This window comes from Neofelis nebulosa, chromosome 17 (genome assembly GCF_028018385.1).
Source record: "Neofelis nebulosa isolate mNeoNeb1 chromosome 17, mNeoNeb1.pri, whole genome shotgun sequence".
NCBI classification, from domain to species: domain Eukaryota; kingdom Metazoa; phylum Chordata; class Mammalia; order Carnivora; family Felidae; genus Neofelis; species Neofelis nebulosa.
Genome location: NC_080798.1, coordinates 5,058,868 through 5,130,956, shown reverse-complemented (window position 1 = coordinate 5,130,956; position 72,089 = coordinate 5,058,868). Strand labels below are relative to the sequence as shown.

The 72,089-nt window shown below is 40.6% G+C and overlaps 2 protein-coding genes, 1 long non-coding RNA gene and 1 pseudogene across 3 annotated transcripts; 1 reads left to right on the top strand and 3 right to left on the bottom strand.

Annotated features, from left to right (window-relative positions):
* Nucleotides 1–3,752: 3,752 nt before the first annotated feature.
* On the bottom strand, nt 3,753–4,665 carry LOC131500120 (KRAB domain-containing protein 5-like; the record flags this gene model as incomplete). The annotated part of the gene is made up of 2 exons (XM_058708871.1): nt 3,753–4,039; nt 4,533–4,665. Coding segments are annotated over 2 exons (243 nt in total), but the record flags the coding sequence as incomplete, so codon positions are not given.
* A 12,249-nt stretch (nt 4,666–16,914) lies between these two features.
* Nucleotides 16,915–23,608, bottom strand: LOC131499310 (uncharacterized). The gene is made up of 3 exons (XR_009255798.1): nt 23,526–23,608; nt 17,710–17,839; nt 16,915–17,285 (listed from the first exon to the last, which is right to left on the bottom strand). It is a non-coding gene; the product is annotated as an uncharacterized LOC131499310 (long non-coding RNA).
* Nucleotides 23,609–31,968: 8,360 nt separating this feature from the next.
* LOC131498845 (zinc finger protein 260-like) lies at nt 31,969–56,087 on the top strand. The gene is made up of 5 exons (XM_058706259.1): nt 31,969–32,263; nt 38,771–38,909; nt 42,066–42,192; nt 42,688–42,780; nt 52,510–56,087. The coding sequence occupies exons 2-5, from the start codon at nt 38,895–38,897 to the stop codon at nt 54,234–54,236; spliced, it is 1,962 nt and encodes a 653-aa protein (XP_058562242.1). The 5' UTR covers nt 31,969–32,263; nt 38,771–38,894; the 3' UTR covers nt 54,237–56,087.
* On the bottom strand, nt 33,171–34,596 carry LOC131500119 (large ribosomal subunit protein eL42-like; annotated as a pseudogene).
* Nucleotides 56,088–72,089: the final 16,002 nt, after the last annotated feature.

Below are 72,089 nucleotides of genomic sequence, written 5' to 3'. Positions count from 1 at the left end.
TGACAAGGAATTCAAAATAACCATCATAAAGATGCTCATGGAGGAAGAAGAAAAATAGGTAGGTATCTAAATGATAGCAGGAAAACTATTCATGACCAAAATGTAAAGCCAAGGAAACAGAACATATCACCAACAATGAACAAGAAATTGGGAGATGAAGAGTACAATTGCTGTATTTAAAAATACACAAGGGGCCAACAACAGACTTGATCAAGTAGAAGAAAGAATCAGACAACCTAAAGTACTCTTGTGTTCAATTACCTGCTAAGAATCAAAGGACAGGGTCTAGGGACTTATGGGACACCAACAAGCGATCCAATATGTATATTAAAGGAACCCCTGGTGAGAGGGGAGGGAAAGGGGGAAGAGCATTGATATGAAGAGCTCAAATCTTGTATGTGGAAAGAAGAGACAAATGTAAGAAGCACAGTAAATTCATAGCAGGATAAATGTCAAGACGTGAACAGGGTGATACCTTATAATTAACCTATCAAAACTCACAGGCTAGAAGAGAAATTTGAACCAGCATGACAAAAGCCACTCACCTCGTCCAAGAGAGCTCTGTAAGCTTAGTGTGATGATTAGCAGATCTTATAGGAAGAAGCACACAGGCCCATGTATTCAGGTATTGAAAGTTCAAAACATATCCACTAAGAATACCCTACCTTGCCAAACTGTTTTTCATGAATGTAGAAATGGAGACTTTCCCAAGTAAGAACCCCTCTAAGTTTCCAAGTAGACCTCTCCTATAAGAAACATTAAAGGAGGTCATTCTGGTTGAAATGATAGAATTCTAAACAATAACTAAAACCACATGAGAACAAAAAGCCCTCTGCTAAATGTAAAAATTTATACAATTGGGGAGCCTGGGCGACTCAGTTGGTTAAGTGACTGACTTTGGCTCAGCTCAGGATCTCAAGGTCCATGAGTTTTACCCCCACTTTGGGTTCCGTGCTGACAGAGCGTGGAGTCTGCTTCGGATTCTGTGTCTCTGTGCCTCTCCCCCATTTGCAATCTCTTTGTCTCAAAAATAAAAAAATCATTAAAAATTTATAAAAAATACACAAATCTGTCATGTTGTAATGAGGTAGCACAAGTCACTTTAGTTTCTGCTACAGTATCTTTTTCAATGAGAGTATAAAAAAATCAGCCGTGCCTGGGTGGTTCAGTATGGTAAGCAACAGACTTCAGCTCAGGTCATGATCTCACGGGTTATGAGTTTGAGCCCCACATCAGGTTCTGTTTTGTCAGCACAGAGCCTACTTGTGATCCTCTATCCCCACCTATCTCTGCCCCTTCCCTGCCGATTGTCTCTAAATAAACAAATTAAAAAAAAAGAGTACAAACATCATCAATCTAGGTAAGTACATATTAAAAGACAGAAATTGTATTATCAGTAATTTAAGGTGGGTGCAGGGGTGGAGGTGATATGTAGAATAATTTTGTATGCAATTGAGAATATCAGTTTAAAATGTGTCTGTATACCTTTAAGATGTTTTATGTAATCTCTATGTAACCACAGAGAAAATACTACAGAAGATGGAAAAGTTGAAGAGAACGGTACCAAAGCATGTCATGAGTATAAGACCACAAATAAGGATAAAAAATCTAAATTTGATACAGAGGTACAGAATATGTGTGTGTGTAATATACACACATACATACATGAGAGAGAGAGAGAGCAGGGGAAGGGCAGAAGGAGAGAGGGAGGGAGGAAGCGAGAGAGAGAGAGAGAGAGAGAGAGAGAGAATCCAAAGCACGTTCCATTCTCAGCTTATAGCCTAACAAGTGGCTCAATCTCATGACCCTGAGTTCATGACCTGAGCCAAAATCAAGACTCAGATCCTTAACAGATTGAGTCACCCAGGCACCCTGCAGGTATAGAATTTTGAAAAATGACTTTCAATGCACAAAAGTAATTCTCTCACGCAAGAAGAATATAAGGTCACCAATAAATACATGATGAAATTACTTATCTGTTATGATGACTCACCAAGACATTAGTTGTCTATTATTATGACAATTCACCTAGACATGATAAAACATTTACTGACCACTAACCAAGGAAAGAAAGAAGATAAGTCCCAAAGTATGTGTGGGTCATATTTATACCAAGAAATACATACATAAATTTATTGGTAAAGGGCCTGGTTGATTCATAATTGACTTAAACTCACATTGTCTTAAAATGCACTAGATGAACATTGTCATCTTGTAACAAGATACACAGTTAAATGAAACTACAACCACCTCGTGGGGAAAGTCCCATACAAAAGAAAGTACATTATTATAGAATGCAAAACCAGAATAAGACAAAATTTAACCGCAGTCTACATATAAAAAAAAATAGATTAATCCTTTCAAAGGAAACCTACTGTATAACTATAATTTAAACTGCGACTATGTACCCATGAAAAAGGAGCATTTGGATTGTTGGCATGTCTTCATTGACAGTAAAACAGGAAAGGTATTTTTTTTATATCAAGCATAAAATGCTCTAATGAAAAATTTTACAAATAAGCACTTAAAACCCATTAAAAATGTATTATTTTCTTAATATATGTCTCCTCTTACACAGAGTGTAAGGGTATAATCCATTGTTTAGAACCAAGCTGACTAGCACAAAACTTTCCTTTCTAAATCAACAAACACTGCCAAAGTTGGGACATATCCTGACAATCACTTTATAAACAAATCAATATTTGGGATGAAATTCAGATACATTCTGAGAAAGTAGAAGAATAATCTTGTGATTAATTTTTTTCTGAAGTAAAATTACATTTATGAACAATCCTTTTTTATATGGAATTTCTTCTTTAAATGTTTATTTATTATTGAGAGAGAGAGAGAGAGCACACGGGCAAAGGAGGGGCAAAGGGAGAAGGGACAGGTGATCTAGAGCATCCTCACACGGACAGCAAACAGCCCCATGCTAGGCTCTAATTCCCCAACTGTGAGATCATGAACTGAGCCAAAGTCCAATGCCCAATTGACTGAGCCATTCAGGCACCCACTAACTCATGTCTTATATGGCACATACCCATATCATATAGAACTTTTGATTCAAAAAATCTCGAGATGTGTCTCATATACAAATTATTTGAAAGTACAAACACCTATGAAAAAGTCACAGGAACTTCCTACTAAAAGTATAAAGTATTTAGTATACCTACTAAAAGTATAAAATGATGCAATTACTAGGAAATAAGGTAACCATTGAGACTTTATTATAGGCTGTGAGATCTAACTTCTAAATGTTATAGCTGCTTTATGGCATTAACATGCAAACATGCTAGGAGACACAGAGATGTGTTAAATTATTTCATCATTGAGCAATAGAACACACAGAGTGGAAATTTCAAATGTTGGTTAATACAAAGACAAGTGAAATTTTGGTGTGAAATAAAGGATTAGATTTTCTCATTTGAGGGAGGTGTTCTGTGATCTCATGAAATTACTGAGCCTCAGTTGTGTACAATTAAGATAAAATCCTCTGGAACTTTGGAAAGCATAAACCAGAAAACATGTGATCTCTGTCTCCAATGTTCCCCACATTTCTGCATCAAAACCCAATATGCCCACTACTACCTTGACACACTTGTCACAAGAAGCAAAACAGAATTCAGAAATGGCTTAGCATAGAGTTCCTCAGAAATACAGAGAGATCCTGTAGGGCTCTCACAGCAATGGAGAAGCTCTCAGATTATGGAGGTCCTCACCGGGGATGTGGTGGGCCTTCACTGGAGCTGAAGGAGAATCCTTGGAGAATCAAGGAGCATGATGTGTTAGAGAGCAGATGTCCCTCTGTGAGAGGGAAAGACATCAAACTAGGCTTCACAAATGAAATTCCATTCAAGGAGAGCTACCTAAACAACATTTTAAGGTCTATCTTTCTCCTTCACATTTGGACCTCACCTGTGTCATGTGCTTCACTCCCACCTACCTGAGTGTGAGGCTACTGTCTCCTTTCTCTTCACACCCCACAGCTCCTCCTCTTGCTCCAAAACGATGACCAGGTCTGGCTTTGACACAATGAGACCTGTTTATCAGAAGAAAGGAATAGAAATACTGCTGGAGATTCTACCTTTCAACTCAGTATTGTACTCAGCAGACAAGAGAGGACATTGAAGAATTCTAAAAAATGATTTCTCAAACACTCTTGTGCAAGAAAGAGCCCCTTTAGAACATGCAGGAGGAGTTTCAAATATTCATATCATGACCAGCCTTCCAAATACTACCAATACAATAAGCAGTAAAAGTTGAAGATGTGGGCCATACCGTCTTTTGCCACTCAATGTTTAGAATTGCCATCAGTCTACAGAAATGGTGATGGCATCTTAAAAAAGGGAGGCTGAAGCTGAAAAGGAAACATCATGAAGATATTTCTCTACATCTACAAATCCCCATTTCCTTCCCTTGCTGCAGGGATCTGACTCCCAGTCATACAAAGAGGAAGCTTCCAAGAGACAGTCTTCAAAGGAACGAACAAAACCCGAGCTGGGTTTGGGAAGTCTAGAAGGAGATATCTTCACCCAAGAAGAGGAGGTGTCCATAGGTCTCTAACATCACATCCCTGTGCAGCTCCCGCTGACTGTGGTTCAAGCATCCCCATTCCTCCTGAGAGAATTCTATGGCCACATCCCTGAAGGTCAGGAGTGCCTGAAATAAATACAACAGTCATCCAGTGGCCATTGGCAGTGTTCACAATGGTACCTAAGATGAAAGGGAAATGAATGTCATCAGCTAGACTATAAGAACTGACGTTCACCGCTTACCTGCTTGTACCCAATGACCGTACTCCCTCATTTTACTTAACCTCTTTCTTCTACTTCTGGCAAAACACCCTGTGGACACAGTCTCCAGTCATGGAAACAGAAAACATTCAACAAAATGGAATGACCGCCCCAAGGAAGAGCTTGGGCAGGCCACGTTGACCTTAACCCCTATGCAGATGGATGATGGAGTGAACTCAGGGAGGACAGTTACCTTGACCTCCTTGTAATAGCAAAATCTCCACCCAAGGGGGAAAACAAACCTTGAGTAACACACACGTATGTATGGAAGTGTCCTCTTAAGGTACGTGGCCACCTTATGCCCAGTTCAGGTAAAATGACAAGGCTCTACTTCCTAATTGTCCACCCGAATCTTAAATAAAAGGAAATCAGAGGCGCCTGAGTGGCTCAGTCGGTTGAGCGTCCGACTTCGGCTCAGGTCATGATCTCTTGGGCCGTGGGTTCGAGCCCCGTGTCGGGCTCTGTGCTGACAGCTCAGAGCCTGGAGCCCGCTTCGGATTCTGTGTGTCCCTCTCTCCCTGCCCCTCCCCTGCTCATGCTCTATCCCTCTCTGTCTCAAAAAAAAAATAAAAATAAATAAAAATAAATAAATAAATAAATAAATAAATAAATAAAAGGAAATCATCTCCCCACCCCCCTTACTCTGTGAGTCTCTCCTTTGGAGGTTATTCCCTCTGATCTCCTTATTGGCTGAAATCAAGCTTCCTGTGTGTGACAACCCCAGCTGCTGCACTATGACTCTATTATATTTGAGGATCAAGACACACAAATATGTCAATTTTTTTATTCTTGTTTTCATTTTCTGAAAATATAAGGCAGTAAATAAAAGGGTATTTCTGTGACAAGACTGTGGAGGAAAATAAAAATTTACTTTGGCTTTTTTTTTCTTTTTGTACTTTATCATATTTTGCTGTTTTCTTTTTCTCTCCACCTGGTGATGAGACTCTTTCAGTGACACAACTTCAAGGGGACAGATGATTCATTCTCCTCAAGGAAACTCCCACATTTTTTCAACTCTAAAGACAGCTGCCTTAACCTTCCTAACTCCTACTAAATTCCCAACTGACTAATCTTCACTCATAGGTAGGAACCGATTCATCAGGAATAAGTTACTGAAGCAGAGACCTTCCACTTTAACAACCTTAAAGATGTAAGGGTCTACGTTGTTCAAGGGGGGCAATGATGAGGGACACAAAGTCAAGAGTTGTGTAGCTTCAATTAAATTTCCTTACAATTTGCAACACAATGACAGGATATGCCCTTCCTCACATAAATCATAGCTGCTTTCATACCTTAATGTTTAATTTTTATTAAATACTTGAGACAGGCAGTGTATGACATTCCTTTATCAATGGGCTCCAAAGTGTAAGGAAATTTAATTGAAGCTACACTTCTTTTGCCTTAGTTCTCCCCACCAGAAACTACAAGCAAAGAGAAACTCAGAAGAAAGAAGTTTCCAGCTGAAATGTGATGGCTTCTGCACATCGCTCAGTAAATCTAAGATACTTAGCAAAGATCGGTGGGTGGAGGGGGAAGGATGAACGTTATAAGGGAGAGATCTGGCAGAGAGAACCAGGCCAGTTAAAGAAGTGAACACGAAGTGTAAGGAAACAAATTGCTATCAGTGCCTAAGACACACCAAAGGACACATGATCCCTGGTGTGTTCTGTTGGCCCCCAAACAGTAAATCTGATAGTCAGTCTAATTATGAGAGAATACAGTGGATTTATACAAACTTCAATCACATACACTTTCAGTAGAGGCTGCTTTGAGACAAACAGCCTTGAGCACTAGGTATTAGAGGAGTCCACATGGCCCACCTGGCTGAAGAGAGGCAGGCCCAGCAGGTGACCTGCCTCAAAATATGTAGAGGCCCTAACTAACTAACAAGTGGGTACTTACAACCAGGCAGAATTACCACAGGAGGGAAAATTCCATTAAGTTACCATACAGACTCATCTTCCCCCTTCAAAATCAGCCCCTAGTCACTGCTCACAGCAGGAGCCTCTCATCTGCTGTCCTGGCCACCACTCCTTTGGGGTGTTTTCATCAATCTAACGTCTTATTCTGCCACAGATGAATTCTTTTCACCACTCATGCCGTTGGCTTCCACAGGATCATCGGCCCATATTTGGGAGCCCCATCTGAATGGGAGAAACCCCACTTTTAGATGGCTGTTTCCATGTCCTGTCATGTCTAGTATATTTTAAAGAGTATCTTTTTCACATTTTACAAAGCAAGACTGCTCTCCCCCTGCTTTTTTACCTTTCCAAGTCATTCAGGCCTCATATCCATTCTCTGTTTTTTTGCATTTATTATTTGGTCCAAAAAGTTTCTTTTATTATAACACAAAGAGAGGACCTGTGGGCACCAAGATCCACAGTGGGGTTGTGAAGAGTGACTATGTAGCCAGGGGAGGGAAAGGCAAAAAGGAGGTCTCCAGAAGGATTCCCATATGCTTAAGAGGCCTCCTAAGATACTGGGGGCCTTGTATTTTTCATTTTCTTCATCCTGCTCTACTAAATGGGGGACTAAAGGGGAACTAAATGGGGAACTAAAGGGGAACGGTTCTCCTCGACTGAAATCCCACCACCAGAACCCATCAGCAACAGGAATCTTGGACTCAACACCTTCCCCTTTGGATAGGTCCTAACGGGAATATTTGGAATACTCGCAGGACTTTAATTAGAAGTAACAAGTGTTGATGTCCTAATGAAAGCCTGGTTGGATAATGTAGAGAAGACTCCTGCTTACAGGGGAGTGAGTTCTAAAGACCCAACCTTGAGTATCATTCCTGAGAATGTTTTAAAGCTTTGTTGAAAACATAAGGCAGAAACACCAAACACAGAGAAATCAACATTTGCAATTTCTAAATGCATGGAATTTTAGGGGGAAAAGATGACACAGCCTTCGACCTGGAACACCAAGTTTACCTGAGAGCTGGCTATTTCTTCTTCTTTCCCCTTGTCCTCTAGATTTCTTTCTCAGAAGGTATTTGTGGACAAATCACATCTGCATCAGGAGAAAATGCCCTTAAAGGCACCAACAGAACGTCTTCACCAGAAAAGTGCTCACTGGCAGGCGGGGCTTTGGAATGCAGAAGGACAAAACTTCCTAGTTTTTTGTGTCAGGAGCTTTTCAGAAATGGAGACTACGTACTTGGAGCCCAATCTCTGAGTTTTCCTTCTATAGTTCCAGTGGCTTCCACTCCCACAGACACCCACAAATTCTGCTACAGCATAGGAACAGTGTGCTGGGTGGACATAATCCTCCCACACTCATGTAGAGGAGACCCTGTTACCTCTCCTTGAGCAAAAGCCTGCACTGAAATCCCATAAATTAATGGGAAGCCTTGCCAACTGACTCTGGCCTCAGGGAGAATCACCTGGAGCACCTAATTAAGTCAACACTGTTGTTTCCAACCACAACAATTGACAGAATCTGAGGAGGGGGGCAACAGCAAGGGTCAGTTTTGAAACCGCACACAGGATCCCATTGGGAACCATTTGGGGAAGAAATGAAGGCTATGGTTATCATTCAGATTCAAACCCATATCTTCTTCTCTGATCAGAGTTTCTGGACATTGGAAAGAAGAGTTACAAATTTAAGAGCCAAACACACTTTTAGCTCTTTAGCTAAACTTTTCCATGTCTTCCTAATTCCCAATGACAGGGCTCCAAGGAACCACAGGCGTCTTTCTAGTCCTCCCTTTCAATTGGCTTGGAGAAACTACTCTGTGCCCTGGGAATAAACCTCTCTTTGTCCTTATTGACACCTGAGCTACACTCTTAGTGCTCACACCCTGTGGTACCAGCAGCCCTTGCCTCAGAGAACTAAATCAGTTAAAAAAAACCAGGGTCTCCATAAATAGCAATGGTCCCCAGTCTATGAACTTATTCCTTTGTATCTAGGCCTTTTGAGCATTACACACCCATTTCTCCTTAGTTCACTTGCCCCAATTCATTTACTGGACTGAGATTTCTTTGGAAAATGTCATGCCAGAATTTCTTTTTCCCAAAAAGGGGGGAAATCTAGAATTTGACAGTAGTAACCATATTTGGAAACAAAGGGAGATAAATGACGTTTCAACGTGTTTTCTATGCTCTGTCTCTGATGGCACTTGAGGTGAGGTTAGTGGAACTGATCATTTAGTCCTACTGGATGAGCTACCAACCTTCTTGTGAGGAAAATGTTCAATGGGTATTGGCACAGTCCACAGGGCATCACTCATTGAGTTTCAAATACATCCCTCAAAATCTATGCCTGGAATTATTACCCTATAAATAAAGAAACAGAACAGGGCATCAAGCATATTATAGTGGATTACAAGGCTCAGGTCCTAGATCAATGGTCATGTTGAAGCCATCTTGAGCCTCAGTTGCTGCAAAGGCCAGGACTTCGGACCATGGCAGCCTGGCAGAGGGGTATGGGGATCAGAGAGCAGGGGTGGATGATGAGGTCCTGGAGGCAAGAGGTTCCTGGGAAGGAGAGTCCTGGCAAGGGAAGTTTATATCAGGAAGGGAGTTGTTCCGGTCCCTGTAACACCCCTATTGTACCTGTGAGAAAACCCAAAGGCTGAGGATGGAATTTTGATTAGGACCTCTGAGCAAAAAATAACATTGTTATCTGTCTGTATCCTGTTGTTCTCAACATTCATGCACTAGTGACATCCATTCCCACTGAAAACCAATTTTTCCCTGGAACTGACCCATGCAATCCTTTTTAAAATAGTCCAGTTGATAAGGATAGCTTGTATCCTTTCACCTTCACTTGGGAGGAAAGGGAATACACCTGGTCAGTAATCCTCAGGGTTCCACAGAGGAACCCTGTATGTGACAACCTTAAAGGCTATATTGCATGATAATAAGTTTTCTGCAGTCTCTCCTTTGTTGTAGTATGTACATAATTTTGTTCTCTGCTCCCCTTCTCAAGGTTCTTTGCATGACACTAGCATACACCTGTGAAAACTTGTGGCTTTAAAGAGACATAAATTGCCTGAAGAAAAATTGCAGCTTGTTCTAAGCCAGCTTAGATATTTAAGGCACCTGCTGTCTGAACAATTTTAGAATTCAAGACATCCTGAAAATCAAAAACCTATGTACCAATTCTGAGGCTTTCTTGGACTGTTTGGATCTTACCAAATTTGGAGTCCAAACTTCTCTTTTATAGCTCAAAGTGTATAAGCTTCACTAAAAAAGGACAAACTTCACCCTATTATTTAAAAAGAGTGGGATGGCATAGTGTTTGAGACTTTAATGAAGACTCTAAATCCATAAAGAACTTATCAAACTCAACACCCAAAAAACCAAACAACCCAGTTAAGAAATGGGCAGAAGACATGAATAGACAGTTTTTGAAAGAAGACAGCCAGATGGCTAACAGACACCTGAAAAATATGCTCAACATCACTCATCTTCAGGTAAATACAAATCAAAGCAATAATGACATACCACCTCACACCTGTCAGAATGGGTAAAACAGAAGAATCAACAGGCGTTGGTGAGGATGAAGAGAAGGGGAACCCTCTTCCACTGCTGCTGGGAATGCAAAGTGGTGCAGCCACTCTGGAAAGTAATATGAGGTCCTCAAAAAACTAAAAATACAATTATGGGCAACTGGGTGCCTTAGTTGGTTAAATCTGACTCTTGATTTTGGCTCAGGTTGTGATCTCATGATTGTGGAATTGAGCCCCACATGGGGCTCCACACCAAGCATGAGGCCTGCTTGAGATTCTCTGTCTCCCTTGCTTGCTGCCTGCCCCCCCCAATAAATAAACATTTAAAAACAAGAACAACTGGGTCACCTGGGTGGCTCAGTTGGTTAAGCGTCCGACTTCAGCTCAGGTCATGATCTCGCAGTCTGTGAGTTTGAGTCCCACATCAGGCTCTGTGCTGACCGCTCAGAGCCTGGAATCTGCTTCAGATTCTGTGTCTCCCTCTCTCTGACCCTCCGCCGTTCATGTTCTGTCTCTCTCTGTCTCAGAAATAAATAAATGTTTAAAAAATTTTTAAAACAAGAACAACTTAGTTTCAATCCATCATGGCCAATAAAGATACTTGTATTATTTTAATCTTCCTAAATTTCTTAAGACTTGTTTTGTAGACTGGCATGTCATCTATCTTGATGTATCTCAGAAATTTTGTTTTTAGGACTCGTTGTGGTTCTCATTCTGTGCACACACAAGCCAAGGGATCAACACATTAATAGGAAAACTATCTCAAGTAGATTGTCTCTTGAGATAACAGCTACCCCATGCATCCTTTCCTAGGGAGCATCTTAGTAACTTTTTATGCCCCCTCTTCCATCATTGCAATTTTTCTCTTTTTCGCCAGACCACCTGGCAGCAAGTGAACACCTGGGCTTAATGAATGCACTTTTCCCAACTGCCAGCCCATATTGTCTTGAGTGACTATCACTGTGTATACAGGTTCTTCTCTGTATCCTGGAAGAATTACAAAACTTCCTCATCTCATGAGAAAAATGTAGTCTGTTGTTTTTCATGTCAGTCATTTATATATTCATGCCTTATAGAGTATTATGTAGAATTACAAGCCAGTGACATTGTAGGTAAGATTATCAATAAGGTAATCTATTCTAGTAACAAACAATAAATTATACCTATAGAATGAAACCTCTTATATTTATTATATAAATGGCTATACAGTTATATTGTTAATGGTCCCAGCAATGAAGCCAGAGTCTTATCAGTAATACAACCAGGTGTCCTGTAATAATGCAGAAATACTTGAAATTCTCTTTGATTGTGATTATAATCTATTTCAATATGAGAGATTATATTTGCCCAACACTTATCTGAGTATGGGGTGTGAAGACAGTTGCACAAAGATAGTTAACAAGCTAGAGGGTCCCTCAAGAAATGGGGGTGAGGGAAATTGTCTCTGAATTGTAATGCAACTGAGCAGAGATGAAAGTTAGGTTTTAGGGAATGCAGGCATTAGAGACCAAGTGGTGAACATTGTGTCTTGTATCCTAGAAGAAATGTTGAAGTCTTGATAGATGACAATACTCAAGGAAATCCATTAGCATGTTTAAGTGCTTTCAGTTATAATTGTAATATTGAACTGCTGGTACAGAAGAAAATGCAGGCAGATGTGTCAGCTGATATATAAAGAGAATGCTGGTAGGTAGCAAATAATGAATAGACTTTTCCTGTCTGAGATCAATTTAATGTATTAGGTGATGTGCTGTAATTCACTTGGTCTGTGTTAAGCTTTGATGCCAATTCACTCTTTTGAAAAGAAATAGGTTACAAAAATATCTTCCGCAGTCTCAATTTTTTGAAAAAAATGTTGCTTTATTTAGAGACAGAGAGTATGAGCAGGAGAGAGAGGCAGAGAGTGAGAGATAATCTGAAACACTGTTAGCACAGAGACTAAAACGGGTCTCAATTCCAAAACCATCCCTGGGATTATGACCTGAGCCAAAATCAAGAGTCAGAGGCTCAACTGATTGAGCAACCCAGGTGCCCCAAGAACGAATTTTATTATTGGTAGTAGTACTGTTTTTGTTTACCTTGTTAAGAATACGAGATAGTTGACCTCTAAACAACGTGAGACTTAGGGCCATGGATCCCATGATGAAGTTGATAATTCATGTATCACTTCTGACACCCCCAAATTTAACTGTTAATAGACAACCGTTAACTGGAAACCTTACCAATAACATAATCAATTACACATTGTGTATCATATATATATCATGGTCATCATATATAGATATGATGGTCTCACAATATAAGCTAGAGAAGTATTAAAAAAACATAAGGAAATTATATTTACAGTACTCTAATGTATTTATCAAAAAAAATGTGTGTGCAGATAGACCCATGCATTCAAACCCATGTCTTTCAAGGGTCAACTTTAGTTACTAGTAATATTGTCCCAGAAATCTGAGTGTTTATGTTAAATTGCTTTTTATTCTCTTACAAAATAGACACAGAATTGGCTTAAGTAGAATTGTACAAAGTTTTTGCTACATAAATTTGGAAAGACAAAACTGGGAATATTCCATAGGCAGGGAGATAAAGAAACATCTCTTTGCCTCCCCAGCTTCATCCAGAACCCTCGCTTGTAAAGCTCTTCTAGGTCTGGCCCCCTCCTGGACTCTCCCTTCACTGAAGAGCGAACCAAACCTGATCTCTGAGGTTTGGTTTGCTACTCCTCCCACTTCTCAATGATAGGTGCTAACATTTTGCTGAAAATCCAATATGGAAGCAAAGTCTGTAGGTTTTGGTGCCTTAATTTCTTTCTCATTAAATTCTGTGCCTTGAAAGGGGTTGGGACAGGCCCTGCCAGAAAGTACCACTTTGGCATGTGGATTACTTGGAGCTGAAGGCAATGAAGACGCTATGGGCTCAAGAGAAACTTTGGTTCCTTCTTTAACTAGACAGAAGAATCTAAATTGGGGGCCCTTTCCATAATAAGAGTTATTACAGACATAAATTTTATCTGATTAATCCATGTGTATGGCAGAGCAAACATCTAATTACCAATGTCAGGGAGCAAGAATTCGTGTTCCTTCAAGGGTCTTTCTAGCTGGAATAAGAATCAAATTGACAAAAGACAGATTAATAGGAGAAAATCAAGTGTAATAGCATATGTACAAGGAATCCAGAGAGATATGGAAATTTTAAAGAAAGGCAAAATGAGGCATATATGTGATTGTGAACTGAGGCAAAGAGGGTAGAGGTCCCGGATTTCAGAGGGAAGGGTAATAATTCACAGGGTCATAGGAAGAGCAGAAGTCAGGTAATTAGACATTTTCCATACCACAGAGATGAGTCACTCAGAGAAAATTTGTTAATAACCTTTATTCTAGAAAAGACCTTCAATTTAGATTCTTTTGTGTGATGAAGGGAGGAACAAACCTTTCCCCTGAGACCATAGTGACTTTCAAGTGTTTTCAGCTTAGAATAATCCACATGCCAAAGTGGCACATTCTGGATAGGGGGTGGCTGTCCTGAACCTCTTCATCAAACACCTGCTCCTTCCTATTCACTCTGTCAATAGCATTCCTTTATTTTGAAATCCCAGACTCCTACTCCTTTCTCCTTGGTTCAGGATGAAATATATACCTCATTTTGCCTGCCTGACTTTGGAATGGCCATGTGTACATGGATTCCCCATAGGTATGTAGCAGGATTCTTGCACAGAGAGTCATGACATGACATGAGGCTTTTCTTTCTAGGAAGCAACTTTATTTGTGCCAACATGGGTTCAGTTGGGTTCATACCTGACAAACTGAGCACTGAACGCCATGTGGTGTAGCCTTTCATGCATTTTCTACTTCTTTGTATCCCACATATGGGCAACATAAAGACATACAGTCTGGTTGGGTGGTCTCATGTTACAGGGTCTTGAGGGATGTCACCTACGCACATAGCCAGGTTGCTTTCCCTTATGTTGAGGTCTTTTCTCACCACATTCTTTAGGGAGGGGACTCTACCACACTGCCCCCTTTGATTCTTGGACCCCCCCATCTTGGACCAAAGAGCATCATCTTGGATTAGAGGTTTATATTTCCATAACATCATCACATGCATGGCCGTTTTTCTTTCAACCATTGCCTCAATGAGGCTGGAGACAGACCATATAAGCAGAGGAGCTAGGTAAGGTAGGATTAAGCAAGGTCCCAAAAATCAAGAGGATAATTCACATGAGGGTTTTGAATCTCCTGAGACTTGAAAAACATCCTCCAAATAACTTCCTGGGGTTCCAACATTTCCAGCTCTGGACTGGGACATGAACAACCTTTCTCATTCGATCTATGATCTCTTCTATGACTTTTTTTTTCCTTTTTCTCTTTTTACTTCTTTAACTAACTTTTTATTTTAGAATGATTTTAATTTTATAAAAAAAGTTAGAGACAGCACAGAGAGTTCCCATATACACCATAAGCAGTCTCCCCTATTGTTGACATCTTGTGTTAGTATGGTACATTTGTCACAACTAAGAAACCCAATATGATGGATTACTTATTCACTAGTATTACATTATTTAGATTTTTAACATTTTTTACTTAATGTCCCTTTTCTATTCAGGATTCTATACAGGACACCATGTTAATATAGTCATCTTGTCTCTTAGCTTTCTTTTGGCTGTGAAAGTTTCTTAGGCTTTTCTTGCTTTTAATGACCTTGACAGTTTTGAAGAGCACTTTTTTAGTCATGTATTTTTCGGTCATGTACTTTGTGGAATGTGTCTCACTTTGGATTGGCTGATATTTTTCTCATGATTAAACTGGAGTTGTGGGCTTGAGGTTTAGGAAAAACCACAGAGTTAAAGTGTCATTTTCATCACATCATATGAGAGGTATATGCTATGAACATGACTTCTCACTGTTGGTTTTAACCTTGATCATCTGGCTGTAGGTGTTTTTCAGCTTTCTCTACTGCACAGTTAATCTTTTCCCCATTTCCATACTGTACTCTTTTTAAGGAAGTCAGTATATTTAGTCCATAGTTACAAACTGAAGAGTTATTCTCCACCTTCCTGAGAGGGGGGTGTCTATGTAAATTATTTGGAATTCTGCACAAGAGATTTTTCTATGCTCTCCCATTTTAAAATTTATTCAGTTATTTATATCAGTATCAGTTCATGGTATATATTTTATACTTTCAGTTATAATACAATATACTATATTATTTAATATTTTATTCAAATTGTTCTAGTTTGGGCCATTGGGGGGCTCTTTCACTTGGCTCTTGTGCCTCTTCCAAGTACACTTATCATTGTGCTTTTGTTACTTTTTTCTTGTTTTTCTCTTTTTTTAAATACAATTTATTGACAAATTGGTTTCTATACAATACCCGGTGCTCATCCCAACAAGTGCCCTCTTTAATGCCCATCACCCACTTTCCCCTCTCCCCCACCGTCCATCAACCCTCAGTTTGTTCTCAGTATCCAAGAGTCTTTTATGGTTTGCCTCCCTCCCTCTCTGTAACTTTTTTTCCCTCTTCTCCTCCCCAATGGTCTTCTGCTAAGTTTCTCAAGATTCACCTATGAGTGAAAACATAGGATATCTGTCTTTCTCTGACTGACTGATTTCACTTAGTATAATACCTTCCAGTTCCATCCATGTTGCTGCAAATGGCCAGATTTTATTCTTTCTCATTGTCAAGTAGTATTCCATTGCATATATAAACCACATCTTCTTTATCCATTCGTCAGTTGATGGACATTTAGGCTCTTTCCATAATTTGGCTGTTGTTGAAAGTGCTGCCATAAACATTGGGGAACATGTGCCTCTATGCATCAGCACTCTTGTATCCCTTGGGTAAATTCCTAGCACTGCTATAGGGCCTGTCATTTCCTTTGAGTCTCCCTGTCCCCATACACTTAGACTCCCAAATGTTCCCCTCTGGCAAGTGAGAGCAGGAAGAAAGATGGATGAATAGTTCCCAGCACACATGACCCTGATCAGCCTGAAGGAAGTACTGGACAGGCTGTCTTTCCACATATATAGTCCACCTGTGGCCTGCCATTTGATAGCTGTGTGGACATTGTCCCAGGCCTCTCGGAGATAAGAGAAGATAGGCAGGGGGTGGGGATCTGGCTCAAGATGCTCTGGGGACCCCCACCATTGGGTTTCCCAGGTGGTTGAATTATAAAATCTTTGCTCTAGGCACGTTAAGTTTCTAACAGAGATGGTAGACTTTCTCCCCCACTGGGCAAGACAGTTTTTCCCAATAATTGAGCTTTTGTGGAGCCAAACCCCAGTAATAGGACTGGGGTATTCTGCTCCACTGTAAGGTTTGCAGGGAACTAATTCTCTAGCCTCCCAGGGCCATTGATTCTTCATGTTGGTACCAATGAACCATCCTATCCTATCCACAAAGGGAAGGTGAGTGCTATTAGAAACCTCTCGGGGCGCCTGGGTGGCGCAGTCGGTTAAGCGTCCGACTTCAGCCAGGTCACGATCTCGCGGTCCGTGAGTTCGAGCCCCGCGTCAGGCTCTGGGCTGATGGCTCGGAGCCTGGAGCCTGTTTCTGATTCTGTGTCTCCCTCTCTCTCTGCCCCTCCCCCGTTCATGCTCTGTCTCTCTCTGTCCCAAAAATAAATAAAAAACGTTGAAAAAAAAATTAAAAAAAAAAAAAGAAACCTCTCATCACACTCCCAGCTGGCCAGGGTGGCCTCTGCCAATCCTATGGTGAAAAGTAGAGCAAGGATCACAATAACAGCGAGAGACACAGGGTGACAGCGCATCACAATAAGGAAACAGATACAGAAAATACGGACAGTCTATTTGTTCCACCGGACCATCGACTCCTCAGGCTTTTGCCATGCGTGGATTCGTCAGCTTCCAGAGTAACTAAAGCAGGGCTGCAGTCTCCCAGAGCCTCTGGAGTTGCAGATTGCTTCTTCTGTATAGTCAGCTTGCACAGCCTTAATAGACCAGGAATGAACTCCCAGTTTTGAGATGCTGGCTTCACTCTGCTGTGGTGAATCTAGGGACCCACCTCGGCCACCTTTACTGCAGGAGGTGTGGACAATATGACAGTGAACAGGCCCCTCCAGAGGGGTTTTAGGGTTTGGACATTCCAATCCTTCACCCAGAAAGCATCTCCTGGTTTAAAGGGGTGAGCATCTGTGGCCAGAATTCACAAGTAATTGCTCCCTAACCCAGTGGTGTAAGGTGGTTAGGGTAAAGCCAAAGACGTGCATCTGTTGCTTTAAGGTTATATTTCCTACCTCATTTAGATCCCCACTTATGCCCTTGATAATGGGGAGCAGGGAGGGCGAAGGAGCCCATAACGATTTCATAAGGGGAGAAATCTGTCTGCTTCTTCAGCTTCCCATTTGCATCTGCAGTCTGCCTTCCTGAAGGTCCCTTATCTCTCCCTACCTAACACTAACCTTTTCCCTATTTATTCTTCCCCCTGGAATAGGGCCCGTACCTGCCATTAGGGAACAGGGATGATGACCTTACTGGCTTCTTCAAGCTGATAAGGGACGATGTGGTGGTACAGCAGTTAGAGTTTACCCAAGGGTCGGTTGAGTGGCCCACGGTATGGTTCTACAGGAAGGCTGGCAGGCATGAGGTGGCATAAACATTAGCAGACACAAAGAGAAAAACACAAAGATTATACTGACCAACAAGATGGCATCTTAAGATAATGTCCCCAGTTCCCAAACCAATCAAACAATCCAGGAGAGACCCTGACTTTGTTCAATTATGCCTGAATGCCATCTATCAGTTCTAAGACTCTGTGAGAATCACCGGTCATATTAAAACAGCATGTCAGCGAATCTCTCATAACCCAGATGATGGAGGAGCAGTAAGTAATCATGACCTGAGTCGAAGTCGGACACTTAAGTGACTGAGCCACCCGGGCGCCCCCAAGAGAGCAGCTCTTAAAATTTCTTGTCACACATGAAACCTTGGTAACTGTGAGGTGGTGGGTGTAACTAAACTTACTGTGGTAAATGTTTTGCAATGTATACATTTATCAAATCATTAAGATGTACACCTTCAACTACTATAATGTCATATGCCAGTATCTCCGTAAAACTGGAAACAAGTTAAATAAGCAGATTAGTAGAATCTTAGGCATGAGGGTAGGGATAGATAAAGAGTATAGAGGTTTCTTTATGAGGTGATGAAATATTCTATGATGGATAATGGTTTGCTTCTACCTACATATGAATTGGTTAAAAACCTATCAATTTTATGCATTAAATGGGTGAAATAAATATGCAGCATGTATATTATATCCAAAAAAGTTGTTTAAAAAGAACCCAAGGGGCACCTGGGTGGCTCAGTTGGTTAAGTGTCTGACTTCAGCTCAGGTCATGATCCCACAGTCCATGAGTTTGAGCCCCACATTGGGCTCTGTGCTGACAGCTCAGAGTCTGAAGCCTGCTTCAGATTCTGTGTCTCCCTTTCTCTCTGCCCCTCCCCTGCTCATGCTCTGTCTCTCTCTGTCTCAAAAATAAATAAAAACATTTAAAAAATAAAAAAAAAACAAAATAAGAAATTCCTACATAAGAAGGCCTAGTATTAATAACAAGTATCAAAGACTGCATAAATTCAAGTTTTAATTAAATTCACACATACACACAGGTAAGCTTCCAATGGAAGTTAGGATTTAACTTTCTCCTCCATTTTATTTTGTGTGATAATACAAAAAACAATCTTGAAAAGAAGCACATAAGTTTTGTCAAATAAGACATAATTATCAGTGTGAAATAAGTTCAACAGTTTGATGATGAATGAAGAAAATGTACAGATAGTAAAATCTGTATGAGGTGTCTCCAAAGAGAATCAATGGAATGGATATCTATACATCTATTTTTGTGTTTTTTTTATATCTAAAGATCTAGAAATAGATAAAGGTTTATTATATATAGAAATAGATCTCTCTCTCTCTCTCCCTCCCTCTCTTTCCCTCTCTTTCCATAGATAGACAGGAATATTTCTTTAATGAATTGGCTAACACTATTGTGAGTCCTGGCAAGTGTTAAGTCTATAAAGAAGGCGAGCAGGCTGGAGACCCAGGGAAGAGCTCATATTGAAGCTTGAGAATCAGAAGGCAGTGTGGAGACACACATAGGTGAGTGGGAAGAAGAACCTCTGGAAAATACAGGCAATTACTATATTCTCTAGAATGGAGTGTCTAATGAGTCATATGGGTTTATTTGGGTAAAACTTTTATTTAAACGGATTTAAGTTGGAATAATGCAAATGACTTTTTAAAAACAGTTAAACATAATCTTATAAATATTGTGACTAACTGTATGAGAATATATACCATCTCTTCCACAAAAGATACAAAGTCAGAATTATGGTAGGATGGACACATTTAATAGTATAATCAAGAATGATACAATGTGTGCAACTCAAGGGTAAGGGGCATTGCCACTTTAGGGCAAGATGTGTGGCATGAAGACGTGGAGTGATATAGTTGAGTAAGAAAGAGGGCACAGGGACAAATGGAGCTGCACAGAGCCTGGATGCTTGAGGTCACAGAGCCACAGGGGAAGACAGGACGGGATCTGTGTTAGTTTCCTAGGGCTGCTGTCACACATTCCACACCTGAGTGTCTAAACACACTGAGAAATTACTGTCTCAAAGTTCCGGAGGTTCTTAGAAGTCTGAAGTTGAGCTGTTGGCAGAGCCACACTTTACTTCAAGAATTGAGTCTTTCCTCTTTCTAACTTCTGAGGACTGTCAGCTATCCTTAGCCTGGCCTGGCTTGTGGATGCATCACTGAGTCTCTGCCTTCATCATCACACACCGTTCTGTGTGTGTCTAAATTTTCCTCTTATAAGGATATCAGTCAATGAGTTAGAATTGACCCAAATCCAGGATGACCTTATTTTAACTTGATTACATCTGCAAAGATCTTACTGCCCAGTAAGGTTACAATTACAGGGTTAGGACTTGAGCATATTTATTTGAGGCACACTATGTAAGCCACAATAGGCACTAGGTAATTAAGTGTCACTGAGAGGTTAAAGTACACTACAGGTTTTGAGGTTGGGGGTGGAGTGTATGCAAGGACATTAAAGAGATGAGGGATATGTGTATTGAGGAAGTAAGAGGGTAAAGGAAATCATGGGAAGGAAGGGGATAATGGATGAGGAAATGATTGGCAAAAGGGAGTTAGGAGGCAAGGATGAGTAAAAGGCATACAAACCTTACTGCTTATGAAGGGTTATAGAACATAGGGATGGAAGGGAGATAGTTACTGGTGAATGGAGTCCTTAGAGAGTATTCAGTGCTCTAACCAGAAATAAAGGGTAGGAAGAAAAGACGATGCCTGAGGAACATAATGGGTACAGTGAGTTAATGTGGGTGGAGGCAGATCATCAGAGCTGGGAGAAAAGTGGGTACCAGAAGTCTAAAGGCCCATGAGAAAAAATCAGGGAGTGTAGGGTTAGGAGTCATGGGTGCAAGATCACGAGGAAACTAAGGACTCATGATAAGTGAGAGCTGGGACATTGAGGGTGGTAGACATAAAAGACAGCATAGATGGGCTGAAGTCATTGAAATGGGGGCCGGAGAGGCAATATAAATGGCAATGGAGGAGGAAAAAATGGAGGATGGAGGAGTTGAGGGCCATGGCAGAGAAAGAAGATTGGGCTGAGGGTTCTGGGATCAGATAAAACAGAGTTTATTGGTATGGTGGTCTAAAATGCACCTGATGAACTTAGGTGAGCAATGAAGAGAACTAGGAGGGTCATTTGTGGGGAAAGAGTTAGGTTTCATGGAAATCTAAAGGCCCTAGGGGTGCAGAGATTGAGGTAACAATGGTGATAGCGAGGGGTGAGGAGGAAAATGAAGGTTGGGGTAATGAAAATGTCATGTGTACATTTGGAGGTCCTTAATTCATTCTCCTACTCATTAATATTTTCATTTGGACTTTATTCACAATTGTCAACAGTTTCGAATTTCAGTCCATGAGGTAATAACCTGACTTCTATAAAATACCCAGTAATCCTTTCAATTATATAGACGGTAAAGGAAAACGGGTGGAATTTTGAGTGAACAGTGAGACTCATTATTTTCTCTCTACTGTGGGGATACCATGCACAAAGTGTGACCATGGAGGAGACCACGTGGAAACCACAAGAAGAAAATGGGTTATGCCCACAATTTGTATGGTCGTGAAAGTGACCTGATCTAGAGGTTCCCGAGAAAATTCATTGCCTCATGAAACTTGATTTTACCAACTAAATGTAGGCATATCATTAATTGTAAAATGAAAATTATATAGTGTAAACTTATAAAATAAAGCAAATTATACTTTAAGTAAAATACTTAAATAAAGTAAAAAGAGAAAAAAAAAACGTTACCACCATTCGAGAAAAGTTTGATCTTCAGACATAACAGTTTGTCAAGTTGAGGTGGATCCTCCCTCTTGTGCAAACTCAGAGTGTATGTGCAATCGCATTTGAAATTGTATAACATACACCAGCAGTAAAATATTTTCTCCTGGGTTCAATGTTTACATAAATATTGTCATATCAAACTTACTGCCAATCAAATTACTTTCCTTAACCAATAATATACGAAGGTGATATTTTCACACCAGTAGAAATGGATCTGCTTCATATCCCAAGATAACTGTTAATTAAACCTCCTCATTGGAACACTCTTATTTATACATTTATATAATTGAATGTATCTGTCTCCTGCTATCACACACATCATGAAATGTGCATCTTTGATTTGTACACATATGACTTAACTGGGTGGTTCTGAGATAAGAGATTGTTGCACCACCCTGACTGTGCGTTCTTACCATGAGTGGACAATTTCTAAATTACCATGTTAGTGGATTAAAAAACAAACAAACAAACCTGTAATATATTACCAACTATGGTTTCACTGTTAAAGAACTCAGATGTTAAATAACTTCTCTATGGAAGCTATAGCCTGAGGTGGCTCTAATACCTTGATAGTCTCTGTAAAGAAACCACAACGTAATTCACGGTCACTGTACTGGACGGAAGAAAATGAACTGAAAAAAATTAGTCAACTAGGTCTTCAAAAATAAGGCAACTGTTTAAGGTATATCCAATCAAACAATTTCCTTGCTTTGCTTCCACATCCTCTTTAAAAACCTTACCCCTACCTTCTACAGGTGGAGAATGCCCAACCGTCTGAATAGACAACTGGTCCAGTGAACTCTTGAAAATCTGAACATACATCAGATCGTCATTGAACACCACACAGCATCACCTTCCATTTTGACCACTTTTTTTACATGCCCTGAATACCTTGCTCATGTTGTGGGCTTAAGAGTCACTGTGACATCTTTTCCTGCCCGTCTTGGCCCACTTTTGCACATGCGTGCTTAAGACACCAATGAAACACCTTCACTTGCCCAGACTTCACTCTTGGTAATAGCTCCGCATAGTGCCTGTGCAGATTCAGTTTCCAGAGAAGTGCTGCACATGCGCACAGAGGACTTCCGGCACACACGCCGCTTCTTGGGGCCAAAACCTGCAGTAGTGTGCTCCTCCCTTCATCAGCCCAGGTCTCCAGAGCGTCAGCATTAAATTCCAGCTCAACCAAGCCCACACACCTGAGTTCATAGTTCAGGCAACCTGGGGGCACAGTCCATGGAGAGATCAATCCTCCCTCTGACCCATGTTGTTATTGCACCCAGAGGTTTTGATGCCCTCTCATGTTTCTCCTTTTCTTTCTGCCAAAACATCACACATGCGCACAAACAGAACACAGGTGACCCATCCCTCCATCGCCACCGCCACCCAAGGAACTGAATCCGGCACTTCCCACAACGCAGGGGACCCTGAGCAGACCGCGAGCAGGGACTGGCCATCCAGGATCACCCTGTGTAATATGAACACATAAGGCGCCCATCAATCCCACCTCCAGCAGACCTTCTGATGCTCCTGCCCCCAGCCCCAGTTCCTGTTTCATACTTCGGGGCTAACATTCTGGGCACAGAGCTCAGCTATCCCAGAATTTGCATCAGGAATAGTCCCTTTGCCTAAATGGGGCCTGCAGAGCCTAACAGAGAATTATCCCTTCAGATTTTGTCAAAAATGACCCCTTAGACCACGAAATTGCCCTCCACGGCTCCACTGCCAGTCCCTGATCCTCCCTTCTCAGACAGCTCAGAGAAGTGAGTTCCTAGCAGCTTCACCTCCTGGGTGACCCAAGTTGGCATTCATACTTCGCTGACACTCAGACTCAGATAAAGGAGAGCAAAGGATTTACAATTTGGGAAGTCACTTTCACCTTTCTGGTTCAAACAGTACCTCCAAGGTAACACGTCTGCAAACCATCTTCCATTCCTGGGGTGTCCATTGATTTTTCACACATTAAAATAAACCAAATACATAAATGCAAATACATAAATACATCAGGTTTCCCTCAGAGCCCCTAATCTACTTTTCCATTCTGTCCCCCAGTCTGCTTTCTATATTTGTGCCCTCACATCCAACATTATTTTTAAAATTACTGATAATGAGAAAGAAGAGAAGGACTCTCTACTCCCAGGAAGGCATACACAGAAACCAATCCTCCTGGAAAAATGAACACATACCACCTGATTCCCCCGACTTTAGAAAGATTAACTCACATCTTGTATGTAAGATTCCCAGCACAGTGTTCTGGACACAGTGTGTCCTCATACACCTGGGGCATGTAGTAGATACTCAATAAACATCCCTTTGATGAATGAGTACATCTTATTTACGCCAAACAGCCTCACTCAGACACCACTGCCTTATTTAGTCCCTTTCCAATTTGCAGGGGATTTGCAGAGAATGACATCTTCCCAGAAGCTGTTAGTAGTTTTCACACTGGGAATAGCAGTGTTTGTGTTGAGATAGGACAGTTGGGTGTAAGGGACTCAGGTGTGGTCTTCTGCTTTCTCTAGCTTAGTGCTACTGGAGATGAAGCTTGGGGACGGTAACCTCAATGCTTGTTAAAAACACAAATTAATCGGCTTCATCCAGATCTAAAGAGTAATGATGTCTGAGTATGGGAACCCAGAATCTGTTTTTAAAGGGAACCTCAAGGGGCGCCTGGGTGGCTCAGTCGGTTAAGCGTCCGACTTCAACTCAGGTCACGATCTCGCGGTCTGTGAGTGTGAGCCCCACGTCGGGCTCTGGGCTGATGGCTCAGAGCCTGGAGCCTGCTTCCGATTCTGTGTCTCCCTCTCTCTCTGCCCCTCCCCCGTTCATGCTCTGTCTCTTTCTGTCTCAAAAATAAATAAACGTTAAAAAAAAAAAATAAATAAATAAAATAAAATAAAATAAAATAAAATAAAATAAAATAAAATAAAATAAAGGGAACCTCAAGTGATTCGTATATACATGAAAGTTTGACAACGCATGTTTAGAAAAGTCGTTCTCAGCATTGGTTTCACACTGGGATCCACTGTGTAGTTCTAAAACTACAATCTCCTGTGTCTCAACCCTATAGTCCTTAGTCCCTGATGAGGCCTAGCATCAATTAGGTCTTAATGAAGTGGCCCAATTATTCCACTGTGAGTCCAATGTAAGCAGTGAGGCTCCCAGTACATTTCTGAGGAAAGAGTACCAGGTTTTGTTAATGGGGAGGGCTGTTCTGTATAAGATTTGATAGGGGAGCATCAGCCTGCCCCACATTTCTGATGTTGTACCAGAGTCTGTGTGTGTCTCCAGGAGACAAGTGTACCCCAAAATTGGAGAGGATTGAATCACATTGGGGCCTCCAGTTAAAAGTTCTCTGTGTGTACAAAATTTCACATCCCCCCGAAAGCAATGGAATAGTACTCAGGTCACATACACCCTCACTGTACATGGGGAGGCTTTTGGAATTCACTGTGAATATCATGGAAAACACTGGCAAAATCGTACTGAGTACAAAAAACTACCCAAGGCCATGTAACATCTGGCGGCTGTGAGAGAGGGTGGTGCCCTCTAAGTCTCTCTCGAAAGCTGTCCTGATATCAAAGAAGGCAAAGAAGTGTGTGTCTGTGTCTACTGTATGTACGTCTGTGTGTGTCTGTGTGCGTCTACTATGTCTGTGTACGTGTATAAGTGTATGCGTATCTGTGTGTGTGTGTGTGTGCGCCTATATCTGTGTCTGTATGTATGTCTGTGCATGTGTCTAAGAGTATATGTCTGTGTGTCTGTGTCTTTGTGTCTATGTGTGTGCTGTGTATATGTGTCTCCCTGTGTATGTATCTGTGTGTATGTCTGAGTGTATGTGTCTATGAGTATGCGTGTGTCTGTATGTATGTCTGTGAGCTGGCGTGTATGCGTATCTGTGTGTCTGTGTGTCTATGAATGTGTGCATTGGTGTGTGTGTGTATAAAATCCATTCAGTGGCTCACCTTTCGATGGGAAATACACTCCAGAATTCTGGCAGCTTCCAGGATAGCGGTAGGAGCTAAGATGGGAAGCCATGCTCATTCTTTCCCAAGGCCCATCCGTAATTTCCACCCTGGGAGAAATGGAAATAAAAGTCTCCACTATTCAGTTCTGCATTGTGGACAAGCCAGTATCCCTTTCAGGAAAGAAAAAGATACAGACAGCAGAATACAGAGCAGAATCAGAAGGCAGCAGCTCACATTCAAGTAACATTCAAATGACCAAAAGCAGAGTAAGTAGACACCAAAAAAAGAAAGAGAGAAAAAAAAAAAAGGAAAAAAATCTAAAAACAACAAATTCAGGCATCTGAGCCCATGTAACGTGGTACAAAGAGGTCTGAAATAACTGGGTACTGGTTCTCAGTGCCACCAATCGGATCAGTAAGCGTGGGCAACTCTGGTACCCAGAGTCCCAATTTCCTTACCTGCAACATGGGCATGTCCTTCTCCGCCTCTGCCTGCAGAGTGTACTGGAAGGAGGAACGATCTGAGAGCCAAAAGATCTGGGTTCTAATCCCACCCAATCAGCCCGGTACCCGATGGCAGGGTGAGTTAGCTGGGCTCCCCAGGCTTCCACCGCCTACCATCCTGTGGCAAAATGAGGTGGACCAAACGAATAATCTCTAAGACTCCTTCCAATGCTGATAGTCCATCAACCACATGCCATCCTGCAATGCTGGGTATTGATCCCAGACTATGGATGCCATGCAAATGCTGCATATATGGCAACATTTTATCTGCTTAAAGCCAACCATAATTTTGTTTTTTAGCTAAAACTATTCTTACTCAAGCGTGTAGAAAAGTCCCTGTGGCTCATTGCTCTAACCCTAGCAATCAGACAACACTCCTCAATTGCCTTTCTACCCAATTCTGGCTATGCCTCAAGTGGGAGGAAATCTCTCTCTCTCTCTCTCTCTCTCTCTCTCTCTCTCTCTCTCTCTCTCTGTTTTTATATAAAAATAGAATTTTCCGGGGCGCCTGGGTGGTGCAGTCGGTTAAGCGTCCGACTTCAGCCAGGTCACGATCTCGCGGTCCGTGAGTTCGAGCCCCGCGTCAGGCTCTGGGCTGATGGCTCAGAGCCTGGAGCCTGTTTCCGATTCTGTGTCTCCCTCTCTCTCTGCCCCTCCCCCGTTCATGCTATGTCTCTCTCTGTCCCAAAAATAAATAAAAAACGTTGAAAAAAAAAATTAAAAAAAAAAAAATAGAATTTTCCTGGGGGCACCTGGTGGTTCAGTCGGTTAAGCCGCCAACTTTAGCTCGGGTCATGATCTCATAGTCTGTGAGTTTGAGCTCCACATCGGGCTCTGTGCTGACAGCTCAGAGCATGGAGCCCACTTTGGATTCTGTGTCTCCCTCTGTCTCTCTGCCCCTTCTCTACTCATGCTCTGTTTCTCTTGCTTTAAAAAATAAATACACTTAATTTTTTTTTAATGGAATTTTCCATCAGGCAGAGTCTATCTCTAAATCCCACTGTGAGAAGAGCTCCCCTGGAAAAGGAGCTGTCCACATGCCAAATCAAAGTGGCCAGTACTTCCAGGAACATATCCTGTCACGGTGCAACTCCACACGGCTGCAAGCCCCAGGTCTGTGAGCAGAAATGCCATTTGCTCCATCAATAATGATGTTCTCACCAGAGTCAGGCCCCACAGGCAGCTGGCCCTCCTCTCACACACCCGGAGCCCCACTGCAGGGAGGTGGTCCTAAGACCTAAGGGAAACAGCACTGAGACATTCTCTCCTCTGTTTCCAGAATGAGGGGCAAAGGAATGGAGGGGGCAGGACGAGGGGGCGAGGGGGATGACTTTGTTCCTGGAAACTAGAATTCAAATCCTGCTTCTCCTAAACCCTGAATCACCTCCTACTCTTCCAATAGATGAGTGTGGTGGGTAAGAATTTCCATATATGGAGAAGTCTGTTCTCTCCTCTGGTACTTGAAGAACATGGACCCACATAGGACAGAATTCCTTACTCAGAGTAGACAATTAACCCCAAAAGAAGTGGAGTCTTAACTGCCCCACAGGATATCCTGTTACAGGAATATGGCATCTCCAGCCCAAACAAGGAAGTGACTGGGTTGAAAGGCTTTACATTGACCTGAGGAATGGGCCTTCTAGAATGCAATGACATTTATGAAGTCAGTCTGTTAATTCAGAAGAAGGAGGGGGTGTTATGTGGGGAAGACGTACCTGAAGAGGTCACCACGAATCTAGAGCACAGTTCTTCTAATGGCAGATGACCCCTAAAACTATCCTCACTCTTGGCCCCAATTCCCTGACTCCCTTGGGCCAGGAATCCCCCTGGGAATGTAGTTTTGCACTAGTTATTCACAGAACTGACACCAGGCAGAAAAACCCAGAATAAAACCAGACTTTCAGGAGAACACTGTAGAGGGGGAAGGAGGGTTGAATGCTCAATTTAATTTGTAAGCTTACTTGTGATCAGAAGGTCCTGACAAGTGTTTGATCAGTAAAGTGAACCAGTAAATCCAGTTTGGAGCATATCTGGTCTAAAATGTCTCCAGATGGAATTAGCAGAAGAGGAAGGAGAGATGAAATGCTGGAAAAACTACAGTGCAGGTGGCGAGGGGTTGGCTCAGAGGAGGGAATCTGCATCTCTGCTTCCAAGTGGCTCTCTCTCTTTTTTTTTTGGGGGGGGGGGAGAGAGAGAGAGAGAGAGAGAGAGAGAGAGAGAGAGAGAGAGAGAAGGCACATGAGCAGGGAAGGGACAGAGAGAGAATCTTAAGCAGGCTCCGTGCTGACTTAGGGCTCAAATTCACCACCTGTGAGATCATGACCTGAGCTGAGATCAAGAGTCGGATACTCAACCCCTGTTCCTGATGACTCTTGACAATCTTCCAGCCCCTCTGCTTATACAACTCCTTCACAAGCTCAGCCTTCCTGTTCTGATTTCACACCCTCAACCCTAGTCACATGTCCTTGTGTCTGAAATCACCTAGTGTGTGAGCACACCTTTCATTTGTAGAACTTTCAACCCTGTTTCTGTGATTACAGTGCATGTCTGAGTACCCTTCCTATGCTCAGATGCTACAGACTGGATCCATGGCTCACAGCAGCTTTTCCCAAAGCACACTGGAACTCTAAGCCTAAGAAATGTCTTAGGGGGATTAAGAAAAAAAAAAAAAAAAAAAAAGGAGGAGGGTGGGGACTCTCTGATCAAATAACTTTGAGAAACAAACCTCTTGGGAGGTCACAGTGTGCATTAGGTTACTAAAGGCTCAGAGAGTCCCATGATAAAAATACCCATTTAATTTTGTTGCGCTTGGACTTTACCACACTTAGTTGGCTACAGGACCTTTTTCTAACAGAATAGTCATAATACTCTGGGGAATAGGACCCCAAATAATCACAGCATTCTAAGGGACATCACATCTTGCCCAATATATATTCTATTGCACCTCTCTTACCGGACTGTGTGTCTTGTTTAAAAGCAAGGAGCCTGGGTGGCTCAGTCAGTTAAGTGTCCTACTTTGGCCCAAGTTATGAATTCATGGTTCGTGAGTTCAAGTGCTGCATCGGGCTCTGTGCTAACAGCTCAGAGCCTGGAGCCTGCTTTGGATTCTGTGTCTCCCTGTCTCTCTGCCCCACCCCTGCTTGCACTCTTTGCCAAAAATGAGTAAACATTAAAAAAAAAAAAAAGGGGCAAGGACCTTGGGGCACCTGGGTGGCTCAGTCAGTTGAGTGTCAGACTCTTGATTTTGACTCAGGCTGTGATCTCAGGCTGAATCCCTGATATCAAATACCTGCTTGGGATTCTCTCTCCCTCTGTCTCTGCCCCTCCCCCACACTCTCTAAACAAACAAACAGACAAATAAATAGCAAGGACCTTTTCCAAATCATCATGGCACCCCTGAGACACAGCAAAGTGCTTTATAAACTGCAGGCCAATAAATATGTGGTAAACGAATGCACTAAACCCAATCATCTCATTTCCATGATGAGAAAATAAAGCCAAATATGTCAACACAACTTTCTCCAGATCTTCCTAAGTGTTTAAAAGGATGTCTTAAACAAAGAAGGTGCTCAGTGGGGCACCTTGGTGGCTCAGTCAGTTGAGCACCTGACTTCGACTCAGGTCATGATCTCAGTTTGTGAACTCGAGCCCAGTATCAGGCTCTCGGCTGTCAGCACAGAGCCTGCTTCAGATCTCCTGTCCCCTAGTCTCTCTCTGGCCCTCCCCTGCTCATGTTCTCTCTCTCTCAAAATAAATAAACTTAAAAAAAAAAAAAAGGTGGTCAGTAACTCTTGCAGAATGGAACAAAATAGAACAGAATAGCACAGAAGCTCCTCAGCTAAGCCCGAAGCCAGAAGTTCTCAAAACACCATGACTCCCTATGTCCTTCCCCTCTCCATTGCCCAAGTCAGGTGTCAGCCAGAAGAAAATGAAGATGACAAATCAGAAAATGAAAGCCATGGGAAAACCAAAGGTCCTTAGGGATGGAAGGGGGGGAAATGGTGTTTGCAGACTGAAGGGAGTCAACAGGACCTGTCTGTGTCTAATTTAGACTTAACTTCAATGCCTAACCTAAGACCTGGCCCTTCCAACAAACTCCCATATGAGTTCCAGTGCATACACAACTTAGTGCTGTACTGTACCACTCTCATGGCAGAACCTTCTTCCTTTTTTTTCGTTTATTTTTGAGAGAGAGAGCGCGCGCGCAAGCACACGCACACGCGCAAGCACACGCACACGCGCAAGCACACGTGCACGCCCTCATGAGTGGGGGAGGGGCACTGAGAGAGGAGAGAGAGAGAGAGAGAATCCAAAGGAAGCTCCACATTGTCAGTGCAGGTCCCTACTCAGGGCTCGAATTCACGAACTGTGAGATCATGACCTGAGCAGAAACCAAGAGTCAGACTCTTAACCGACTGAGACACCCAGGCTCTGGGTGGGAGGCCTGCTTGGGACTCTCTCTCTCTCTATCACTCCGCTGCTTGTGGTCTCTCAATAAAAAAAAAAAAAAAAAAAAAAGGAGTTCATTGAACCAAAATTTCTTGAGCACATAGCATCTCCTCTAACAAAAACGGTGGGTGTTTGTTGAGTCACTACCATGGGCCTAGACTTACGCTCATTTCTTGCACTACCTACACAGTGAAATAATACCAAGTTTCTTGCCAGTGTATAGGACCTGCTAAGGACTTTCCCGTCAATTTCTCATGCTTAACCTGCATGAGTCAAGGAGCACGAGAGGAGCTTTGGAGATGGGAATCTGATTCTCATTCTGTCAGTTAAAGCCGAGCACCTCATGGGAAAGCTCTTCACCCCTGAACTCTTGCCCACATTCTGCAAAACAAGCCTAATTGTTGTGACCCATCTCTCCCACAGCAACTGAGAGCTAAGTAATAAAAACAATTGTAAAATTCACCTACCACATAAAAAAGTGCTATGAAGGCGATGCAATACTAATGACTTCTGTGAGATGGGGGGCTTTAAGAGGGAAGGAAAAGGGGCACCTGAATGGCTCAGTCAGTTGAGCATGGGAGTTCGGCTCAGGTGAGTTCAAGCCCCACATTGGGCTTGCTACTGTCAGCGCAGAGCCCCGCTTGAGATCACCCCTCTCTCTCAAAAATAATAAAAAAACCAAACCAAAACAAAACAAACAAAGCCAAAACACCTTTATCCAATTCGTTCCCCCCGATTTATCTTGGATCAGGTTAAGCACCTCAGTTGACTGAGCGGTCGTTAAGGGCTGGGACTGGGCCCCACCGGCCTCTCCGACCCCACACCCAGCACAGCGCTTGGCACACAGTTGGTACTAGAGAAATGCTTGGAGAAAAGGAAACAGCACTTGGAAACCATCTATGTCAATTATGGCTCGGCCTCTAGTAAGTGACTCCGGGGAGGCCCTCCTCTCCGGGGTTCGAACGACTAGCTTCCCAGGCTCTTTGTACCAGAAGAGCTCCAAGTGGCTGTGTGTGGCCCGCCCCCAGGACGCACAGGAAACCCAGGGCGGAGTGTGCAGGGGCACTCAGGGAAGGGCTCCAACCCCGCCCAGACCCAGACTTCCGGAAAGCTCGGGGTCCCCTCCGCCGTGCGTGCATCCAGTGCTTGCGCCGCGGCCGGCACTTGCGCACCGTGGGCCGGGGCTATGCGCGCGCTCCAAGCTCCGCGCTCCTGCCTCCCCGGAAGCCCTCTCGCCGGAGAAGGGCCGGGGGTTCCCCGGGCGCCCCCCAGCGGAAGGTGGTGGGGAAGAAAGAAGGATTTGCAACAATACCTCGGGGAGGAGGCGGCCGAGGCGGAGGCGGTGGCAGCTGGAGGCGGAGGCAGAGGCGAAGGAGGGCCCCGGCCCCGGACAGGCCCCGCCCCTCGCCCCGCCCCGCCCCGCGCAGCCTGCCCTTACCGTGCAGCCTGCTCTTACCGTGCAGCGCCGAGCTCTTCCCTGCCCGCTAACGCTACTTATCCCGGGAAAGCTCGTGCGGGGCGGGGGAGCAGACCCATAGACTAAAAGTGAAACTTAAGCAGCGCTGGCAAGGCTGCTGGCTGGTGCCTTTCCCCCTCCTGCCTCCCCGCCGTCGCCACGCCCTCCGCTGAGAGCTGGAGGCCGACGTCAGGGGCAGGATTCCTGACTACGCTTGCAGGCATCTGTCCAGGTAACTAAGGTATGGGAAGGTGTGGGTCCGTACGGTGGGGGGAGGGGCGCCCGCTGGAGCTCCCGCTGGGCCGGAAGGTGGGCGCACGCAGGGCACGTTGCTTCCGGGGAGGAAGAGGAGGAGCCGCAGGCCTGCTGGGAGCTTGAAAAAGGAGGTCGGGAAAGAGGGAGGTGTGGAGGAAGGCTCCTATCCTGCACGGAAGGCTGTTGAAGGCCACCTAGAAGGAGAAAGTCTGAGTGGAGGGGATACTGAAGAAATGTGTCTGCTATGGAAGAGCCAATTTATGGCTCTGATCCCGAGTAGGAGAGATCCTGCCATGGAATCCCCTTCTGAGATCTTGCTCCTGAGCCTCGCCCTGGATTCCCAGCAACGCTCAGCACCTGTTGGATGGCAGAACTGGCAAAGACCAGCTTCCCAACCCACCCACTTCACGCGGGAGAAAACTGAACCTGGGAAAAGAAACCACTTGCCCAGAGTCATGCACAACACAGATCCAGTCGTGGGACCCAGATGCTAGCTTCCCAGCCCTGTTCCTGCAGCCAGTCAGGGTGCTGACTCCCTCTGTCCCACAGAGCTATGAAGCAGGGTACCTGTCCATGGGTCAACATACACCACCCTGTGAAGAGCTTCCACCTATTCTTGGCCCCAAGAATCAGTTCCTGGAAGGGTCTGAGTTTTTGTTTTTGTTTTTGTTTTTTAACTTATTTTTAGAGACAGAGGGCACCCATGCGTGTAAGAGGGGAGAGGCAGAAAGAGAATCCTACAAACCATGAGATCATGACCTGAGCTGAAATCAAGAGTCAGATGCTTAACCTACTGAGCCACCCAGGCACCCCCTCCCCTCCCCCCCGCCTTTTCTTGTTTGGAACATAACCTCAAGATCTTATTATCTTCATAATGTAATAAAATATGAAGCTTAGAACTGGATCACTTGGCACTTTCTTTTCTTATCTCCTCCCAGTTCAAAATGCTTGCATCTCATAATAGCCAGCATTCTCTTATCTGCAGTTGGTACCAACACATTCAAGCCTCAGAACAATCTTCTTTGTAGTTTTAGCCTTTTTCCAGAAAGTCAGTTTCGTTTGCCCACCATAGCCACTCTGCTTCCTGTCATAACACCACTTTCCCTGGGCATAAAGAGAATCTTTGCCTTTCTTGTGCTGTGTCACTTTGCAGGATTGGTGCTTGCCACACTTCTTGCAGAAAGTCTGGTGGGTTTTAGGAAGGTTCACCTTGGTTGCGAGAGCACTATCAGCAGGGAAAGAAAGAGCTGGAAGGTTGTGATTGACGGTGAGCCCTGACTAACGATGACAGTCAGTTGCTTCAGGGCAGCTTCCTCTGTCCAGTGCCCAAAGGAAACTCTGTAGTTTAACATTTACTTCCCACCCTTGTCTAGAAGCTCAGAAAGCTTGCTATGTGCTTATACCTGTGAAATAAATAAATAAATAAATAAATAAATAAATAAATCTGTGAGTTGGGCGAACTGTTTTGAATAGAGGCAAGCCTGTTTTGGGGAAGTGTGAGTCAGATTTTTTTTCCCCTCTCTGACATTTGTAAATGCGAGCAACCATGAAAACCACATTTACGTAGTGAAGAGGTTGAAATGTTCAGCATCTAGTGCCTGGAAGGCATTTCAAGGATGGGGACGTTGTTTCCTTGTATTTCTGGCCTCCGGGTACCTAAAATAATAATCCCCACCTCAGAGATGTGGAAAATTTGGGGTTTGGAGCCCATGGCCAAGAAAGAATTCTTGAGATGTCTTTGGTGCAAAAAGGTGGTTTTATTAAAGCACAGGGACCATAGGCAGAGAGGGCTGCACTGGGGTTATGACAGGTGACTAATTATGTACCTTCAAGTTGGGAGGCGGTTAGGGATAGTGTAAGTCTAAGGAATTTTGGAAGCAAGGTTTCCAGGATCCTGAGGGGACTACATATTGTTAAGAAAAGGTCATTTATTACTGTTTGGTAAAAACTCAGTCACAAGACCCTTCAGATGTATATCAGTGTGCCAGATGCTTGGAAGATGATTGCCAACATATATCTTGGGATGGGTAGGGAGGGGGTAGAGATAAAAAAAGTTTCCACAGGAATTTTTGTATGTTAAAATAGACTTACAGGATCCTGGAGGGTTGGGTTAAGATTGCCTTTTGTCCTTAGTGAACAGTCATCATCCAGGCAGCTAAATTCCTAGAGGAAATGTCACTCTCTCTGTTTCAAGGACTTGTGAATGGACTATAGGCAGTATGGAAATTTATTTTCTTGTGCCTTTGTTTCCCACATCATTTCCCTCTGAATAATTTTGACCCTTAAATCTTTACGGCTGCTGAGGGTGGAAGGTCTCATCTTCTGTAACTTCTTCCTACTGAATGAGGGACATAGAGATATCCCTACCTATGGGTCAATATTGATCAGTTGGGGACTTATATATATAGGACAGCTGAGTCCAAGGGAGATCTCATGTATGGATCTTCCTGAGTGCAAAGGATCATCTGTCAGCTTGAAGTTATGGCGGTGAAGGAGTCTAGGCACCAAGTAGAGAGACATGGGAGAAAACAACAAAACACGATTAGAATAACAAAACGAAAATGAAGCTGAAATAAGAGTCCTTTGGTAGTTGACAAAAATCCTCTTCCAGTCCAGGAGTTTGACCAGTCATTAAAGGAAAGGGAGGGATCTTTTAGAGCAGCAATGTGAGTATTTATATCAGTTAGAAACCCAGAAACATTTTTATGGTGACCTGGAACGTATACACGGCATTCTGTACTTAATGATAACACATGTTACACCTTGTGCAGCAGGTAAAATGTCTAATGCCATTTTATTTTTAAAATTGCTTTATGCATTTGTATTCCGTCAGTGTTTAATAGGGAAATGCTATTTCGAGTGTCATTTAGGGCTTTGACTGTGTATTTATAGAGCTTCCATGTGCCAAGCAACATCCTCCAGTCCCAGGAGGGAACAAAGATGGATGCTAGGTGGTCATACCGATAAGACACAGAACCTGTCCATCATTGCTTTAAATTTGGAAGTTTGGCTGGGTTGGTAATGGTTTTAATAATGCATCCATGGGGCGCCTGGGTGGCGCAGTCGGTTAAGCGTCTGACTTCAGCTCAGGTCACGATCTCGCGGTCTGTGAGTTCGAGCCCCACCTCAGGCTCTGGGCTGATGGCTCAGAGCCTGGAGCCTGCTTCCGATTCTGTGTCTCCTTCTCTCTTTGCCCCTCCCCCCTTCATGCTCTGTCTCTGTCTGTCTCAAAAATAAATAAACGTCAAAAAAAATTAAAAAAAAAATAATGCATCCATGTATCCAGGCAAAACCCAAAGTACAGTGGCCTATCCAGCCTGGGCTAAGCCATGGACACAAGTTAGACCCACATAGCCATCCAGTCCCCTCAGGAGTCGTCATCTAATTCTGGGCCTCCTTGAACTTCAGTCAGGATATCAAGGGCCATTTGGTTTTGGAGGGTTACCTTTCCAGAGCACTGTGGACACCAGACTAAATGTAAATAGTAATTAATTTCTTTAAGGCCCAAGCTATTTCCTGAATTATTTGTGCAATAAAAGACAGTCCGTTGTCACTTTGTGGGGATGAAGGCAGTCCAAATCTAGGGATAATTTCTTTTAGCAAGGATTTTGTCACCTCAGTAGCCTTTTTACTCAAGTAGCCTTGTGCAAACCCTATATTACCTTCCATTGATTATTTGGGGTGAGGGGGGGATAATAAATATTTCCCTCTCATTATTAACGCTAGTGTATAGACTAGTGTAAGACTTCATATTTGTTTATTTTGTGCTGCCTGCTTGGCTGCACAGCCTGCTAAATTGTTTCCTTTAGATCCTAAGGTCCTATCTTTTTACTGTCCTTTGAAGTGAATTACAGCTACTTCCTTGGGTAGGTGTACAGCCTCAAGAAGAGTAATCATTTAGGGCCCATATTTGATTGGGGAGTTATTATGGGCTTGATTATAATCCCCTTTCCTTCCAAATTGTTCCGTGGGGATGTAGAATTAGGAAGTCATATTTAGAGTCAGTATACATCTTAATTTTGAGACCCTTTGCCAGTTGTAAAGCATGAGTGACTCTGCTTCTTAGGCAGATGTATTTGCTGGGAGGGCTTTGGCCTCAGCAGTCTGAGTCAGACTGACTGTAGCCTACTGAGCTTTTCTTATCCCCCTTTCCATGAAACTACTGCTATCAATAAGCCAACTGTCATCAGCATTTTCAATAAGGGGAGTCTTAAATCTGATTGGCTAGACTAAATGAGATCAATAATCTCTGAGCAGTCATGTTGTAACACAGATGTACGATAGTCAGGCCCAGACATAGGGGTAGCTGGATTTAAAATTGGACAGGTGTTAAGTATTTAAGGTATATTTAAGAGCATAACCTGGTATTTAATAAGTCAGCCTCCCATCACCCACTGGGCCTTTGGTCTCTAAGACACTCTGGACCTGATGTGGAGTCATTTCTGTCAGAGACTACCCCATAGCAAGTTTTGAGGTTTCTTTACTGGGAGGGATGTTGTGTGCTTGTATAAAGCCTCTATTTGGAATTGTACATCAATAGAGGTGGTTCCTGGGACAAATAGGACTAAGGAATAAAACCATCAAGAAACCCTCTTTGTTTGAGGTCTAGCCTTACTAATATCCTAATTATGAGGAATCACTGGCAAGTGGGAGAAGACTTGTCTCAGGAGATAAGGGCATTCCTAAGTGCATTATCCAATCTAACCGTAAGGAAAGTGGGGTCATGCATTATGTCCACAAGTCCATAGTTAACCCTGGACTGGGGTACACTCTGGCTTTTAAAGACCAATTTTGTCATTCTAGCCACAAAGAATTGATCAAGGTGATAGTTGAGTTATGAAGTTGTTGGGGAATCCATCCCATTTTCCAACTGTTCAAATAATCATATGTCCATGGGGTCCTGTTGTCCCCATAGAATAATGAGCAACTATCATCCAGTATGTCAGGAGGACTTTGAGGCCTTGGACCCTTAAGGTTCTCATAATTAAGTTTTTTTTTTTCCTCTTGTGATTTTTGTCTTATGTCAGTTTAACTATTATAACAACAAAAGAATTGAGAATGGAAGAAGAAGAAAGTTTTCGTCTCCTACATATTCATTCTGTTATTGAAAACTGACCTCAGTACTCCAGAGCCAATATAACCAGAAGACAGAGACTGGGAAAAAGAGGAAAAATAGCTTTATTGTTTTGCCAGGCAAAGGTGGCTGCAGCAGGTTAGGGCCTTCAGAACTGTAAGCCCACCCAGAGGAAGGGGCTGGAGGGTTTTGTAGGGAAATGTGGGACCTATCTCGGTTAGACAGGAATTATCTTTGCTGCCAGCCTTGTTCATCATATTTTCAGTGCAGTACTGGTTCTGTAAAGGCAAAAAAAAAAAAAAAAAAAAAGCTAAGAAGGAAAGACTGAAAGTTTCCCAAAGGAGAAAAAAAAAAGGTTAGTTTAATGTCAACCCTCATTGATGTTTTGATGTAGCCATTTTGATTTTTGTTCAACTTTATGTTTTTAAGTGGTTTCAGTTTGAGTCATCAGGACAACTGTAGTAAGACCACTTCATATTTTACAGTGAAAAACCACTCAATATTTTCTAGAATGGCTAAAATAAAGAAAAAGGATAACACCAAATTTCCATTTAAATGTTGAGGAATTACAATTCTCATATATTGCTGATGGAAGTGTAAAAAATACATTCACTTCAGAAAACTGTGTGTGGCAGTTACTTATGAAAATAAACATTTTCCTACTGAAGAGGGACATTTTCTCACCCCAAAATGTATCTTTGTCCTAAGAATTATTATAGGTTGTTATTTTAAAGAAACAGCAAAGGAAAACCTTTAAACCCAGTACAAGTTTCCTTTGTAAGAGACATTTGCATGTCTGATACATGTGCATATATCAGGGAAAGTTCCATTTGTAAGGGTGTCTCCCTCCATGAAGCCAAAGGAGAGAGAATGTGTAATTCTCCAGAAACTCTGATCAGTGAAGAAGGAATGGATTTAAATGTGGATAACAATCATAGCCTTGGTTAATGTTTTTTTTTTGTTTTTTTGTTTTTTTTTTTTGCTTGGTCACCTCCCAAAATGCTTCACCATAGATCACACTTGGAGTTTCAAACAACAGTCATATCTGATGCCTTCCCCCTCAGATTCCATCAGTCGGTGTAAGTGGGAACAACAGTGTTGTTTTAAGTCCTCCAGGTGATTCTAAGTGAGGCCAGGGTTAAGCACGAAGGCTTCCCATTAATTTAAGAGAGTGGAGGGCAGGGTTTGGCTCAAGGAGAGGTAACTAGATCTCCCCTACAGGAGTCTGTGTGGGTCAGGCCCGTGCAGCACATCGTTCCTATGCTGTAGCAGAATGGGTAGGAGGAGAAGCCCCTGAAAGAAGAGAAGGAACAGTCAGTCACTGATTGGTCTGCAAGTAGGAGCTCATAGTTTCCAAATATCAGGATGCAAAAGACTAGGAAGTTTCGCCTTTTTTGCATTACAATGTCCTGCCTGCAGGTGAGCAGTTTACTTTTGAAGAGGCTCTTCCAGTGGGTATAAAGGCATTTTCCCCTGATGCAGCAGTGATTTCTTCACAAATATCTTCTGAGAAAGAAATCTAGAGAACGAGGTGAAAGAAGAAATGGCCAGTCCTCAGGTAAGCCTGGTATCCCAGGTCAGAGTCTGTATTGTCTTTTTCTCTTGAAATTCCATGCATTTAGAAATTGGAAATGTTGATTCTTCTACTTCTGATGTTTCTGCCTCATTTTTTCACCTGATTTTAAAACCTTTTCAGAAATGATATTCAAGGTTATATCTTTAGAACACTGTTGCAGACTTTGAGTCTGGAGTTCTCTCTTGTCCAGCAAGAGAACAGATGCAGAATTGAATATGAGAGGCTAATGTCCAGAAGGGGACAAGAGCCCTGAACATGGGTTTTGTCTCCGTACTTATTGAGCTCTCAAGAATTTACATATGTGGTGAATGTGCAGAAGAAAACAATAAGATAGTGACCTTTAACTTGTGGGTGTAAGAAGCAAAAGGTTTGGGGAGCAAGTGGCGTTAGAAGTTGAGATTAAAGCACAATGATATATATTGGCACCAGACAACAGATGGACAATACAGCCTTTGTGGGCTGTACAGCCAAGTAGCTGTTATCTCCAAAGTTTAAGATTTCTGGAGCATGCTGCCTCAAGGCTAACAAGGCACCCTTTTCACTAGCTAACCTTGGGTGCTTTCGTTCATTGGCAGCTTTCTGCCTCTATGCTTTGTCTTACTTAATGACTGGCCTTGGGCGCTTTCACCCTGTAGAGGCTTTATGCCCTAAGCCTTGTTAACCCATTGGTGCAAGCCAACGGACTTCTTTTTTTTTTTTTAATTTTTTTTAATGTTTATTTATTTTTGAGACAGGGAGAGACAGAGCGTAAGCAGGGGAGGGGCAGAGAGAAAGGGAGACACAGAATCTGAAGCAGGCTCCAGGCTCTGAGCTGTCAGCACAGAGCCCTACGCGGGGCTCGAACTCACGAACTGTGAGATCATGACCTGAGCTGAAGTCGGACGCTTAACCGACTGAGCCACCCAGGCGCCCCACCAACAGACTTCTTAAACTTACTTCCCACCAAACACTCCTCCCCTATTTCCCAGAGACTATTCCTTATTCTCCAACCTGGCTTCCAATAGGGAACCAACAATTGTCGCTTTGGTGTAAAGTCCTGCATGTATTGAAAATATTCCCCTTGTGACAGATTCACAGGGGAAGGTGTTGAGTCCAAGATTCCTATTGCTGATCGGCTCTGTTCTTGGGATTTCAATCAATTTCTTACATAGGTTCCATCTGGATGCGTTATCAGCTCTGTGTAGACCAGGATTAATACAATGCACAAATGCACAGAATGTATCGATATGAGGCCCGAATAACTCGGAAAGTTTTTGAAAAAAATGGGAGGCTTCCTCCTTAGAATGTGAAGAAGATACTGTTTAAAATATACTGGATATTACAGAACGTGGAAAGTATATGTGATTGAACTTTGTATAAATGCACTGTATTTTCATAATTGGATTTTAATTCCGATTCACTCTTTTGTGGCCACAAGAACACACCACTAATAATAGGTCCTTTGGCATGCCTTAGGCACTGATACCATTTTTCTCATTAAAGCTGATGCTACCTTCTATTATTTGGCTTGGTGTCTTTGCCGGATTTCTCCCTTACAAAGTTCATATTTGTCCTCTCATCATTCATAAGGATCTTAGGTGGGTTTATGGAATGATGTTCAGAAACCATCACAATTAAACTGGAAACTTTTTTTCTGAGCTTCCCTTGCTTGCAGCTTTTGATGAGGAAAACAAAGACAAAAGAAGTGTAGATAAAATTAAATTTCCTTGAACTTGCAGTGCATTTGTAAATACCTGGGATAGGTAGAGTATGACATTGTTCAAGGAATGCCCAACAGCCTTAATTTAATGCTTTGTTAGATGCAAAAAAGGACTTTAGCTTGACCGGAGCCAGACTTGCAGGACTCTATTGGTCTTCTTTAACATATGAAAATTTCTTTAGAAACTTTCTTATCTCTACCCCCCAACTTAAAAGTATAAAATCAATGGCTTCTCCAAATGACAGTGTAGTTGCTCTGCCCATGGGTCATTACCCATGCTTTATTAAAAACAACTTTTTACACCAAAATCACCTCAAAGATACTTTCTTGACCCTGAATTCCAGTCCTTCATCACATCAGTTTTCACTGGACAATGAAGGGCTCACCTTTCTGTTGTAAGGATATTGACTTGTGGGAGTGGAGATTCTAAATCAGACTTCCACCCTCTATGTTTTTTTTTTTTAATGTTTATTTATTTTTGAGAGAGTGTGAGGGGGATGGGGCAGATAGAGAGGAAGAGGAAGACACAGAATCTGAAGCAGTCTCCGGGCCTCTGAGCTGTCAGCACAGAATCCGACATGGGACTTGAACTCACAAACCCTGAAATCATGACCTGAGCTGAAGTCAGATGCTCAACCAACTGAACTACCCAGGTGTCCCCCATCCTCTATGTTTGTAATTCATTCCACATCAGGACACAGAAATACCATTCTATTTACTTCTTTGTATTTTCATAAAATGAAAACAAGAATCATATGACTGACATGTTCAAGTATCTTAAAATCCTGAAATATAACAGTCGTAGATAGAAACTACACCAGGTGGAGTCATCACAGAAAGGAAACTTGATTTTTCACCAGTAAGGAGATCACAGGCAATAACTTCCAAAGCAGAGACACACAGAGGGAAGGGGAATGGTTTCCTTTTATTTAGGGTTAGGGTGGATATTTAGAAAGAGAGCCCTTGTCATATAGATGTGGGCATAAGATCACACATGTTCCTTAAGACAACAGTTCTTTACATACTTTGTATCTTATATAAATGAGGTTTGTGTTCCTACTTGGGTGGAGATTTTAGTATTATAATGAGTAATGGTAATGAGTCATGAGGAGACTGGGTTACTCCTTGGTCCATCTACAGAGGTGTGAGTCAGGGGTTCAGCTCAAACTAGGCCAATCCAAGCTCTTCGGGCAGTCATTGCCTTTTGTTGGATACTTTCTGTTTCCATCACAGGAGACTGTGCCCATGGGGTGTTTTGCCTGAAATAAAAGATAAGTTGGAAAGAAGAGGTTAAGTAAAATGAGGACTAAGGTCAGCGGGCACAAGCAGGTAAGCAGTAAAGTTCAGGTCTTGGGTCTAGCTGGTGACATTAACTCCCTCTTTCATCTTAGGTATGAACCCCACCTTGGGCCACTTGGTAACTGTGGTATTTATTGCAGGAACTGCTGACCTTCAAGGATGTGGCCATAGAATTCTCTCAGGAAGAGTGGGGTTTCCTGAACCACAGTCAGCGGGAGCTCTATAGAGATGTGATGTTAGAGAACTATGGACACCTCCTCCTCTTGGGTGAGGATAACTCCTTCCAGACTTCCCAAACCACACTCGGGGTTTTGTTCCTTCCTTTGAAGACTGTCTCTTGGAAGCTTCCTCTTCACATGACTGGAATTCAGATTCCTGCAGTAAGGGAAAGAAGTAGGGGTTTGAAGATAGAGAAATCTCTTCCTGATATTTCCTTTTCAGCTTCAGCTTTCTCTTAAGGTACCATCATCATTTATGTTGATTAGTGGCCATTCTAGACATTGAATGGCATAACAAGGTATTGCCCACATCTTAAACTCCAGTTTTCACTCCTTATTATTGTGTCTAGTACATGGAAGTGGGAGGTCAAGATGTGAACATTGGAAATCCCTTCTGTGTGTTCTCAAAGGGGCTGTTGGGCAACAGCATTTGGGAAATCATTTTCTAGAATTCTACAATGTCCTCTTTCATCTACTGAGCATAGTAGTGGATTGAAAGGTAGAATCTCCAGTAATACTCCTATTCCTTTTTTCCAATTTACAGGTCTTGTGTCAAAACCAGACCTGGTCAACTTCTTGGAGCAAAAGAAGGAGGCTTGGGATGTGAATGGAAAGGGGACAGTAGCCACACATCCAGGTAGGTGGACCTGAATGAAGCAAATGACAGAGGAGAGGTCCAAATGTGAGGGAGGAAGACAGACCTTAAAATGTAGTTCAAGTGACTCTCCTTGAATGGAAGTTAGTCAAGAAGCCTAGTTTTATTTCTCTCCTCTTACAGAGGGACATCTGCTACCCAACATTATCATGCTTTTATACTCCCTAAGGATTCTTCTTTAGCTCCAGTGATGGTCCATCATGTCCACTGTGAGGGCCAGAAGATTCCCCTTGGAGTGTGAGGGCCTCCATAATCTGAGATCTTCTCCTTTGCTTTGAGGGCTCCAGAGAAATCTCGGTATTTGTGAGGAACTGTATGCTAAGCCATTTCTAAATTCTGTTTTGCCTCCTGTTACAAGTGTGTTAAGAGTAGTGGTGGCCATACTGGGTTTTGGTGTAGAAATCCCTGGAACACTGGAGACCGTGATCACACATTTTCTGGTTTATGCTTTCCAATATTATGGAGGCTTTAGTCTTAATCCTAAAAAATTGAGAGTCAGTCATTTTATCAGGTAACAAAGCACCTCCCTAATAGAAGAAAGTCTAATCCATTAGTTCACTTCAAAAATTCATTTTTCTTTGTATTAACTGAAGCTGAAATTCCATTCTATGTGATCATTCCTCAGTGATGAAATAATTTTTTTAACTTGTTTTTAATGTTTATTTATTTTTAAAAGAGAGAGAGAGAGAGAGAAGGAGATAGAGCATGAGCAGAGAAGGGACAGAGAGAGAGGGAGACAGAATCTGAAGCAGGCTCCAGGCTCTGAGCTGTCAGCACAGAGCCTGATGCCGGGCTCAAACTCACGAGCTGTGATCATGACCTGAACTGAAGTTGGACGCTTAACTGACTGAGCCATCCAGGTGCCCGTGATAAAATAATTTAATGTACCTATTCGTATCCTAGAATTCTTGCTTAAATTAATGTCACAGGGGACCTAGAACATTTAGAATGTAGAATTTGCAGCGTGTAAAAAAGTTTCAATTGTAACATTCATTAATAATTGTATCATTTTATAATTTTGACTTATATGAAGTTCTTGTTACCTTTTTATATGTGTTTTCACTTTCTGGTTAGTTATATATGAGATTCATCTCTGATTTTTTAGCTCAAACATTATGATATGGGCATGTGCTTTATAAGAAGTGAGGTGTAGGGTCACCTGGGTGGCTCAGTTGGTTAAGTGTCTGACTTCAGCTCAGGTCATGATCTCACAGTTCATGGGTTTGAATCCCATGTCAGGCTCTTTGCAACAGCTCAGAGTCTGGACACTGCTTCAGATTCTGTGTCTCCCTCTCTCTTTTTGCCCTTCCCCTGCTCACACTCTGTCTCTCTCTTAAAAATAAAGATTTAAAAAACTTTTTTAATAATAAAAAAATTTCAAAAAAGAAGTGAGGTGGATAATTCATAAAATTTTCATATTAAAAAAGTAGTTTTCTTTAAATAAAATTTAGGAAGAATTAATCATTAGGTTTTTTCTCAACTTAATCCCAAGTATCTGTTTTTCTGAACTGAATTCCAAATATTTATTTTTTCTGAAGTGATTTCCCTTATCTTTTACAACTTTGATGGTGTTTAGAAATGAAGGGTTTTGTTCATCTGCTTGGTACTAAAGAATGGATTATAGCTTCGCATTCATAGTAAGAGAAAGAATATATTAATAACATAAAACATTTTAAATGTATTTTCAGTGTTTACTCATGAAATTTTTCATGAGAGCTCTTTATGGTTGGTTTTTTAAGTTTATTTATTTATTATAAGAGAGACACAGAGAGGGAGAGAGAGAATCCCAAGCAGGCTCTGTGCTCCCAGAGTGGAGCCCAACGTGGAACTCAAAGTCATAAACCGCGAGATCGTGACCTGAGCCGAAACCAAGAGTCTGACGCTTAACCAACTGAGCCATCCAGGCGTCCCATGTTTATGATTGATTTTAATGAAAATTCTTTACTATTTATTGTCAATGAGACATTACGATAAGTCAAAATGATTACTTTTCATGAGTACACAGTCACAGTTTAAAATTATATAGCAAGTTTACTTTTAAAAATTCATCTGTTTTTGTGTAGTACTTTTGGTTTAAATTTTGTTATTCTGGTTTTGCAATCCCATAGTAATATGCTTCCTTTTGTTGGGACCTTCCACAACATTAGGTAGCTGCTTTTGTCATGGTGTTTTAAAATTCTCCTTTTCTCTGTAATTTTCGAGGTTAGTTTTATAATGTGTCACTGTGTTGATTTTTTTTTTTTTTAAATCATGCTTCACTGTGTTCATATCTTGACATTTATCCTGCTGTGAATTTACTGAGCTTGTTGAAATTGTCTCTTTTTTCCACATATGTAAGAAGTACAAACCTTTAGTTTTTTATGTAGGCTCTCTGCCCCCTTTCGTTCTCCTCTCCTTATGGGATCCCCTTAATTTACATTTGGACCTCTTTTTTGTGTGTCACTTGAGTCATGTAGGCTCCATCCTTTCACATATTTTTCTAGTCTCGTCCCACTAGATAATTTAAAACAAGGTGTCTTTAACTTGTCTGATTCTTTTCTGCTTGATCAAGTCCATCCCCCACCCAACACCCCACCAACAACCCTCAGTTTGTTCTCTGTATTTAAGAGTCTCTTATGGTTTTCTCCCTTTCTGTTTTTATCTTGCATTTGCTTCCCTCCCCCTGTGATTATCTGTTTTGTTTCTTAAAGTCTAAATATGAGTGAAATCATATATTTTTCTTTCTCTGACTGACTTATTTCACTTAGCATAATACACTTCAGTTTCATCCATATTGTTCCAAATGGCAAGATTTCATTCTTTTTGATCGCTGAGTAATATTCCAGTGTTATATATATATACCACACCTTCTTTATCCATTCATTAGTCGATGGACATTTGGACTCCTTCCATATTTAAGCTATTGTCAATAGTGCTGCTATAAACATTGGGGTGCATGTGCCCCTTTCAATCAGCATTCCTGTATCCTTCGTATAAGTGCAATTGCTGGGTTATAGGGTAGTTCTATTTTTATTTTTTTGAGGAAACTCCATACTGTTTTCCAGAGGGGCTGCACCAGTTTGCATTCCCACCAGCAGTGCAAAAGAGTTTCTCTTTCTATGCATCCTTGCCAGCATCTGTCATTGTCTGAGTTGTTAATTTTAGCAATTCTGACTGGTGTGAGGTGGTATCTCATTGTGGTTTTGATTTGTATTTTCCTGATGATGAATGATGTTGAACATTTTTTCATGTGTCTATTAGCCATCTGGATGTCTTCTTTGGAAAAGTGTCTATTTGTGTCTTTTGCCCATTTCTTCACTGGATTATTTGGCTTTTTTTGGGTGTTGAGGTTAATAAGTTCTTACTAGATTTTGGATACTAACCCTTTATCTGATATGTAATTTGCAAATATCTTCTCTCATTCTGTCTGTTTTGCTGTTTGTTTTTTAGTTTTGCTGTTTGTTTCCTTCCCTGTGCAGAAGATTTTTATCTGGATGAAGTCCCATTTTTGGTTTTGTTTCTCTTGCCTCTGGAGACATGACAAGTAAGAATTTCATGCGGCTGAGGTCAAAGAGGTTGTTGCCTGTTTTCTCCTCTAGGATTTTGGTGGCTCCCTGTCTTACGGTTAGGTCTTTCATCTATTTTATTTTTGTGTATGGTGTAAGAGAGTGGTCCAGGTTAATTCTTCTGCATGTCGCTGTCCAGTTTTCCCAACACAATTTGCTGAAGAGACTGTCTTTATTCCATTGGATATTCTTTCCTGCTTTGTCAAAGATTAGTTGGCTGTACATTTGTGGGAACCCAATTCTGGGTTCTCTATTCTGTTCAAGTGATGCATGTGTCTGTCTTTGTGCCAGTACCATACTGTCTTGATGATTAAAGCTTTGTTAACACAGCTTGAAGTCTGGAATTGTGATGCCTCCAGCTTTGGTTTTCTTTTTCAACATTACTTTGGCTATTCTGGGTCTTTTGTGGTTCCACACAAATTTTAGAATTGTTTGTTCTAGCTCTATGAAGAATGCTGGTGTTACTTTGATAGGGATTACATTGAATATGTAGATTGCTTTGGGTAATATCAACATTTTAACAATATTTGTTCTTCCAATCCATGAGCATGGAACGTTTTTCCATTTGTTTGTGTCTTCTTCAATTCCTTTCATAAGCTTTCTATAATTTTCAGTGCATAGATTTTTCACCTCTTTGGTTAGGTTTATCCCTAGATATTTTATGGTTTTTGTTGCAATCGTAAATGGGATTGATTCCTTGATTTATTTTTCTGCTGCTTCATTATTGGTGTATAGAAATGCAACTGATTTCTGTACATTGATTTTATATCTTGCGACTTTGCTGAATTCATGGATTCACTTCTAACAGTTTTTTTGTGGAGTCTTTTGGGTTTTTCATGTTGTCAGTGAAGAGTGAGAGTTTGACTTCCTCCGTGCCAATTTGGATGCCTTTTATTTCGTTTTGTTGTCTGATTGATGAGGGTAGGACTTTCAACACTATGTTGAATAACAGTGGTGACAGTGGACATCCTTGTCATGTTCCTGACCTTAGGAGGAAAGCTCTCAGTTTTCCCCATTGAGGATGATATTAGCTGTGGATTTTTCATATATGGCCTTTATGATGTTGAGGTATGTTCCTTCTTTCTATCCCTACTTTCTTGAGGTTTTTCATCAAGAAACAATGCTGTACTTTGTCAAATGCTTTTTATGCATCTATTGAGAGGATCATATGGTTCTTATCTTTTCTTTTATTAATGTGATGTACTATGGTGATTGATTAGGGATATTGAACCAACCCTGCATCCCAGGAATAAACCTCACTTGATTTTGGTGAATAATTCTTCTAATGTATTGTTGGATCTGGTTGGCTAGTATCTTGTTGAGAAATTTTGTATCCATGTTCATCAGGGAAATTGGTTTGTAGTTCTCCATTTTAGTGGGGATTTGTCTGATTTGGGAATCAAGGTAATGCTGGCCTTGTAGAATTAGTTTGGAAGTTTCCCTTCCATTACGATTTTTTGGAACAGCCTCAAAAGAATAGGTGTTAAATCTTTGAATTTTTGGTAGAGTTCCCCTAGGGAGCCATCTGGCCCTGGAGTCTTGTTTGTTGGGGGATTTTTGATTACCAATTCAGTTTCTTTACTGGTCTGCTCAAATTTTCTACTTCTTCCTGTTTTAGTTTTGGTAGTTTACATGTTTCTAAGACTTTGTGTATTTCTTCCAGATTACCCAATTTGTTGGCATGTAACTGCTCATAATATTCTCTCATTGTTTGTGTTTCCGCAGTGTTGGTTGTGATTTCTCCTCTCTGATTTGTGATTTTATTTATTTGGGTCCTTTGCTCTTTCTTTGTGATCAATCTGGCGAGGTATTTATCAATTTTGTTAATTCTTTGAAACAACCAGCTCATGGTTTGTTTGCTATTGATCTGTTCTACTGCTTTTTTTTTTGTTTGTTGTTTTTTTTCCCCGATATCATTGATTTCTGCTCTAATCTTTTTTCTGGTTTGGGGCTTTATTTGCTGTTCTTTTCCCTGCTCCTTTGGGTGTAAGGTTATGTTCTGTATTATGTTCCCTATATACTTCCTATTACTGCCTTGACTGCATCCCAGAGGTTTTTGGATGGACTGTTTTCATTTTCATTGGCTTCTGTGTACTTTTTAATTTCCTCTCTAATTTCTTGGTTAACACATTAATTCTTTAGTAGGATAATCTTTAATCTCCAAGTATCCATGGTCTTACCAAATTTTTTCTTGTGGTTGATTTTTATTTTTTTTTTAACTTTTTTATTTTTTTATTTTTTTATTTTTGAGACAGACAGAGACAGAGCATGAATGGGGGAGGGGCAGAGAGAGAGGGAGACACAGAATCGGAAGCAGGCTCCAGGCTCCGAGCCATCAACCCAGAGCCCGACGGGGGCTTGAACTCACGGACTGCGAGATCATGACCTGAGCCGAAGTCGGACGCTTAACCGACTGAGCCATCCAGGCGCCCCATTGTGGTTGATTTTTAATTTTATAGCATTGTGGTCTGAAAATATCATGCATAGTTTTCTGATATCATTTAGTTATCTAGTTGTTTTCCATTCTTCCTCCATGAGCACCTTTATGATGTTTTTTTTTTCCTTTTTTTTTTTTAAGATTTTATATTTAAGTGATCTCTACACCCATGTGAGGCAAGAACTCACAACCCCAAGATCAAGAGTCACACACTCCACCAACTGAGCCAGCCAGGTGCCCCATTTATGATCATTTTTTGAAATCTTTGTTGGGCAATTATTAGTTCTTTATTAATTTAGGGCCAGTTTTGTAGGTTTATTTTGTTCTGATTTAAATGCATTTTTCCATTTCTTGGTATATTTTGTGATCTTTTCATGAGATTTAGGAATTAAAAAAAAAACCCTCTGGGCACAGGCTTATGGACTTGCTTTGTAGAAAAGAACACAAAGAATGGTATTTCTGGTGCCTCTCACACATGATCTGGGCATTTGTAATGTCTGAGTTTTTGTTATTTCCCAGTTTAAGAAGTTGTAGTTACGATTATTCCTCTCTTTGTCTTCAGCTCTGTAGTTTCTGTTGTTTGAACAAATGCTGACCTTTTATCTGAGTCGCCACCACACCACTCTGAGTGTCCAGAGGATGCTCTCATTCCCTCTATTTTCCATGTAATCCATGACAGAAAGAAGTCCCTCACACAGCTGCAAAGAAGTTGTGAACATACAGGTCACTCATTTGTTTCCATCAGGAGAGTTAAGGGAAATGGATCACAGTGCTGTGGAGGGCAGGGAGCTGTGGCTGTGGAGAAGGGTGAGAGAAAGGAGAGCACACAGGGGAATTCAGGAGAATGCTTCTCCAAAGCCAATGGCTTGGCAAATGAGAGGGGCTATACTTCATAAGTTCTTAAAAACTATTATGGCTTAAAGCCTAGAGTTTTAACAGTCAGGTGGAGACAAATAGCCACTGCATTGCGCCTGGAGAGAAGGCAGGTACACTACCCGGGGGCAGACAGCTTGGAAACAATGATCTGAAGAACACTAGGAGCACACAGGGGTGAGATTATTCACTATTCCAGGAGCATTACCCTCAGAGGCAACATTCACTGAGATGCCTGCTTGAGAGCAAAGGAGATGGGTGACACCATTTCCCTCCCCACTCCTCAGAATAAACAGAGTCACTTGAGTGAAGCAGCTTAGTGGGGACACTGGTTGTCTAAGTTGGTTACACCAACCTCCCCCCACCCCCACCCCCATGCTGTGGTGGGAGTACCATCCTGATTCAGGCTTGCCTCAGGCTCAAAAAGGTCAGCTCTTCTCTAGGAGACATACACAAGCTGCTGCCCACAGCACATTTCCTGACCAGATAGTTCTGCAGGGCCTCAGTTCTGGTGGAGTTGGTATCAGGTCTGATTTCACAAAGAGACCAGACCACACCTAGTGAACAGTCGCCACGTTCAGGCGAGGGACCAAACACTGTTCACAGCAGGCAAGGAGAGCATCTGCGGATCACTGGCCTAGAGGATATAACAGAAGATAGAACTGACTTTTCTAACTTCCAGAGGAAGGCAGAGATTTAGACAAAGTGCCAAGATGGAAGAATGTTTCCCAAATGAAAGAACAAGATGTGGCTTCAGCCAGAGATCTAAACAAAACATTTATCAGTAGCAAACCAAATGGAGAATATAAGATGTTAATCATAAGGACATTCACTGGGTTGAGAAAAGAATCACATGAACCTTACTTTATTTTTGAGAGAGAGAGAGAGAGAGAGAGAGAGAGAGAGAGAGACAGAGCATGAGCAGGGGAGGGGCAGAGAGAGAGAGAGACAGAATCCAAAGCAGGCTCAGACTGTGAGCTGTCAGCACAGAGCCCGGCGCGGGGCTCGAACTCACGGACTGCGAGATCATGACCTGAGCTGAAGTCGGAGGCTTAACCGACTGAGCCACCCAGGCGCCCCTATTTTATTTATTTCTGATTTTTCCTTGTTATTTTCTTCCTCTACTAAATTTCACCTATATTTGTTCTTTTTTTCTAGTTCCTTGTGGTGTAAGGTTAAGAAAATAAAGTTGAGGGACACCTGGATGACTCAGTTGGTTAAGTGTCCTACTGTTGATTTTTGGCTCAGGTCATCATCTCAGAGTTCATGAGTTCAAGCCACATGTCAGGTTCCACTCTGAAAGTGCATAGCCTGCTTTGGGTTCTGTCTCTCAAGAATAAATAAACATTTATTTATTTATTGAAATAAATAATTTGTTTATTGAAGTTGAAACAAACAATTTAAACATTTATAGCATACAAAATTTGAAATTGGAGTGTTCAGTAGATAAAATTATTAGAAATAAACAATGCAAGTGATGACCAAAAGAATAACACAACTAAAATATAAAAATAAGGATTCTCTAGGATTTCTGTAGATTATCATCTGTGAACAGAGATAATTTTATTTTTTCTCATCTAATTTAGAGTTATTTAATTTTTCTTTTCTTTCCTAATTGTTCTGACTAAAACGTACAGTACTATTTTGAATGGAAGTGGTGAAGTCACTTCATTACCTTGTTTCTGATCATACAGGAGAAGCTTCCAGTCTTATACTACTGAATAATATGTGAGATAGCAGCTTTTCATACATACATGGCCTTTAATAGGTTGCAGCTGTTGCATTGTATTCCTGCTTTACTGAGTGTTTTTAATCATGAAATGGTGTTCAATATGCTCACTTCCTGTTCTGTAACTAATATGATCATAGCATTTTTGATCTTCATTCTGTTAATTTGAAGTCTTAAACTGATAATTTTCCATATGTTGAAACACCCTTGAATTCCAGGAAGAATTCACAGTTGACTATGCTATAAAATGGTAAAATGAACTTTTGATCCAGTTTGCTTTATTTTTTGGTGGGCTTTGCATGACTGTTCCCCACAGGTAGTAGTCTGTAGTCTTCTTCACTTGTAGCATCTTCCTTTAGCGTTGATAACCTCTTAATGCTCGTGTTACAGAGAGTTTTTCCATAATCTCCCTTGTCTTTACTCCTTGGAAATGTTTGAGGAGAATGAAGTACTTTCTCATTAAATGTTTGTATGAATTATTTAGAGAATTCATCTGGTACAGGACTTGTCTTTATTTAGAGTTTTTGTTTTGTTTTAATAACTTTTTCAATTTACTTATTAGTTGTAGATCAGTTGAGATTTTTAAAATCTCATATAATTATCCATTGTCACCTCTTAAAATTATTTTTATTTCCATGCTATTAGTTATACTGTGTCTGCCTTCACTTCTTCACTTCTGATTGTAGTTGGTCTTCTCTCTTTCATTCATTCTTGATTTAGTTAAAAGTCTGTCAATTTTGTTGATTTGTTCTGAAAAACAAATATTCCTACTATTGATATTCTCCTATGTTTGTTATATTCTATGTTTTGCCACATTCTAGTTTGTTCATTTGTGTTTTGTATTTAAATGTCTTCCTTCTGATAATTTTGGCCTCATATGAGGCATAGGAAAGTGATTTGTGCTACACCGTGACAATACTACAGAATTATCTATCAGGCCATGTGCTCAGTACATTGTGTGCAAATTTATGTGTCCACAGAGGAATGAAGTCCTTATGATTACTTCTCAGCCATCTTGCTGACCTTCTCTGACTGATATTAAGGTTGTATAGTAGAAGTCATCAGCCCATTCATCTGCAAGTAGGAAGTGGAAAGATTTTACTTTTCTGTTATTTGATATCTTTCAGCTGTATCTTCACATGGCACCCTGAGCTTCCTGCCAAGGTCTTGCATACAAGCTTCTTTTCAAAACAAGTCAATGGGGAGATACAAACACAGCACCCTTGAGAATTTACACTTAATGATAGACTGGGACAATGATGGTGAAAGTGAAGGGCATCAAGGATATCATGAAGGACATATCCAAACTGAGACAAGTGCCCATAATAAGAATCTCAGTGCCCAAAATGGTGAAGAATATAAAGCATTTTGGAAAAACCTTTTTAAGTCCAGCACTTCAGCAGCGCCATGTGTTTCTATAAGCAAAAGCTCAAATCAAGTATTGAAACATACATATTTATGGAATGAAAATTTGGAAGATGTGGAAACTTACCTAGTGAATGCTGAAAATTATTTGAACTATTTTGAAAATAGAATTATATTGACCTTTCAGTCCAATATTTCTGAAAGTCAGAGATTTCAAGATGAAGAAAAAAGTGCTAAGTGGCATAAATTTGGGAGGTCCTTTACCGAGCAGTTGACCCCACAAACTTACCAGAGCACTTATAATGAAGACACAATTGTTCAATGCAGTCAATATGAGAAAAAATTTAACCACACCTCAAATGTTAACAAACATCTGAGGAGTCATTTTCCAGAGAAGCATTTTGAATATAATAAATGTGGGGAAGATTTTTATCAAAGCTCAAAACTTATTATACATAATAAGAATAAGTATATGAGAGAGAATCCTCATAAATATAATGAATATGAGAAAGCTCTTAACCAGTTCTCCAATGTTGGTGATCATCAGAGGACTCATGTGGGGAAAAACACATACAGATGTCATAAACCTGGGAACAGGTTTAGTCAGTCATCAAGACTAACTATACATAAGACAATTGAAACTGGAGAAAATAGGTACATTTGTAAGGAATGTGGCAAAACCTTTGACTCACACTCAAAACCAACTCAACATCAGCAAATACTTACTGGGGAGAAACCTTACAAATGTGAAGAATGTGGTAAAGCCTTTAAGGACGGCTCATCACTAAATGGACATAGGCGAATCCATACTGGAGAAAAACATTACAAATGTAAAGAATGTGGCAAGGCCTTTACCCATCGCTCAAGCCTTACTCAACATCACAGAATTCATACTGGAGAGAAACCATATAGATGTAAAGAATGTGGTAAGGCCTTTAACCAGTACTCAAAAGTTATTCAACATCACAGAATTCATACTGGAGAAAAACCTTACAAATGTAAAAAATGTGGCAAGGCCTTTAACCTGCATTCAAACCTTACTCAACATCACAGAATTCATACTGGAGAAAAACCTTATCAATGTAAAGAATGTGGCAAGGCCTTTAACCAGCACTCACACCTTACTCAACATCACAGAATTCATACTGGAGAGAAACCTTACAAATGTATAGAATGTGGCAAGGCTTTTAAGAGGCACTCAAATCTTATTCAACATCACAGAATCCATACTGGAGAGAAACCTTACAAATGTAAAGAATGTGGCAAAGTCTTTAATGGTTATTCACAACTTACTATACATCACAGAATCCATACTGGAGAGAAACCTTATGACTGTAAAAAATGTGGCAAGGCCTTTAAACACCAATCAAACCTTACTCAACATCACAGAATCCATACTGGAGAGAAACCCTACGACTGTAAAGAATGTGGCAAGGCTTTTAACCAGCACTCAAACCTTATTCGACATCAAAGAATTCACATTATATAGAGACCTTTAAAATGAAAGAACCTGGCAAAGCCTTTACCCAGGACTCAAGCCTTACTCAACTATCGCAGAAATCAAAGTGGGGAAAATCTTTACCAATGTAAAAAAATGTGGGAAGGCCTTTAATCACTGTTCCACCTTTAGTCATTATCAGAATTCATACTGGAGCAAACCTTACAGATTTTAAAACTGTGAGAATTTGTAAGGATGTTCAACACTTACTCCACATCAGAGAATTAATATTAGAGATTAATGATACACATGTAAAGACTGTTATAAGATGCTTAAGCTGTGTAAACCCTGATTCCTGACCACAGAATGTGTCCTAGAGATGATCTTACAATATAAAATATTTGGCACGCCCTTTAATCCATGTTTAAGTCTCAATTGACACCAGAGAATTCATACTAGAGGGAAACTCTATAAATAGGAAAAATGTGGTAACATTTTTCGGACTGCTTCAGCCTTACTTAGCATCACAGAGTTCATTCCGAGGAGAAGCATCACAAAATGCAAAGAATGTGGCAAACCTCTAGCTGAAACTCACAATGTACTTAACATCACAGTTATGATACAAGAAAAAAACTGTAAAATGTAAAGACAGTAGCCTAGCCTTTAATTGCCATTCGATCGTTATTCATGAGTACCCCAAAATGAACGCTTGGTTCAATCCCTACAAATGTAGTGAATTAGCAAAGACCTTCATTTTAAATATAAACTTTAGAAAACATCAAAAAAAAAAGTAACTTGGAAGATATAAATATTTAGAAATGTATGTAATTGAATATCAAATGTCACAAATTCACAGAAAGCAGCACATCAGTCACTCTATTCAGACATTACATCAAAAGATTTATAAGGAATAATGCAAAGTTCAATACTTAGAAAATGTATATGCTATTTTGTTTCAAAAGATAGAAGAGATAGATTTTTGCATAGGTATAATTTCAATATGTTTTTGTTTTACATTGACCTTCTTTAAGATTTGTGACTAGCAAATATTAGTGTATTTCTAGTTTCATATCATTCTAGAAAATTCATTTATTCTTAGGGAGGTGTAAAAGTGTGTGGCTGATTGTTGCTGCATCAAAGATATGAGATGCCCTTCCTTAGGTGGGACTCACGCATATCTAATTTTCCATGGAAGATGAAAGACAATATGATGTGCAATATGTGTAGAAAATCTAAATGGAGATGCTATTTGTGGGTTATAATATTGAAGGAATTTCGTGAAAGAGGTGTTCAAAGCATCATCCTTCTCCATTTATTAAAACTAACCACAGTTCTCAGTGTTAGAAATAAAATATTTTACTAATTGGTCTCTAAGGAAAAAGAGGTGGCAGTCTAGTAAAGTACTGATGAAATTTCATAATAACAATAGAAATAGAGAATATGAATCAATGTGGTTGGAATGAAATCTTCACAGATATCACAAAGAGGATAGCTAACTCTTTCCTAAAGTGGCATAGGATTGTACATTCACATTTTTTAAGAATAACTTTAGGTTTGGAAGAGGTTTAGTATGCAAAATTAAGCTGTTAACAACTGAAAGTAGACTATTATGTTTTCTTTAAGCCTCATGGTAACCATAAAATAAAAACCTGTAGTAGATACACAAAAGATAAAAGGATAGAAGTACACCTCGATAGAAATCATCAAATCACAAATGTAAAGAGCAAATGAATAAGAAAGGGCAGATAATTCTAAAACAGCCAAAAAACAATGAAAATAATGTTTCCAGAATTCGATGTGTGTGGGAAAATACTGTTGAATAAAAGTTGTAATTTACTGTAACAAGTAGCCAATAGTTTATCAAAACCAACTTGTACAGGCTAATAAATCTTTTCTACAGTACTCTGTTTTCTAACCTCTTTCTATTATACACTGTATTTTTTTCACTCATGTTATTTAATTTACATTTTATCTGGTATTCTAATCTCCATAAGTTACTTGTCCTTTCAGGCATGTTGCCATAATACCCCCAAAGTCCTAAGATTTATTATATTAATTTTGGGGCAGTTTTTCCTTGTGTAAAATTGCATTCTAAAAATAAGATACCTACTGAAGGTTTATCCAATCAATGTCCTTCCTTTGCTTCCACATTATCTCTAGACAAACCTTATCACTGTCTCCTACAGAAGGAACATGCCTAACCATTTGAATGGACAAATTTACTGGTCCAATGAATTCTTGAAAATTTGAATGTACATCAGTTCATCATTTAACACCACACAGTATCACCTTTTATTTTGATCACTTTTCTCACATGGTATGAATATCTTGCCCACTTGCATTGTGGGCATAAGACTCAGGGTGACATCTTTACTTGCCCCTCTTGGCTCACTTTTCAACATGCGCATTATAAGACTTCATGGTTAGTAGTGGCTCCCCCGAGCGCATGCGCAGATAAGAGTTTTCTCCTCAAGTGCTGCACATGCTCACAGAGGACACCACACATCTCAGGACCAAAGGCTTCAGTCATGTGCTCCTACCTTAACCTGCCCAGATTTTCAGAGTACCAGCCCTGAATCTTAGCTCAACCACCCACACACCTGAGTTCACAGTTCAGGCAAGTTGGAACCAGGCCTCTCTCAGACCAATGTTATCACACCCAGAGTTTTTTTGTATTGTTTATTATTATTATTTTTTAATATGAAATTTATTGTCAAATTGGTTTCTATACAACATCCAGTGCTCATCCCAAAAGGTGCCCTCCTCAATACCCATCACCCACCCTCCCCTTCCTCCTACCCCCACCAACCCTCAGTTTGTTCTCAGTTTTTAAGAGTTTCTTATGCTTTGGCCTCCTCCCTCTCTAACCTCTTTTTTTTTTCTCTTCCCCTCCCCCATGGACTTCTGTTAAGTTTCTCAGCATCCACATAAGAGTGAAAACATATGGTATCTGTCTTTCTCTGTATGACTTATTTCACTTAGCATAACACTCTCCAGTTCCATCCACGTTGCTACCAAAGGCCATATTTCATTCTTTCTCGTTGCCACGTAGTATTCCATTGTGTATATAAACCACAATTTATCCATTCATCAGTTGATGGACATTTAGGCTCTTTCCATAATTTGGCTGTTGAGAGTGCTGCTATAAACATTGGGGTACAAGTGCCCCTGTGCATCAGCACTCCTGTATCCCTTGGGTAAATTCCTAGCAGTGCTATTGCTGGGTCATAGGGTAGGTCTATTTTTAATTTTTTGAGGAAACTACACACTGTTTTCCAGAGCGGCTGCACCAGTTTGCATTCCCACCAATGGTGCAAGAGGGTTCCCGTTTCTTCACATCCTCTCCAGCATCTATAGTCTCCTGATTTGTTCATTTTAGTCACTCTGACTGGTGTGAGGTGATATCTGAGTGTGGTTTTGATTTGTATTTCCCTGATGAGGAGTGACATTGAGCATCTTTTCATTCATACCTAGAGTTTTTAATGCTCTCTCCCATTTCTACCTTTCCTAGTACCAAAACTTCAGACATGCACACAAGCAGAATGCAAGTGAACCCACTGCCCTACACCCCAACTAGGGACCTGAGTCTGACACCGTCCACGATTCAGGGGACCCTGAGCAGACCGCGAGCAGGGACTGGCCATCCAGGATCACCCTGTGTAATATGAACACATAAGGCGCCCATCAATCCCACCTCCAGCAGACCTTCTGATGCTCCTGCCCCCAGCCCCAGTTCCTGTTTCATACTTTGGGGCTAACATTCTGGGCACAGAGCTCAGCTATCCCAGAATTTGCATCAGGAATAGCCCCTTTGCCTAAATGGGGCCTGCAGAGCCTAACAGAGAATTATCCCTTCCGATTTTGTCAAAAATGACCCCTTAGACCACGAAATTGCCCTCCACGGCTCCACTGCCAGTCCCTGATCCTCCCTTCTCAGAACAGCTCGGAGAACAGAGTTCCTGGCAGCTCCACCTCCTGGATGACCCAAGTTGGCATTCATACTTCGCTGACACTCAGACTCAGATAAAGGAGAGCAAAGGATTTACAATTTGGGAAGTCACTTTCACCTTTCTGGTTCAAACAGTGCCTCCAAGGTAACACATAGCATCCCACCTTCCATTCCTGGGATGTCCATTGACTTTCCACCCATTAAATGAACCAAATACATAAGTGCAGATGATTGACTCGTTAAATTTCCCTCAGAGCTTCTAATCCACTTTCTTTCTGTCTCCCATTCTGCTCTCTATATTTGTGCCTCCACACCCAGCATCATTTTTTAAATTACTGATAATGAAAAACAAGAGAAGGAATGTTTGCTCCCAGGAAGGCCCACCCAATATTTAAATCCTCCTAGAAAAAATGAACATATGGTATCTAATTCCCAGGGTTTTAGAAAGATTAAATTGCATAATGTGACAATCCCAGCCCAGCATCCTGGACACAGTGAATTCTCATACACTTGGAGCCTATAGTAGATACTCAATAAACATTCCTTTCATAAATGTGTACATATTATTTAGTCCATACAGCCTTGCTCAGACACCACAGCCTTATCTAGTCCCTTCTCAGCTTGCAGGAGATGAGCAGAGAATGTCATCTTTCCAGAAGCTGTTAGTAATTTCCACTGGCAGCAGCAGTATTTGTGTTGAGATAGGATGATGGTTGGGCATAAGACAGTCAAGTGTGCTCTTCTGTTTTCTCTTGCTTTGTGCTACTGGAGATGAAGTCTGGGGAGAGCAATCTTACTGGTTGTTAAAAATACAAATTAATGAGCTTCATCCAGACCTAGGGAGTCATGATATCTGAGAGGAGGGCCCTAGAATCCGTTCTTAGTAGGAAACTACAGTGATTTCTGTGTACATGAAAGCTTTACAAGCAATGTTTAGAAAAGCTGTTTTTAGCCTTGGCTTCATATTGGGATCCCCTGTATAGTTTTTAGAACTACAATCTCCAGTGTCTGAACCCCAGAGATTCTGTCACTTGTTGATAGAGTCTTGCATCGAGTAGGTCTTAATGAAATGGCTCAACTTATTCCACTGTGAGGCCAATGTAAACACAGAGGGTCCCAGGTTCACTTCTGAAGATGAAGTACAAGGTCTGGTCAATGGGGAAGCCTCCATGGAGAGGCATTCTCTGTGTTACATTTGATAGGGGAGGGTCAGTCTACCCCACATCCCTGATATGGTACTAGAACTTGTGTGTGTCTCCCGAAGATAAGTGCACCCCAAAATGGGAGAGGACTAAATCACATTGGTACCCCCACTTAGAAACTCCCTATATGTAACGTTTTTCACATGTCCCCATAGCAAACAGATCACACACCCTCACTGGCCACGGGGTGGCTTTTGAATTTTACTGTGGATGCCAGGGAAGCCACTGGAACAGAACATAAGTCCTTAGAGGATGTAGGAGCATGGGAAGAGTGAGACAGGGAGATGTCCTTCTGTGACCACCAGAGAAATAAACCTAGGCTTCCAATATCAGTCCATTCAAGCAGAGCTTCCCAAAGTACATTTTAAGGTTGGGTTTCCTCCTTTGACTTTTGGCCCTCACCTGTGCCACCTGCTTCATTCATTCCCACCTACCTGGGTGTGTGGTACTGTCTTCTTTCTTTTCATGTGCCAGGGCTCTTAACTTCCCCAAAGAAGGTGACTAGATCAAGTCTAGAGACAGCAAGACCTGTTTATAAGCAAAAGAAAGAGACTCTTGTTGGAGAATCTTCTATTTCAAATCCAGCACTATGGTAAGTAGAGAAGAGATGACATTACAGAAGGATATAGAAAATTATTTCTCCAAATGCTGTTTGGAGTCCCCTTTATGTAACCTCTTCCTCTCATTCTCTCCACAATCCTGAATTCAACAATTTATGCATTTGCTGTAGTCTAAAAATTCCTGTGTGGTGGGGATCACGACTCTTCATCTGTTTTTCTAATGGCCAGAATCCATGGAAACAATCAGTTTCTATCTATTTGCATCTCTATACTTGCTTAGTGTCCTTTAACATAGCAAAAAGAATTGGAATGAGTCTCACATGGGTACCAAAAAGGAGATTTTTCTATGGAGAAAGAAGACCCTGGATGACTCATTTTTCTCTGAGATGAAAGCAGATTCATATTCTGTTGTCAGTCTAACTGCAGTCTATGTAGGACATTCCCAAATATTCCAAAGAGTCCCTGGTTCTGAAGACAGTGTCCCTAGTGAGACTAACCTGATGACCCCTTAGGGATCCAGGTCCAGAACCTTAGGGTGAGTCTGGGCCATCAGGTAGAACAGAAACCTGTCCTGATGGAGCAGTATCCCTGATGCAGGTGTGATGTTTCCTGTCCCTGAAAAGGACTCTCTGGAGTAAGAAGCTTCTACTTCAGTTAACACAGGTTACAGATAGCTGTAGCTGTGGTCATAATTCTAGATATTTTGTGGTCTTAACCTTGCAGTGTTAAAGATCTCTCCTTCTCAGGTTGCATTAAGGTCAGACCTTGTGACAGGTTTTAATGCCTATGCTTGATGCCACTTAGAGATTCTGTAGTGACCGTTAGGAGTGCCAGTTACTTGAATGACCATCAAACATGGTAACCATTTTTGTGGAACTGTCTTCAAAACCTCACACCCAGGTAAATTTTAAGCAAATATAATATCTTATAGTGAAAGGTACACATTCAAAGATAATTTGAATATCCCTGCATTTTTTCAGGAAAAACTATTTCATTCCTGATTGAACTTTGACCTTATCTACTGGGAAATTAATACAACATAATTTTATGAATAATTATAAAATAATTAATTGTATGGCTATAATTCATTAGTTATTGCTAGAATAGATTCTCTATGTTAGTCACAATTTTACCTACAATGTGAATGCCTTATAATTCTACATACACTCTGAGACATGAATATATAAATGACTGACATGGAGAAAAACCGACATTAAGTTTTTTCATAAGATGAGGAAGTTTTATAATTCCTCCAGTATATAGAGAAGAACCTAGATACACACAGTGGTCATCATTCAAGAGAAATTGGTCTGTGTTTCTCCTTTTTAGTGAGATTTTAGTCCGGTTTTGGAATCAAGGTAATGCTGGCCTTGTACAATGAGTTTGGAAGCTTTCCTTCCTCCCTTCCTTCCTTTTTTTTTTTTTTTTTTTTTTTTTTTTAACAACTTCAAAATAATAGGTGTTAACTCTTCTTTAAATGTTTGGTATATCCCCTGGAAATCCATCTGGTCCAGGACTCTTGATTATTGGGAAAGTTTTGATCACTGATTCAATTTTTTCTACTGGTTATGGGTCTGTTCAAATTTTCTATTTCTTCCTGTTTCAGTTTTGGTAGTTTATATGTTTCTAGGAATTTGTCTATTTCTTACAGATTGCCCAATTTGTTGGCATATAATTGATTATAATATTCTCTTATTATTATTTGTATCTCTGTGGTGTTGGTTGTGATCTCTCCTCTTTCACTCATTATTTTATTTACGTGGATCCTTTCCTTTTTCTTACTGATCAATCTGGCTAGGGGTTATCGATTTTGTTAATTTGTTCAAAGAACCAGCTCCCGGTTTCATTGATCCATTTTACTATTTTTTTAAAATTTTGATATCATTGGTTTCTTCTCTAATCTTTAGTATTTCACTTCTTCTGCTGTTTTGGGGCTTTATATGCTTTTTTTTTTTTTTTTTTTTTTTTAGCTCCTTGAGGTGTAAAGTTATATTGTGTACTTGAAACCTTTCTTCCTTCTTTAGTAAGTCCTGGATTCCTATGTAGTTCCCTCTTATGACCACCTGTGCTGAATCCCAGAGTTTTGGGAATGGACTGTTGTGTTTTCATTTTCATTGGCTTCTATGTACTTTTAAATTTCCTCTTTAATTTCTTGGTTAACCCATTCATTCTTTAGTAGGATGTTCTTTAATCTCCAAGTATTCATGGTTCTTCCACATTTTTTTCTTGTGTTGGTTTTGAGTTTCATAGGGTTGTGGTCTGAAAATATGCATGGTATGATCTTGATATTTTTGTACTTGTTGAGGGTTGATTTGCAACCCAGTATGTGATCTCTTCTGGAGAATGTTCCATGTGCACTCAAGAAGAACGTGTATTCTGCTGCTTTAGGATGAAATGTTCTAAATATATCTGTTAAGCACATCCAGTCCAGTGTGTCATTCAAAGCCATTTTTACCTTGCTGATTTTCTGCTTAGATGATCTGCCCACTGATGTAAGTGGGATGTTGAAGTCCCCTACTATTATGGTATTACTTGTGATTAATTGATTTATATATTTGGGTGTTTCACATTTGGGGGTGTAAATATTTATAATTGTTAGATCTTCTTGGTGGATAGACCCCATAATTATGATATAATTCCCTTCTTCATCTCTTATTACAGTCTTTATTTTAACATCTAATTGGTCTGATATAAGTTTGGCTACTCCAGCTTTCTTTTGATGACCATTAGCATTATAGATGGTTCTCCACTCCCTTACTTTCAATCTGCAGGTGTCTTTAGGTCTAAAATGAGTCTCTTTTAGGCAGAATATATGGTCTTGTTTTCTCATCCATTTTGATACCCTATGACTTTTGATTGGAGCACTTAGTCCATTGACATTTAGAGTGAGTACTGAAAGCTATGAATTTAGTGTCATTGTGTTGCCTAAAGAGTTGGTGTTTCTGGTGATATTCTCTGGTCCTTTCTAGTCTTTGTTGGCCTTTTTTGTTTTGTTTTGTCTTTTCTCTACTCAAAGAATCCCCCTTAAAATTTTTTGCAGGGCTGGTTTAGTGGTCACAAACTTCTTTAGTTTTTGTTTGTCTGGGAGGTCATCACTCAAGAGAATAAAGGGACTGGCAGTTGAGAAACATGCATTGATAAAGGCCTGGATGTTCACTTCCCTCCACATAGTCTAATGAAAAAGAAGAAAAAATTACAATGGTGGAAGAGATGGTATGAAAAGTTACAAAAGTGCTCCTTGGGACAAGAATGCTTGGTGTAGCTGTTATCTCATGGGAGGATCCAGGTGTGCTTGTTCCTGTGAATATATTGGCTCCTCTGCTTGTGCATGCACAGAATGAAAACCATAATGAGTCCTAAACACACAGTATCTGGGGGTACATCTGAACGCTGCATTGAGTAAGTCTACGTGATTGCCACAAAGTATAGCAGAGCAGGTTCCAATACTTACAGTGTTTGTGATGTATTTGTTGTTCTTGGCACACACATCCATAGCAACTGTGATATTTACCAGTTCAGATAGGATCCTGTAGATGATATTGGAGGGGCCTATTGAGTCTGGGGCTGTTACTTAATTACTTAATGCTTTGCCCACCTGGAATTCCTGGGACTGATGGTGATGGCCTGGAAAACACTCAAGGACCAGAGTTGCCAATGGACTCACCTCTGAACACTGTCTGAAACTAGAATATAAGTCTGTGTCCAAAATCATGGAGAAAACGTTTCAAACCAAAAGCTGCCAAGATATCTAGGATGCCCTAGAAGGAATGAGCAACACTTGGCTACATTCAGATGACTGTGAAAAATCTGTCAGATTTGTGCTGGTTCCACTTCAGTAAAGGAAAATAATGACATAAAAGGTAGAAATCCTGCAGGTTTCCATGGAAAATCTGAACAGAAAGTTCATTCCCAGTGTCAGATTCTCAGTTGCCATTTTTCAGGGTTCAAAATTTATGTTCACAAACAGAGAAACCAGCATGGAAACATAATTTGTGGACCACCTTTTCCATGAAAAATGAAATCTACAATATTCATTAACATCTAAAGTAATTATATAGTATATGGCCCACTGTTACTAATGCTATCTTCCAATCATTTTAATATTGATGACTTTATGCTTCTGGACTAATTTTTTTTTTCCACTGATGTCAAATGATATAATACATACATATTTTTCTCTCTTCCTGGTTTTGGCACAAGTCTCCTAAAACTCTAATAATTTCAAAGTGATAATAGATAGTACTTGGAGCATTTCATGTTCTAATGAAGTGACTCTGGGTGGGCTTCTGGATGGGAGCTGACCACCAGAAAGACCAAGCCATGATCAGAAACTTGGGACATTCAGCTTCATCTCCCCAATCCCCTTACTCTAGAAAAGAAAAAAGGGCTGGAAATGGAGTTAATGACTGGTCGTGCGTGCATGAAAAGGGGTCTATAAGAGCCCAATAGTATGGAGTTGGACAGCTTCCAGGCTGGTGAACACATCCACACAGGAGGGTGACACGTCCTAACTCCATAGGGACAAAAGGTCCTGTGTGTAGGACCCTTCCAGACCTCACACTATGTATCTCTTCATCTGGCTGCTCATCTGTACCCTTTATCATATCCTTTGATAAGCTGGTAAACATAAATGTCTCCCTGAGGTTTGCGAGCCACACTAGCAAATTAATTGAACCCAAATAGGAGATTATTGGAACCTAAAATCTATACCCAGTCATTCACAAGTATGAGTAATAGCCTGACCTTGTGAATAGTGTCTGAAAGTATGTGTATTGTTGGGGAGGGGGCAGTCTTGTGAGATTGAACCCTTATGTGTGAGACCTAACAATATGTCTAGGTAAATAGTGTTCAAATTGAGTTTAATTGCAAGACGTACAGGTGGTGTTGGAGACTTGCTAGTTGTTGAATGGAAAGCACATTCCTCATATTTGTGACTAGAAGTGTCATAAGTGCTTTGTGTGTATAGTAAGAGTGACATGCAGGAGAGAAACACAGTAGAGAAGAACTGGCCTTTTTCCTTCATAGGATAGAAACAATAGGTTTTTTTTTTTCTTTACAACTGACCAAAACAATTTAGTTTAAAAAAATGTTTAGTGATCACCTAATTACTGGTAGAATCAACATTTGAACCTGGGTACTGACAGCAACAGCAGGAATTCACATGCCCTTCCAGAAAAACTACTGTTCTTGGATTCTCTCCTCTGTTTGGCCATCAATGCTTCATTCAGAAGCCTTCACGTGGAATAGCCTTCATGGTCGGAGAGTAGACTAGACTAGTCTTTTAAAAAAATGTTTTATTGGGGCGCCTGGGTGGCTCAGTCGGTTGAGCGCCGACTTCGGCTCAGGTCATGATCTCACGGTCCGTGAGTTCAAGCCCCGCGTCGGGCTCTGTGCTGACCGCTCAGAGCCTGGAGCCTGTTTCGGATTCTGTGTCTCCCTCTCTCTGCCCCTCCCCCATTCATGCTCTGTCTCTCTCTGTCTCAAAAATAAATAAACGTTAAAAAAAATGTTTTATTTTTTATAGTTTAAGAAAACTGTATGTGTGAAGAGATAGAAATAGAAGTAGAGTGAGAGAGGAGACAAAGCCGTCATTCTTAGCATATATACAGAAGTACAAAGCCTGAAGAAAAGGATATCACAACTGAACAAATAGGCACAATAAATAACTATAGACTTTGAAAAAAAAAGATTATCTAAAGGTTAATGCCCAAACTCCATAGTAACAGGAAGTAGTAACGAAAACAACAAAGATGCTCAACATCACTTACCAATGAAGAAATCCATATCAAAACTATGTTGAAATATCATGTGACACCTATCAAAATAAAAGACATAAGAAACAACATGTGTTGATAAGGATCTAGAGAAAAAGGAACCCTCATACTGCTGTTGGGAATGCAAACTGGTGCAGCCACTCTGGAAAACAGTATGGAGGTTCTTCAAAAAGCTAAGTATAGGGGCGCCTGGGTGGCGCAGTCGGTTAAGCGTCCGACTTCAGCCAGGTCACGATCTCGCGGTCCGTGAGTTCGAGCCCCGCGTCGGGCTCTGGGCTGATGGCTCGGAGCCTGGAGCCTGTTTCCGATTCTGTGTCTCCCTCTCTCTGTGCCCCTCCCCCGTTCATGCTCTGTCTCTCTCTGTCCCAAAAATAAATAAAAAACGTTGAAAAAAAAAATTACAAAAAAAAAAAAAGCTAAGTATAGAACTACCCAACTATCCAGCAATTGCACTTCTAGGTATTTACCCAAAGGATACAAAGTTACAGATTCAAGGGGTACATGCACCATGATGTTTATAGCAGCATTATCAACAATAGCCAAACTAGAAAAGAGCCCAAATGTTCACCGACTGATGAATGGATAAGGAAGATGTGGGGTGTGTGTGTGTACAATGAAATAGTATTCAGTCACCATAAGAACTAAATCTTGTCATTTGCAATGATGTGGATGGAGCTAGAGTGTACAATGCTAAGTGAAATAAGTCAGTCAGAGAAAGACAGATACCATATGATTTCACTTATATGTGGAAATTAAGAAACATAACAGATGAACATATGGGGGAGGGGAACGAGAGATGGGAAACAAACCATAAGAGACTCTTAGCAATAGAGAATAAACTTATGGGTGATGGAGGGATGTGGGAGGGGCATAGTCTAGATGGGTGATGGCTATTAAGAAGGGCAGTTATTATGATGAGCTCTAGATGTTGCAAATAAGTGATCAGTCACTGAATTCTACTGAAACCAACACTTCGCTGTATGTTAATGAACTATAATTTAATTAAAAATTAATAATAATAAAAAAGCAAAAAAAATTAAGACTTAATTATAGGCTGCTTGAGATTTTCTCTCTGCCTCTCCTCCACACATACACACAAAAATAAATAAATGTTTAAAAATTCTAATCCTCCAACATTTTCATCAATATTTGGTGTACTTCTCTTTTTTTATTTCAGTTATTCCAGAAAATACTGTTTTCTTACTGTAAATATGAAGTGGTCTTACTACAGTTTTCCTGGCGACTCAAATTAAAATTGCTTAAAAGCAGGGGCGCCTGGGTAAGTCAGTTAAGCATCCGACTTCAGCTCAGGTCATGATCTCGTGGTTTGTGGGTTTGAGCCCCCCATAGGGCTCTGTGCTGACAGCTCAGAGCCTGGAGCCTGCTTCGGATTCTGTGTCTCCTTCTCCCTCTGCCCCTCCCTGACTTGTGCTCGGTCTCACTCTGTCTCTTAAAAATAAATAAATGTAAATTTTTTTAATTGCTTAAAAGCACAAAGTTGAACAAAAATCAAAAGGGTGACATTAAAACATCAGTGAGGCTTGATATTAAACCAAGTAACCTTTTTTTCTCTTTTAGGAAACCTCCCCTCCTACTGTTGTTTATCCCCAAACTCTGTCTTCTCCTTGTATTGCTCTGAAGCACTGAGGTTCGTTTTCAGCAAGAGAATGGATGTGTAGGAGAGGAAAACTTTTTTCTTCTCCCATTCTCAATTCTTTAGCTGGTTATTTTATTTTATATTTTATTATTTTATTTTATTTTATTTTATTTTATTTTATTTTATTTTATTTTTTCTCAACTTAGTTAACATATAGTGTAGTCTTGGTTTCAGGAGTAAAATCCAGTGATTCACCACTTACATATAACACCCAGTGCTCATTGAACAAATGCCCGTCTTAATTCCCATCACCCATTCCCCCCCACCACCATCACCTCCATCCCCATCAACCCTCAGTTTCTTCTCTTTATTTAAGAGTCTCTCATAGTTTGCCTCCCTCTCTGTTTTTATCTTATTGTTCTTATCCTCCCTCTACGATCATCTGTTAAGTTTCTCAAATACCACACGAGTGAAATCATGTAATATCTTTCTCTGACTAACTTATTTTGCTTAGCATAATACCCTACAGTTCCAACCATGTTGTTGCAAATGGCAATATTTCATTCTTTTTCATCTCCTAGTAGTTAGTGTTCCATTGTGTATATATACCACGTCTATATATAATCCATTCACTGGTTGATAGACATTTGAGCTCTTTCCATAATTTGGCTATTGTTGATAGTGCTGCTATAAACATTGGGGCACTAACCCCTCCACAATTGAAAATCTGTGTATCTTTTGAGTCCCCAGAACTTAAAACCATACCTACTTTTCCATGGAAATAGCCTATTCTTGGCCTGAAGCCTTACATTAAACATTAACAGTCAATCATTCCATTCTTAGTATGTTGTCTGTATTATATATAGTACTGTTATAATTTAGTAAGCTTGAAAAAAGAAAACATTAACTAAACTATGATGAAAACACATTTCCAGTAGTATATCATATTCATAAAAAAATAATGTGTATAAAGTGACCAGTCCTGTTTAGACACATGTTATTAAATGGTCAACTGTTTTTTTAATATGTCTGAAAAGATCAAGGGGGGAATGGATGTCTAGAGAGGTATAATTATTCTCAGTGTGTCTCTCTTTTTCTTTTGACCACATTCAAGTTTTTTTTTTATTTTTGCATGACATATATTACTCATTTTACTCTTAAATTAGCTCATGCTATGGTTTTATAGCTTCTGTGCATGCAGAATGATTTGATTGTTGCTGTTTCACAGACATAAGAGGCTATTAGATGATGGGGAATTCATGCTTCCCTACTTTTCCATGGAAGATTAAGGACACTGCCATGTATAATGTATGAAGAAAGTCTACATGGAGATGTTATTTGTAATTGACATATGAGAGTGATATCAGTCACCAAGAAGTAAGTGTTTAGGCCACTATTCTTTCCATTAAAGTAAGAGAGAGAAACATTCTGAATTTAAATAGTTTTGGCAGTTCCTCTATAGAAAGAATATGGTGGCCGTTCATAAAAATCTGAGTATATCTTCATAATAGCAATTGTTACAAGTCAAGAATATTAGTTATACTGTTGAAATAAAGATATTTTCAAAGATATTTGAGGAAAGTATAGATAACTGTTTTGTAAAAGTATGTAAAAATTTGGAAATCTACTTTTACTCAGTAATTAGTCTCAGTTTGAGTAGCACGGAAAGCATAACTCACAGATCCTTATATCAGAGGAACAAGAATGGTTCGTGAAAGATTGTGATGGGTATTTTGATCAAAGATCATACAGTGATTTTGCAGTGGTTTGTTTAGTGTGTATTTTAAATTCATATATTTTCATTAATAACCCTGAATGGATTTTAATGTCTTAACACTGACTTTTAATGAAAGAAGTGTTATCCTACACCAACCTTAGCCTGCCCCATCTTCATCAAGGTTGCAGGTAAACAGACAGTAACCTAAAGTACACTTGACCCTTGTATAACATGGGTTTGAACTGTGGTGTAGGTCCAACTTCTAGTCAAATTTATTTTTAGTACAGTACTGTAAATGTATTTTCTCTTCCTTTTGATTTTCTTAATAGTTTCTATTCTTGAGTGCCCTTTCTGATAAGAATATGTATCGAACACCTATATATATCAAATATATATTAATTGACTACTTTTGATAAGTTTTCTTGTCAACAGTAGACTATTAAAATGAAGTATTGGGGAGTCAAATTTGTACAGATTTTCAACTGCATGGGTGGTGCATACACTGAACTCTTAGAATATTCAACGATCACTTGTACTTGTTAAAACGAAGGGATGATATCACTAATAATCTCTTTTCCCAGTGGCCTTAAGCTACAAATATTTTGAGTTTAATTTTCCCAAAGTTTATATATTACATCTTTTCTTTCCTTTTGTAACTGCTGGGACATTATGGTGTTATTAAGAAGGATGACAAAGAAGGATTATTGAGAGTGTAGATGAATAATTTCTTGATACTGCTGACTTGGAATCCATTTTGTATAACCAGGCTGGCTGCGGGGTTCTGAAGTGACTCTAGCTCCACCCAATAGCAAACACACTAGATAACAGCCCCTACAGTCACAAGCAAATATAAGTTCTATAGTTTTCAGCATACAGGTCTTTTACATCTTTGGTTAGGTTTATTCCTAGGTATTTTATGATTCTTGGTGCAATTTTGAGTGGGATCAGTTTCTTTATTTGTCTTTCTTTTGCTTCATTGTTAGTGTATAAGAACGCAACTGATTTCTGTACATTGATTTTGTATCCTGCGACTTTGCTGAATTCATGTATCAGTTCTAGCAGACTTTTGGTGGAGTCTGTCGGGTTTTCCATGTATAATATCATATTATATGAAAAAAGTGAAAGCTTGACTTCATCTTTGCCACTTTTGATGCCTTTGATTTCCTTTTGTTGTCTGCTGATGTTAGCACTTCCAACACTATGTTAAACAACAGCGGTGAGAGTGGACATCCCTGTCGTGTTCCTGATCTCAGGGAAAAAGCTCTCAGTTTTTCCCCATTGAGGATGATGTTAGCTGTAAGCTTTTCATAAATGGCTTTTATGATGTTTAAGTATGTTCCTTCTATACTGACTTTTTCGAGGGCTTTTATTAAAAAAAGGATGCTGAATTTTGTCAAATGCTTTTTCTGCATCAATTGACAGGATCATATGGTTCTTATCTTTTCTTTTATTAATGTGATGTATCACATTGATTGATTTGCAAATGTTGAACCAGGCCTGTAGCCCAGGAATGAATCCCACTTGATCATGGTGAATAATTCTTTTTATATGGTGTTGAATTCGATTTGCTAGTATCTTATTGAGAATTTTTGCATCCATATTCATCAGGGATATTGGCCTGAAGTTCTCTTTTTTTGCTAGGTCTCTGTCTGGTTTAGGAATCAAAGTAATGCTGGCTTCATAGAATAAGTATGGAAGTTTTCTTTCCCTTTCTATTTTTTGGAATAGCTTGAGAAGGATAGGTATTATCTCTGCTTTCAATGTCTGGTTGAGTTCCCCAGAGGAGCCGTCTAGTCCTGGACTCATATTTGTTGGTAGATTTTTTGATAACTGATTCAATTTCTTCACTGGTTATGGGTCTGTTCAAGCTTTCTATTTCTTCCTGTTTGATTTTTGGAAGTGTGTGGGTGCTTAGGAATTTGTCCATTTCTTCCAGGTTGTCCAGTTTGTTGGCATATAATTTTTCATAGTATTCCCTGATAATTGCTTGTATTTCTGAGAGATAGGTTGTAATAAATCCATTTTCATTCATGATTTTATCTATTTGGGTCATCTCCCTTTTCTTTTTGAGAAGCCTGGCTAGAGGTTTATCAATTTTGTCTATTTTTTCAAAAAAAAAAAAAACACAAAACTCTTGGTTTCATTGATGTGTTCTACTATTTTTTGGATTCTATATTGTTTATTTCTTCTCTGATCTTTATTATTTGTCTTCTACTGCTGGGTTTGGGGTGTCTTTGCTGTCCTGCTTCTAGTTCCTTTAGGTGTGCTGTTATATTTTATATTTGGGATTTTTCTTGTTTCTTGAGATAGGGCTGGATAGCCATGTATTTTCTTCTCAGGACTCCCTTCTCTGCATCCCAAAGCATTTGGATTGTTGTATTTTCATTTTCATTTGTTTCCATATATTTTTAAATTTCTTCTCTAATTGCCTGGTTGACCCATTCATTCTTGAGTAGGGTGTTTTTTAACCTCCATGCTTTTGGAGGTTTTCCAGACTTTTTCCTGTGGTTGATTTCAAGTTTCATAGCATTGTGGTCTGAAAGTGTGCATGGTATGATCTCAACTCTTTTATACTTATGAAGGACTGTTTTGTGACCCAGTATGTGATCTATCTTGCAGAATGTTCCATGCACACTCGAGAAGAAAGTATATTCTGTTGCTTTGGGATGCAGAGTTCTAAATATATCTGTCAAGACCATCAGATCCAATATATCATTCAGAGCCCTTGTTTCTTTATTGATCCTGTGTCTAGATGATCTATCCATTGTTGTAAGTGGAGTACTAAAGTCCCCTGCAATTACCACATTCTTATCAATAAGATTGCTTATGTTTGTGATTACTTGTTTTATATCTTTGGAGGCTCCTGTATTCAGCTCATAGACATTTATAATTGTTAGCTCTTCCTGATGGATAGACCCTGTAATTATTATATAATGCCCTTCTTCATCTCTTGTTACAGCATTTCATTTAAAGTCTAGTTTGTCTGATATAAGTATGGGTACTCTGGCTTTCTTTTGACTTCCAGTAGCATGATAGATAGTTCTCCATCCCCTAACTTTCAATCTGAAGGTGTCCTCGGGTCTAAAATGAGTCTCTTGTAAACAG

What these genes read in the sequence shown, in the direction of transcription:
- LOC131498845 (XM_058706259.1), top strand. An exon ending in TGGACACCTCCTCCTCTTGG is followed by an intron (nt 42,193 to 42,687) that starts GTGAGGATAACT and finishes TCCAATTTACAG; the next exon opens with GTCTTGTGTCAAAACCAGAC. An exon ending in GACAGTAGCCACACATCCAG is followed by an intron (nt 42,781 to 52,509) that starts GTAGGTGGACCT and finishes GATATCTTTCAG; the next exon opens with CTGTATCTTCACATGGCACC.